This window comes from Echiichthys vipera (genome assembly GCF_963691815.1).
Source record: "Echiichthys vipera genome assembly, chromosome: 21".
In the NCBI taxonomy this organism is placed as follows: Eukaryota; Metazoa; Chordata; class Actinopteri; order Perciformes; family Trachinidae; genus Echiichthys; species Echiichthys vipera.
Genome location: NC_139846.1, coordinates 24,239,594 through 24,292,805, shown reverse-complemented (window position 1 = coordinate 24,292,805; position 53,212 = coordinate 24,239,594). Strand labels below are relative to the sequence as shown.

Here is a 53,212-nt window from a genome sequence, read left to right as displayed (position 1 = left end):
AGCTGGTACAGGGGCCAGTTGGTAAGTCTTTAAAACACTCTTTTAATAAACTCTGGCTTCACTAACTACGCTGTTGGTGCTTTGTTGTGTGTGTAGGGACTCTTCTCATGCTGCTGCAGAGGTTTGCTGTTATTTTCAGCAGCATTAGCGGTTAAAAAAGACCTTTGAATGTCTTCACCTTGGTGGGAGGGCTTTTGTTTGCGGAGGAAGTAGAGGTGCATCTGCAACTTCTCCTTATACAGTATCTTATAAGATATCATAGGAGCCTGATGTCTTATGCACATGTTTCTATAACGCTAAATCAAGCGTATAATAGACAGTGTTTGGTATATAAAGTGAATGATGGGGGCGCCCGGGGGCTCAGTGGTTAGAGCAGACGCCCCATGTAAAGACGCCCTTGAGGTCCTTGAGGCAGCGGCCGCAGGGTTCGACTCCGACCTGCATCCCTTAGCAGCATGTCTCCCCCTCTCTCTCACCCTATTTCCTGTCTGTCCAATATGATAAAGGCTTGAAACACTGTTCTATTAGTATATGTATATAATATATGTGTATAATATAGGAACCTGATGTCTTATCCACATGTTTCTATAATGCTAAATCAAGCGTATAATAGAAACAGTGTTTGGTATACAAAGTGAATGATGGGGGCTCAGTGGTTAGAGCAGTCGTCCCATGTAAAGAGGCCGAAGGTCCTCGAGGCAGCGGCCGCAGGTTTGACTCCGACCTGCATCCCTTTGCAGCATGTCTCCCCCTCTCTCTCTCTCTCGCTCTCTCTCTCTCTCTCACCCCATTTCCTGTCTGTCCTATATGATAAAGGCAAATTACATCATATATTCCCAGGTATAGTCCAGCAAATCAAACCACTGCAGAGACATTACTCTTAGCCATACATGATGCTTAAATGTATTTGTTTGCATGGAAATACCAACGTCAAGGGAAAGTAGAAGGCATGAATCTGAGCAAAACAACATCCATGTGGACATGTGATGCTTAAAGGTCTGCGGCAAAATCGATTTGATTCCCCATCTGTTGTTTTTATGAATCGTCCTTTATAAGGTTGTGCATGCGTCAGGGGGACATGGGTTCAGAGGGGTTAGTACATGATTGAATATAGCTATGTTGCATTTATTTATTTACTTTTCCCTTCAATAATCTCCTGTGTGTGTTTTGAAGTTATGTGGTTAGGGATGAGGACAGGGTGGAGGTGGAGGGGTGGGGGGTGATTACATCTTGATACATGACTACGTGATATGATTTTGCCGCACCCTCACGGTGTGTATTTAAAGATTACGGCAAAGCTAATAACAAATTACAAAAGGACTTATTGTTCTTGAGGGAATGAATGAAGTAAAGGCTCACTCCTTCCTGAGCTTTTTCTAAAAATATGAAAGAAACAAGATGAGAAAACCTCTCCTTTCTTCTGTCAGGAGCGTTTTTTTGCTGCGGAGTGAAGGAATGGTGGATTTGTGAGGCAGCAGCTGCGGTGACAAACACTGATAGAGAAGTGTAGCCTGTGATCGATGACCGGAGTGCATCTATCAGGGACAGACTGAGGCGTGACACGCGGCGTGGCTTGTGCAACAGTGACATCTCCTGGTCGATGCTTCACCGGGTGCGGAGGAGCCCAGGCTGTCTGTCAGTGCAGCCTGTCGGCCGGCCGCACTACAGTAAATAAAGATTATGATCACATTATGCAAATGGCTGTTCCATCTGTACACAGCTCCCTCGTGTTAGCCCGTGCTCTCGCGTTGTGTTGTGACAGTTATTTGAGTCCTCGAGGCGACAGAGAGTTTGACTGTGCAGCCATGTGTTGACAAGGCTGGAGGTAGTAGGAAGCCTTGCTCGGACAAATATGCAGGAATATATTATATTGTTTCAGGTGCCGTGTGCCGGCTGAGCATGAAATGAGCTTTGGTAGGTGAGCTGAAGCAGCCGGCACTTGGACATATTCACAGGTTGAGAGCTCATTCCCAGAAGCACAAGGGGAAATATAGATTAATAAATAGTAAAAAATGATTATTTGATCATTTCTCATCCCTTCTGTAAGGAGAAGGCCTGCGAAGATGTTCTAATCAGGCGCTCGGTCCCTCCGGTGCCTCGGACGTGAAGGAAGTAAACGACATAATAAAACATAAAAAAACACAATTGTACATCACAGTTTTGCTGTTGTCAAGGTAACGTGATATGTCACCGCACAGGGTCGTCCCTTTCCTTGCAGCCTCTCACACTCGAGCGCTCACCGGGTGACGTCATGGAGTCCACGAGGATTCAGGGCTTAGGGCAGGGGGGGTCCAACCCTGCTCCTGGGGGGCCGCTGCCCTGCATGTGCTAGTAGTATAGTTTATTATAACAGTAGGGAAATGAGAACTGTCTTTTTCATCTCATCTCATCTTCAGCCTCTTATCCGGGGGCGGGTCGCGGGGGGCAGCAGCTTTAGCAGGGGACCCCAAACTTCCCTTTCCCGGGCCACATTAACCAGCTCTAACTGGGGGATCCTGAGGCGTTCCCAGGCCAGTGTGGAGATCTAATCTCTCCACCTGGTCCTGGGTCTTCCCCGAGGCCTCCTCCCAGCTGGACGTGCCTGGAACACCTCCCTAGGGAGTCGCCCAGAGTTCATCCTTACCAGATGATCCTGAACCACCTCAGTAGTAGTAGCTTACAGTCCAATGTAATTAGACTCTATACTCTATTTGCTGAGTTTGTTGATTTAAAAAAAAAAGATATATATATATATTGAAGGTTTGGACAAATTAACTCAACTTCTCATGAAAGCCTCAGGTATAAGCTCTCAAATCCTTTATGAATGTAATTTCTGTCTGCTACAGAGCCGGAGAAATCAATTATTTAGTACACTTCTGTTGAATTTCCAGGTTTTAGGGGGTTATTTTAAAGGTTTTCCAGGCGTTTTAGGCCTCAATGTGTTAAGCAACGTTCCAGCAATGTTCTGCCAACGTTCCCCGAGGGTTACTTATGGAAAGTTCCGCAAAACGTTAAAATGAATGTTGGCGGAGCATTAAGAAAGCTTTCCATTGTAACCTTTCGCCAATGTTCTTAAAATAGCCCTTAGTGAGCATTCCCCAAACCTTAGCGCAGCGTTCGCGGAAAACAAACGTAAAATGATTTTCTGGAGACTCGTCGGCTCTGATTGAACGTCTGTAAGGCGCGGTGGATCCAGCAGATGTCTTATAGGGACAGAAAGAGAGGTAGAGTGACGTACTTTATACAGATTGTCCGTCTCAATGTGCTGTGGGGATGTAGTGACAGTTTCAGGCAAGTTTTCCTTTTCCAGAAAGTTTCCAACTTCAGCTTGAACCATTCAAAATCAATGCCTAACCTTAAACATCTTGCAGAACTTTAACAAATCTTGAGAACATGGGTGTCAAAGTGATCCAGTAAAGGGCCGTGTGGCTGCAGGTTTTCATTCCAACCAATCAAAAACACACCTGGTCCAACAAATCAACTGTGTGAAGACAGTTCAGGTGATTGAGTAAGTCGAGTCAGGTGTGTTCTTGCTTGGTTGGAATGAAAACCTGCAGCCACAGCGACCCTTTACTGGATCACTTTGACACCCCTGCTATAGAAGGACCAGGTAAACCGCATGCACGCGCCTCTTAACTGCAGCAGAAGAAAGAGAAACGTGGCCTCATGGCATTCTTCCTCTTAATGTCGATCCTAATTCAATGATAAATGTTCGTTTTTGAATGTAAGGCGATTTCACGGTGCAGTTCATCTCCACCATGGTTTTATTGTCATTGTATTGTGGAAAACTAAAGAGCTCTATAAACTCTGTTCCCCCTGGATCAGGGGTGGGCAGTCCTGGTCCTGGAGGGCCACTGTCCTGCATGTTTTGGGTTCCTCCCTACCCTAACACACCTGAGTCTGACAATAATCAAACTGTGACGAGGATCAGCTGCTTGATAACGAGCAAATCATTGGACTCAGGTGTGTTAGAGCAGAGAGGAACCTAAAACATGCAGGACAGTGGCTCTCCAGGACTGGAATTGGGCATCCCTGATGTAGGGTAGTGATGTGTCGTTCATTAACGAGCCGATTCTTTGGAGCGACTCCTGTCGTGGAGAGTCAAATCTTCTCCTCCTGCTCATCTCTGATGAGAAACCGTGCGGGCAGGGGACTTTATTTTGACTGGCACACCGTAGGGCCAATCACATGCAAGGACAGGATCGTACCAATATGGGAAAGAAGGAAGTGGGGGCAGCGAGTGTAGTGGTCCAGGCCAGGCGGCAGCGGCGGGCCAAAGTCACTTGGGCTGAGCCTGTTCTATTTATAGATGTTTCACGCCAAAAACAAACGCCTGCTCATCATAGTAGGCTCATGTGTGATGCAAAGGTCCTGTAGTTGAACCCGTTGTCTTTGGCAAAACATTGATTCATGTCACTGACACGGTTCACTTCAGAGCCTCCTCTCTCTGGTGGATCGAACCAACGTGTTAGGCGCATAACGGCTTCTACTGTCATCAGCTCATCTCATCTTCAGCCTCTTATCCGGGGTCGGGTCGCGGGGGCAGCAGCTTTAGCAGGGGACCCCAAACTTCCCTTTCCCGGGCCACATTAACCAGCTCTAACTGGGGGATCCTGAGGCGTTCAGATCTAATCTCTTCACCTGGTCCTGGGTCTTCCCAGAGGCCTCCTCCCAGCTGGACGTGCCTGGAACACCTCCCTAGGGAGGCGCCCAGGGTTCATCCTTACTAGATGATCCTGAACCACCTCAACTGGCTCCTTTCAACACAAAGGAGCAGCGGCTCTACTCCGAGTTCCTCACGGATGCTGAACTTCTCCCCCTCTCTCTAAGGCAGACTCCAGCCCCCCTCCTGAGGAAACACATTTCAGACGCTTGGACCTGGACCTGGTTCTTTGGGTCCTGACCCAGCTTCCATGACCACAGGTGAGGGTAGGAACCAAGATGGACCGGTAGATCCAGAGCTTTGCCTTCCTCAGCTCGGCTCCTACTGTACCGGAGTTACTGTTGCTGTGGTTCTCGGCTCAATTCAGTTCATTTAAAGGTTTGAATCAAACGTTTAACAATAGTAACTGTGTATTTTATGGAAACATGCATCAGAATAAGGCTTTTAAACATTCATAATTGTTAAATTGGGCTAAAATCGACTCTGAGTGATTCTCAATGAAGAACCATTAGGGAGCCGGAAGAGTCGGCTCCTCTACGGGAGCCGAGTCAAAAGAGTCGGATCTTTGGAAAGAGCCGGACTTCCCTTCACTAACGCAGGGAGTGATTTCTGCTCTGACTCTTCCGCATCCGCGAGCTCAACATGAGAGCTGCGTTAAGGGTACAAATGTCCAGCACTACACCGGAAGTGCCCTCATTTATCACCAAAATAAAAGTTTCCATTTACTTTTGGACATACCGCAAATGATATGGATGGTTTTAGAAATGAGGGTAGCTGATGGATACAGGATGCACATTGTTATTGTTACAGGATGCACATTGTTAATGCCGATTATTTTATTGTTTTTCCCTCCATCTGATAAAATACAACAGTTTGATAATTATAAATTCTGCAAAAAAAATAAAGGCATTGGATTTTTCTACTTAGCAACTGTCAAAAAACAACAACAAGGTAAGTTTGTTGTTTTTAAAAGTAGTTTATTCAATAAAGAACAAAAAAAACACAAATTATTGAGGGAATTTGGGGAAATGTTTATTTGTTTAATGTACGTGGTCGTTAATAGCAGTAATAGTACAGTTTGAGCATCTTCCCAACACTGTCCTGAAGCTGTTTTTTGTTTGTTTGTGACAGTAACAATAATAATAATAATAATAATCACAATAATAACTTTGCTTACTCATATTAAACTCTCTACACGTGCGATGAGCGTTGTTGCAAGACAACAAAGACAGGACATGAGTAACAAATATTTTTGATAAATTAGATTAAATGATAGTAGAAGGTAAAATATACTTTCCAAAAATAATTGTAATAATTTTGACCCATGAGGGCACTTTAGCACATATATTCTGGCTTCTAGAGGACACTTTAGCACACGTTTTGGTTCACAAGAAGGCACTTTATTACAAGTTTTTGCTCCTAGAGGGCACTTTTTCACACATGTTGGCTCCTATATGGCACTTTAGCACATATTTTGGCTCCTAGGGGGCACTTTGGCACATGTTTTGGCTGCCATGAGGATACTTTAGCACAGGTTTTGGCTCCTAGAGGGCACTTTAGCACACGTTTTGGCTCCTTAAGGTCACTTTTACACACGTTTTGGCTCCTATAGTGCACTTTAGCACATGTTTTGGCTTCTAGAGGAAACTTTAATACTCATTTTTCAACAATTTCTTTGTTGTTTTTTTGCTTTCTTTTTTGTTTAATTTACCGTAAACTAACCTTCATGTTATAATCATAATTTGTTGTCGTATTTTTAGTAAAAAAAAAATATATATATATATATAAATAAAAAAAACAATAGCCTACTTTGTCGGGAAAGAAAAGATGAAACCTCTTGAGTGTTCCGTGAAACATAAAATATATTCTTAAAATATCAACTTCTTCTGAACCAGTCGTTTTACAAAGTGTTCGCCGCGGCTTTTATTTTGAAATCCGCCGCAGGAAGTGCTCTTCCGCCTCGCCCTCGGTGTCCGGAGCTTTTTCCTGCCGCTCGCGCTGAAGTTGGAGCAGAAGTTAAGTTTACTTTCCCATAAATCCGATGAGCTCCGGCCCTTTGAGAGAGAGATGAGCGGACACACGGTCCCCGCGGACTTCTCGGGACACATGCTGGACCTGGAGGAGGACGAGGACCTGGAGGTCTTCACCAAGGTAACGTGGACCAGGAGTGCCCGAAAGTCAGGCTGCAGCTGCGGCTCAACACTTCCACTGCCGCTCCTGCTACGTGGATTTGACCCCGGCACTGACAGACCCGCTTTAACCTTAACTTTAACTTTAACTTGCAGATGATTGTGTGGTTTAAGGGTCCCCCCCAGTGTGAGGCGGACTGCAGAGACCACAGGCTGGCACGGGTAGAGGGAGGGGGGGAGACCGTCCTGGATCAGCTGATGAGTTGACTTTAGGACCCGGCTGTCTGAGCCACATCCGTAGCTGAGTAATCAAGTTTTCAACAGTTTAGCTGGAAAACAAGTCCAGGACGTGTTTTAAGTCTCGGTCCTGGTCCACCTGTGCACCAGGCAGTTCATCTGAGCTCTGTGGTGGTTAATTGGTGGCTAATGTTGAAAAACGTGTGCTAAAGTGCCCTCTAGGAGCCCAAATGTGTGTTAAAGTGTCCTCTAGGAGCCAAAACGTGTGCTAAAGTGTCCTCTAGGAGCCGCAACTTGTGCTAAAGTGTCCTCTAGGAGCCCAAATGTGTGTTAAAGTGTCCTCTAGGAGCCAAAACGTGTGCTAAAGTGTCCTCTAGGAGCCGCAACTTGTGCTAAAGTGCCCTCTAGGAGCCAAAATGTGTGCTAAAGTGCTCTCTAGGAGCCAAAATGTGTGCAAAAGTGCACTCTAGGAGCCAAAATGTGTGCTAAAGTGCCCTCTAGGAGCCGTAACTTGTGCTAAAGTGCCCTCTAGGAGCCGAAAGTGTGCTCAAGTGCCCTCTAGGAGCCCAAACATGTGCTAAAGTGCCCTCTAGGATCCAAAACGAGAGCTAAAGTTCACTCTAGGAGCCCAAATATGTGCTAAAGTGCACTCTAGGAGCCAAAACGTGTGCTAAAGTGCACTCTAGGAGCCAAAACGTGCGCTAAAGTGCCCTCTAGGAGCCGAAATGTGTGCTAAATTTCCCTCTAGGAGCCAAAACTTGTGCTAAAGTGTCCTTTAGGAGCCAAAACATGCGCTAAAGTGCTCTCTAGGAGCCAACATGCGTGCTAAAGGGCACTCTAGGAGCCAAAACATGTGCTCCCTGTACTATATCTAGTTCACGCCACTGATACAACTTAAATGAACGCAGCTTCAGAGGCTGAGGTGGAGGCTTTGGCGCCACGGAAACATATTTACCCTGTTACCATAACAACCCATTTGCTACTGGGTGCTCATCTCAATTAGTCATTTCCGGCTGTGGGCACATGTGACTCGAACATGTTTAGAAACGTAACGTGGTTACACACAGGCTCGGGCTGTCCGTCACAATTTACGACGACATCTGCGCTACCTGGAAACAGAGGTAGCGGATCGTGTCGTTACCATAACAACCGGTTCCATGAAGACGGGTGTTATCTGTGTTTACTCTTTGCATGTCGTTTGGGTTTGGATCATGTGCTGCCAGTGAGAGCTCACTGCTGCGTGTGTAGTGTCCGATGATGACGACGACCAGCCTATCAGTGGGAGGGAAGGCCATCACCTTTTGTCTCTTTTTATTTATTTATTTGGATTCCTAAAGTGTCCCCGAGGACGTGATCTAAAGTGCACTCTAGGGGCCAAAATGCATGTTTAAGTGCCCTCTAGGAGCCAAAACGTGTGCTAAAGTGCCCTTTAGGAGCCAAACCATGTGCTAAAGTGCCCTCTAGGAGCCAAAATGCTGCTAAAGTGCACTCTAGGAACCAAAACGGGTGTTAATGTGCACTCTAGGAGCCAAAATGTGTGCAAAAGTGCACTCTAGGAGCCAAAACTTGTGCTAAAGTGCACTCTAGGAGCCAAAACTTGTGCTAAAGTGCACTCTAGGAGCCAAAGCGTGAGTTAAAGTGCTCTCTAGGAGCCAACATGTGTGCTAAATTGCCCTCTAGGAGCCAAAAATGCATGTTAAAGTGCGCTGTAGGAGCCCAAACATGTGCTAAAGTGCACTCTAGGAGCCAAAACGTGTGCTAAAGTGAAGTGAAATATAACGTGGTTACACACAGGCTTGTGCTGTCCGTCACAATTTACGACGACATCTGCGCTACCTGGAAACAGAGGTAGCGGATCGTGTCGTTACCATAACAACCAGTTCCATGAAGACGGGTGTTATCTGTGTTTACTCTTTGCATGTCGTTTGGGTTTGGATCATGTGCTGCCAGTGAGAGCTCACTGCTGCGTGTGTAGTGTCCGATGACGATGATCAGCCCATCTGGGGGAGGGAAGCCGTCACCTTTTGTCTCTTTTTATATATTTATTTGGATTCCTAAAGTGTCCCTGAGGAGCCAAAATGCATGTTTAAGTGCACTCTAGGAGCCAAAACGTGAGCTCAAGTGCACTCTAGGAGCCAAAATGCTGCTAAAGTGCCCTCTAGGAGCCAAAACTTGTGCTAAAATGCCCTCTAGGAGCCAAAATGCTGCTAAAGTGTCCTCTAGGAGCCAAAACCTGTGCTAAAGTGCCCTCTAGGAGCCAAAATGCGTGCTAAAGTGCCCTCTAGGAGCCAAAACACGTGCTAAAGTGCGCTCTAGGAGCCAAAATGCATGCTAAAGTGCCCTGTAGGAGCCAGAACTTGTGCTAAAGTGAAGTGATAGAAATATAACGTGGTTACACACAGGCTCGTGCTGTCCGTCACAATTTACGACGACATCTGCGCTACCTGGAAACAGAGGTAGGGGATCGTGTCGTTACCATAACAACCAGTTCCATGAAGACGAGTGTTATCTGTGTTTACTCTTTGCATGTCATTTGGGTTTGCATCATGTGCTGCCAGTGAGAGCTCACTGCTGCGTGTGTAGTGTCCGATGATGAGGAGGGAAGCCGTCACCTTTTGTCTCTTTATTTGTTTGTTGTTGTGTGGACGGGTGCGAAAGGGCAGGACCGCTGACCTCAGCAGCTTCTCGGCCGTCGTCACAGGAAACAGACCTGCAGGCAGAACGGTTGTGGTTCAGTGCTGTTTGCATAAATATGGTCATTTTGAACGTGTCCACTGTGGAAAGGCCTGATGTCACCGTTAGATACCGCAGTATTTTGCATTTATTCATTTTGTCAGTTGGCGGCAAGTATTGTTGTGATATCCGCACTGGTCTTTTGTTATCAGCCATGACAGTAATGCTGCTGTGTGTGTGTGTGTGTGTGTGTGTGTGTGTGTGTGTGTGTGTGTGTGTGTGTGTGTGTGTGTGTGTGTGTGTGTGTGTGTGTGTGTGTGTGTGTGTGTGTGTGTGTGTGTGTGTGTGTGTGTGTGTGTGTGTGTGTGTGTGTGTGTGTGTGTGTGTGTGTGTGTGTGTGTGTGTCGTGCTGAAGTGGGAGCTACTAGAAACAAGTACTAATGAAAATCAAAAGCACAGCAGCATGTAAACGTTTTGTTATCATAACTTGGTGGTAACAAGGTGGTGTGGTGGTTAGCACTGTCGCCTCACAGCGAAAAGTTTCCTGGTTCGAATCCCGGCTTTAAAGGGTTTCCCTCAACTTGAGTCCAAATCCACTGCAGTCTCATCTTCAGCCTCTTATCCGGGGTCGGGTCGCGGGGGCAGCAGCTTTAGCAGGGGACCCCAAACTTCCCTTTCCCGGGCCACATTAACCAGCTCTAACTGGGGGATCCTGAGGCGTTCCCAGGCCAGTGTGGAGATCTAATCTCTCCACCTGGTCCTGGGTCTTCCCCGAGGCCTCCTCCCAGCTGGACGTGCCTGGAACACCTCCCTAGGGAGGCGCCCAGGGTTCATCCTTACCAGATGATCCTGAACCACCTCAACTGGCTCCTTTTAACGCAAAAGAACTGATCGTGATTTTCACGGACAGGATCCTTTGCTGGTGACAAAGCGCACCCCTGGCGGGAACGAATCTGACTTACTGCCAAGGATCCGGACCCAGCTCTCACTTTGGGTGTACAGAGATTGGATGGCCCACCCCACAGAAGTGACCCCCTCGCCCCATACTCCCGCAGCACCGCCCACAGTATCTCCTGAGGGACCCGGTCACGTGCCTTCTCCAGTCATCCATCTCTGTATAAAAAGAGTGACTCATCTTCTGCTGTCCCTGCTGATCGTCCACCTCCTCAGTGTCGGTTCCCCGGTACGTTCCTCATAGTTCCTCACAGTTTCTAGTACAGTCTGTGTGAGAGAAGGGATGAACTCATTGGGAATGAATCAAGTCCAGTTTGGTTTTTTTTACTGAGCGTATTCAGCCTCAGTCAGATCCTCACCCCACATGCCATCTGGACAGGTTTGAGGATTTACGAATGCGCCCACGGGGCCCAGATGGCTCCCAGTGCCCAGTCGAACATAAACCGGGTGCATACTGTTGGAAACTGAAAGTCACAATCTTCCAGAGTTACAATCAGCTCCTTTTTAAAATGTGTACGTTTAGTGTCTTTCTCAGTGCTCAAGGCGCTTTACAGAGTCCAGGGTCCATCCATTCACACATGTATGCGGTGGTGGTAAACAACGCCGTAGTCACAGCTGCACTGGGGCAGACTGACGTAAGCGTGGCAGCCGATCAGCGCCTACAGACCCCTGATCGCCTCCTCAAACATACAGCAGTCAGACGCTTTCACGCGAGGCAAGGTGGGTGAAGTGTCTCGCCCAAGGACACAACGACCATGACACAAGTAGGGCAGGGCGGGGATCGAACATGGGTCGACTCGCTCTACCAACTGAGTCACAGTCCGTTTTCCTGGCGTCCCTCCATCAAAGAGACTGGAGGACAAGAGGTTTCACTGCGCTGCATCTGTTTCCAATGAGCCCTCTCTAATCAGGAGTTCACCCTCGTCTGGTGTAAGTCACTTTTGATCGGCGCGGTCTCCGTGTGGGGAGGAACACCCCCTGGAGTTACCCAGAGTGCAGCAGGAGAGCCCTGTGAGGAGCAGGTTAGAGGACACGCTAGTTGAGATTCGGAGAAATGCCGTGTGGGAGCACTTAAGGTTCAAACCCAAAGACCGCGGTGAACCACTTCACCTGAGCCGCTGTGACGCAGTCGTTTTAAAACAGTAGCAACTAAACGCCAATTTGTTAAAATAAGTCAATTTGATTTATTGTTTTTTTTGGATATATCAAATGTCTTCAAGTTCTCGTGTTAAATATTCTTTAGAAATAAAAGTTTATTGATCTTTGAAAGTGCGTACTTGCATTATTATGCCATAATCATTATCATTTAGGCCTCGTGCTCGTACGCGTGCTCGTACGCGTGCGCGCGCTCGTGCTCGTACATGTGCACACGTGCTTTTCTAAAGCCCACCTCTCCCAAACGGGCCGTGGTCCGGCAACTGGACCGCTCCTAGGCGCGGTACGGTTGCACTCACACTGGTCAAAGGAACCAGACTTTAACCGTGAAACCTGTTTGGGCACGGTACGGATGGACAGTGGGAGTGCGCCCTGAGTCAACGGGCAGAGCGGTGAACATCAAGGTACTTTCGTTGCTGTCGGAGAGCTTTGCTCACACGGCCGTTATAATACGGTCTCCCCTCAAAGACATCCACGAGGTTGAACTAACCCTTTTCTTCACAGGAGAAGTAACGGAGCGTGTTTGCCGTAATCATTACCGTTGGCTAACCGTGGCATTGTCTCATTGGTCCAGGACGCGTCCCTGGCAGATGGAAGTCCCATGCCCAACTCTCCGAGCTCCATGGTCAACCAGTACAGACTGGAGGAGGAGGGGGAGGAAGAGGGGGAGGGGGAGCAGGATGCCAACACCAAAGACCTCTTCGTCACCGTGGATAACCCGGAGAGCCACGTCACTGCCATCGAAACCTTCATCATGTACAGAGTCGTGACCAAGGTGAGCAGCTCGCATGCGAGTCTGTACGCATGCAGCGTGGTGAATTGACCATAGCTGGGAATCAGTGCTGCGATCCCTCGTTTAGACAAGGGATTAGAGCATTTCACTAGCTTTCTTAACTTTGACCTTATACGGCTCTGCTGTTGACGCCTTTTGACGACGAGGAAGATGCAGCTTTGACCATTTTGGCGGAAATAAATCAATTTTTGAGTTCTGATAATGTGCAGATTCATCCTTTTCCCCATACACACCTATTTTACAGTAGGTTTAGTAAAATGATCACACACCCGAGTCAGATCTCTTCCTCTTAATTCATCTATAACGACAGTGAGCTCAGGTTTAAGACACTGTTCTCACTACAGTGAAATGTCTTCTGTGGGGACTAACATCATCACACATGAATACAGTCGGGCTCATTGAATCCACAAGAGTCTCGGCTTTATAGTCGGACCCATTTTATCCCATTCAACCCTCTTTACGGACCAAAGTATGCAGAAGAATTCAAATACCGTATTTTCCGCACTATAAGGCGCATAGAACAGACGCTACAGTCGAGGCTGGGGTTACGTTCTGCATCCATTAGATGGAGCTGCGCTAAAGGGAATGTCAACAAAACAGTCAGGGGAGGTCGTCTTGTTGCTTCCTCCACTTCGGCACCATTGATTGGTTCATGTTCAACTCTCTGGCTGCTGCTCTATTCCCGTGTTCTCCTGCGTGACTAATGGCCTTGAGTGTAAACTCTGCGTCGTAAGCGTGTCTCTTAACAGGAGCCATTTTGGGCTCTTTACACAAACACACACATGGAAACGAAACGGCACGCTTCGCGCAGTCGTATGTCTCAACATGCACCGCGCGTTACTTCTTCTACGGGGGAAATTAGAGTCGGCGGCTGCTCACCGTAGTTGAAGACCTGTTGTGGCTCAATATTGGTCCATATATAAGGAGCACCGGGTTATAAGGCGCACTGTCTGCTTTGGAGAAATTGAGAAACTGCATGTTTTTATCCCCAAACAGTCAGAGCTGCACTCAGCATTCAGGACATTAACATAGCAGCTAACAAATATCAGCTATGATATGATTGTGACAGCTGGGCCGGCTGCGCTTGCATGTTGTTAGCGCACGTATTTCACACGTGAGAGACTGGCGTGTCTGGTTATTGCCACAACGTTCGTACTTTGTTGGCACGATGATGAGGATTTCACATGTTCCATTGTCTGGACTTCATCCTGTCCTGGTTCTGACTTGCGAAACTCTCTCTCCAGACCACGCGGAGTGAGTTTGACTCCAGTGAGTACGAGGTACGCAGGCGCTACCAGGACTTCCTGTGGCTCCGAAGCAGACTGGAAGAAAACCACCCGACCCTCATCGTCCACGTACGTGTCCACACACCACACCACGGCAGCAGCTTCACACATCTGTGGGCTGCTGCAGTCCACAGATTCTGGATGCCACACATACTGTACATAACTGCCAAAGCACACTGATTTGAAGAAAAACACACATAACGCCACAACATCCAGTGTATTCTGTGAGTCTGGAGGGTTTCGATTGGGTGATACACACGCAAGGCCTGAATATGATGTCGCTGTGTCTTCAGCCACTGCCGGAGAAGTTTGTGATGAAAGGCATGGTGGAGCGCTTCAACGACAGCTTCATCGAGACCAGGAGGAAAGCTCTGCACCGCTTCCTCAACAAGATCTCAGAGCATCCCATACTGTCTTACAACCAGCACTTCAAAGTCTTCCTCACTGCACAGGTCTCTCTCTCACACACACACACACACACACACACACACACACACACACACACACACACACGAGGCAGATGGCATTCGTTCCCGCTAAGCTACATGTATATTAGCTGGAGCCAGATAGTTGCAGCTCATCACAGGGAGGCATCTTATCTATGGTCTCTAACAATCAAGTCACATGTGATGCATTCAGACCCGTATGAACATTGAGGAGCTTGACTGTCACTGATGCACAGACTGATTCAAAGCCCGTGTGTGTGACCCCCGGCAGGAGTTGATGTCTCACAAGAAACAGGGTCCAGGTTTCCTGAGCAGGATGGGCGAGACGGTGAGGGCCGTGGCCAACTCGGTACGAGGCCTGAGAAGCCGGCCGGAGGAGTTCACTGTGATGCAGGAGTACGTGGAGGACTTCAGTACCAAGATCTGCTCCGTGGACAAAGTCACCCAGAGGATCATCAAGGAACAGAGAGGTACTGCAGCGGGCTCACCGAGGAGTTCATTTACAGAGATTAAGGCCACTCTATCACACTTTATCACCAAGCCCCCACCACAGCCACTTCCTGTTTGATCCAATCAGGAAGCTCCGTCAGCGTCAGTTCTCTGAGTGTCCACTAGGGGCAGGTTTCATAACAGAGCAGTTTCTCATTGAGCCCCATGTTAAACAGGCCGTTTACACAGCATCATTAAACCTGTTTAAGGACAAAAGAACATTCTAGTCTGTGTGTTTAGCTCAGATCTCCATGACAACACTGAGGGGGAGGGGCTAGTTTTTATTTTATTGGAGGTTAAAGTTTACAAATAATTAGGGGCGTGGCCTCTTGAGTGACAGCTAGCCTCTGGCCCTCACTCGGACGTATACATCCGAGGAGATGGACGTACGCCCCTCCCCCCAGCGTCACATACATGCCCTTTTTTGGTAGGAGGAAATGAGGCGGAGTAAAAGTCTGACAAGCTGGGGACTCCGGTAGGCGAGGACGATTGGATCAAGTTGAGAGAACAGACCCCAGCGGAGACGCTATTTTTTATGTCATGAGGGGATCTTTAGGTTTTGTGTTTCTTAGTTCTTTTCTGCTATTTCTCTGTTATTCTTTGATTTAACTGTAAATAAAAATGCATAAAAATAATAATAATAAGTAAAGAATTGTAAAAGGACGATAAAAGAAACGTATCTTGGTCGGCTTTATGTGTAAGTGTGTCCTCTGTGCTTCCAGAGTATCTGGATGAGCTCAAGCAGTACAGCCCCACCTACACCCAGTGGGCGGAGTCAGAGGAGGAGCTGGCCGAGCCACTGAAGGGTGTAGCCAGCTGCGTGGAGAGGTGTAGCAAGGAAACGGAAGAGCAGATCCACCATCTGTCTGAAGTCCTCGTCCCTGCTCTTCACGAGTACGTCCTCTGTGGCGAGACCCTGAAGGTGAGCCCCGGACCACCCTGCTCACATCTGAACACCCAGCAGGAGAATGGAGACTTCTGCAACTCCCCTTGGCTCTGTGCGTTAGAAAGTTTAGCTTTAACAGGAGACATTGGCCAATCACAGATCATTAGAGTGAGAGAGATCTGCCTCAAATTCAATTCAACACCATGTTACGACCTGCTCGTTAAGGCCGCAACAAAGAAGGAAGGACCACACACAACAGAGTCAATTGTGAACTTTTACTTCCAGTTTGTGAATTCAACAAACACAATCACCACAGGTACAAGCTTCATCTCAGCAGTCAGGAAGAGAGTGAACTCAGGAGGCCGGGCTTTTTAAAGGCTCCCCCACAGGTGCAGCCAGTGGCAATCATAGGTAGAGGCGGAGACACACAGCAGCAGAGGCAGGGCTACAGCAGCAGAGGCAGGGCTACAGCAGCAGAGGCAGGGCTACAGCAGCAGACAGCTTCCCATCAGCAAAGGCAGCAGGCCACAGACACCTATAAAAGGTAACAAAAAGGCAAGCACACAAGTACACACGGCTATGGCCGTCACAACCATTCATCAGACAGTTACTGTGAGAAAATGCCACTCGATATTATAGAAACCATAAACTACACGGTCCAACATGATGTTACTGCAGTGTTTACATTGCATTACACTGCTACACGTAGCTAGCCACATGCTATAATGTCAGGGAAAGCTGTAATCTTGGTTTCTCATGTTCATTTCTCCCAAGTTTCAGATCACAATCAACTTTTATTTGTCATTAATTTACAAAACAGTGCAGCACGGGTCAGAATGACCTCAAATTCGCAGTAAATGGACTTGTACTTCTATAGCGCCTTTCTAGTCTTCTGACTACTCAAGGTGCTTTCACAGTGTTTGTCACATTCACCCATTCACACAGACATTCACACTGATGGCAGTGGACATCTAGAGACCATCTAATCAAGCAATTCGGGGTTCAGCGTCTTGCCCAAGTGTCTTCCACTTCGACATGTATCTGAATCTGATTCAGTAGCACATTTAAAGGGACCTGATTCTGATGGAAAATGTCAGATTCAGTGCGACTTGTGTTGTTCACACTGTCCAAAGCAAATTAGAGATGGGTCACATATGAGAGGACAAAATCAGATTCAGGTCACTTTGAACTGCAGTGTGAGGGAATTTGGGGATTTGTCACACACATCTGTACCGTGCCCAAGCACATTTCACGGCTAAAGTCTAGTTCCTTTGACCTGTGTTAGTGCAACCGTACCACGTCTAGGAGCGGTATGGTTGCCGTCCACGACCCGTTTGGGAGAGGTGGGCTTTTGTAAAGCACGTTTGCACATTTACGAGCACGAGCGTGCGCACGTGTACGAGCACGAGGCCTACGGCGGTTCTGAGGTCATTTCCTGTGCGCCTGTTGGGACATAGAAAAAAGAAGGAGGGACCATGCGCGGACATTTCAAACAATGGCGGTGAAAGGTTCACGTTGGTGTGATGCGGAGGTGGAGTGTTTACTGCAGATTTGGTCGATGAAAAGATTCAAAAACAGTCGACAAGACGCACAAAAACTCAGAGGTCTACGGAAAGATTTGTAAACAAAGCCATGCATCGCCATGACGTCATCAATGCGTGTGACGTGTTACGGCGTGATGACGTATAGGCAGCAAGAAGCATTCTCCGAGGCCCAGGTAGTGTGAGTACAAACGGGCCTGGAGGGGGGTACAAGGACCCTAAAGCACGGGGCATGGGACGCACGCACAGTGTGAGGGCGCCCTTAGAGAACAAATTGACACTGCCGGGTTAATAATCCTCCAAAAATCAATAAGATCAACTAAAGGTAAGCTGAAAACAAACAACACCCAGTGATATCAATAAGCAATAAAAGGCCAGGGGAGGGGTCATCTAATAAAAACCCGGCAAAGGGCAAATAAATCCAGTCAGTTTCAGTCTCTTTTATTAGAAAAGCAAAGCAGGTGTGGTGGTTCCTGCTCTCTAAGGACAGGAAGACGTGCGTTATTGGTCATAGTATACACACATGCGTTAAGTGAACCAGCAGAGACAAACAGGGGACCGAGGCTGAACACACGAAGCTCCTCATCAGTGGTCACTGATGGTAACGCTCCGCACCAAGTGGACAATCACACCGAGACTTCCCGGCAGCGGGGACACGAATCGAGATGCGTAAATGAGATCAGTTTGTTCCTCAGTCAACAAAAATGTCTGTTCCTCTTCTGTCTTAGGCCGTGATGAGACGGAGGGACAACATCCAGGCCGAGTTCGAAGCCAAGAACGAGGCGCTGGCATCCAGAAAAGTCGACCAGGAAGCTGTAAGTCTAACACACACACACACCGCCAGGAAATCACACGCACGCCCCTCCTCCAGCCTCGTGTCCCTCCGAGCCAGTCAATGTGTTTGTGTCCTCCAGTCGTCTTCCCAGAGATTAGGTGTAATAAAGTGCAGCGCGGAGTGGGGCCTCTCCCACAGGGCCCGTCCTCCACTCGCACTGGTGAGGAAACAGCTTCCTGGGAGGATTATCTAAAATATCCCGGCTTGGAAGTCAGTCCTCAGCTCAGCGGGAATAAGAGCCGTCAATATTATTTCGCACTGTGAGCCCGTCGCCTAATCGCAGCGTAATGAAAATTCCCATATCCTCTGTGGACGGAGAGTCGCTTCCAAATGTCAGGAGACAGAGAACGAAGGCGTAAAGTTAGGCGAGCAAAGGACAGAGCTATTTTTAGTCACTTTACCAGAGGTGTGTGTGTGTGTGTGTGTGTGTGTGTGTGTGTGTGTGTGTGTGTGTGTGTGTGCGTGTGGATTTGCAGGTGTGTGTATCCCCTTCACCCAGCTGATATCAAAATCCATCTGTGAGATTTTAATTAAGAAGCAGGACTGGGATTCTCCCCCACAGACCTATATTGTATTCCTGCTTTAATTAGTGAGTGTGCGTGTGTGTGTGTGCCTGTGTGTGTGTGTGTGTGTGTGTGTGTGTGTGTTCAGTGCCCCAGCCTCTAATACATATCAGTCTGCTTCTGCCTTTAACAGATCTGCACTAATGAGAAAGGAAATGTCAAATGGATGCCTTTGTTAGTGTGTCCGTTGATGTGGCCCCACGCTGCGCGGAGTGAGCGCAGAGGAAACACACAGGCTTTAGTTCGGCTTTTATTACGTTTTTTTCATCAGCTGCGAAAGGGAAAGGAAGCTAATTTGTAAGAAGTTGTCATTTGAGGAATCAGGAAGAAGAGCTGTGTCGCTGTATTAAAACTGTGTGTCCTGTTAACAAGGGGTGGGGGGTACAGGCCCAAAGGCTTCTGTGTTTACGGAGAAATCCCGGAGAGTCGCTACAACAGCACGGTGAAGGCATTCAAAGGTCTTTTTTAACCACTAATGCTGCTGAAAATAACAGCAAACCTCTGCAGCAGCATGAGAAGAGTCCCTACACACACAACAAAGCAGCAACAATGTAGTTAGTGAAGCCAGAGTTTATTAAAGAGTGTTTTATAGACTTACCTACTGGCCCCTGTACCAGCTCCTCTCATAGTAATGTCCATTACAGTGGATTACCAAAGTCAATCCCAAAGGAAGGAGCCCATTGGTGCTTTGTTGTGTGTGTAGGGACTCTTCTCATGCTGCTGCAGAGGTTTGCTGTTATTTTCAGCAGCATTAGTGGTTAAACTAAACAAAAAGGTGAAAAAAATGACTAAAAACTGATGAAAACACCACAAAAAGGTGAAAAAAATGACTAAAAACTGATGAAAACACCACAAAAAGGTGAAAAAAATGACTAAAACCTGATGAAAACACCACAAAAAGGTGAAAAAATTACTAAAAACAGACGCAAAACACAGCATAAAGTGAAAACAATTGTAAAATCTAATGCAAAACACAACAAAAGCGTCACAAAATGACCGTGCTGCCCCGAGCTAATCACTGTTAGCCACGTTTGGCTGATAGCATCTCTCCTGGATTTCTCCGTTAATAGTTGTTATGTGAGTGCCGAAAAAGACCCTGGGATGATTTTGCGCCGGCATTACACTTTAAAGTTGCTAATCGGATCGTGAACAATGACCAGCGCTCGGAGGAGGAAGTCTTGGCCCGGATATCCATTGGCTTTAACGGAAACCATGAAGTGTTAGCCGTAGCCCACAGAGGCTAAATTGTCATCAGACAGTTGTCGAGCATTCAACCAGAATCCAACGTCAACCCCAACTCTCATATCTCGTCCTAAGACATTAACCAAAGCAAGTTCTCAGGGGCAGCAGCTCCAGCAGGGGACCCCAAACTTCCCTTTCCTGGGCCACATTAACCAGCTCTAACTGGGGGATCCTGAGGCGTTCCCAGGCCAGTGTGGAGATCTAATCTCTCCACCTGGTCCTGGGTCTTCCCCGAGGCCTCCTCCCAGCTGGACGTGCCTGGAACACCTCCCTAGGGAGGCGCCCAGGGTTCATCTTTACCAGATGAACATCTTCACTCATTTTAGATTGAATGCCTGCGACACGTTCCCAAATAGCTGAGTCAGAGGTGAACGGTTGAGTAAGACGTACATCGAGCACGAATGGGAAAGAGTTCCACCTACAGAGCTTCAACAATTGGTGTCCTCAGTTCCCAAAGTGATTGATTGTTGTGAAAAGGAAAGTGGTAAACATGCCGCTGTCGCAGCTTTTTTGGATGATGCAGGCGTCAAATTCAAAACGACTGCTTACTTAATTACTTACTCACGTTAGCGACTTATAAAACCTGTCCATCTTTGTTGCTGACTCCTCAGCTTCCATCTTGGATTTATTATCTCATAAAGCATTGCACTGTAATGCACAGTCAAGCTAGAAACACCCTTGGACTTGTGCTTATAAAGCGCCTTTCTAGTCTTCTGACTACTCAAGGAGCTTTCACAGTGTTTGACACATTCACCCGTTCACACAGACGTTCACACTGATGGCAGTGGACATCTACACACCATCTAATCCAATCTACCACATTTACACACCCATGCGCAGCACAGGGAGCAATTCAGGGTTCAGTGTCTTGCCCAAAGACACTTCGACATGTGGACCGGGGGAGGTGGGGATCGACCCACGCTTCCACTGAGCCACTGTCGCCCACAGAGCCTTTTACTACAGGCTTCATGTGTATGTGTAGTGCGTCTATATCCTTATGATCAGTGGTTCTTTTACTCGTATTTCCAGTGTTTGTCTTTAGAAAACAGCTGTCAGCTCTGTTTGCTATGATGAGATCTGGACTCCATCGAAGCAAAGGTCTAGAGAGTTCAGGTCAGAGCGGTCGCTCCAAACTCTGCTGACCAGTGTGATGAGACTCCCTCTGAGCTTCAGACAGCACGGCATTTAAGCTCCGCACTTGTGTACCTTTAACCTTTATTTTATTTATTTGGTGCTTTTCATACAGAGAAGTATCGCATAGTGCGACAGAGATGTACAGAAAAAGAGAAACATCAAATCAAACCAGGAGAAGAAAGTTAAAATAACCCACAGTCATGCACAGAGACACATACACACATATGTATACGTTCATACACACACTCACACAAACACACACAGCCACGCTGACACACACACACACACCTACACAAACACTAGCTGTCACTACAGAGACATGGCCGGGCAGCGACACCTGAGGTACAGAGGAGGCTAGAGGAGGCTACCTGTGCAAACATGTACTTGGCTTTTTATGGGATTCAGCCTGAACATGTTGCTATGATGCAGCGCGGCCAGGAGGGGGCAGTGTTGCTCTATTTTAGCAGGACACAGAGAGGAACAGGTGCTACACACTAAAGCTTATTTCACCTTTATTTACTGAGTTTGTTTAAAGTCTTTGGGATCTGTGCTTTAGTAGTTTTTAAGAATCCAAGAATTGGTTATTTTAAGTATTAAATACATCTTAGAAAACTATTATTTATTTCACAGTTTGACCAAAGTGATACTACTTTAGATTAAATGAAGCTGGTGGAGGAGGGGAAATCTGTGAAATGCACATTGAAGTCAGTCTAATATTCATTTCATTTGTTAAATACAGTGATGCATTAGGAAGTCAACAGTCAGATATGGACTCCAGCCCATTGACTTGTGACCCAGCTGAATAAATGAACAGCCTGACTACTGTGTGTTACTACTGTGTGTTACATGGAGGACCCCAAAAAGAGAAACTGTTTCCAGCGCGTTTGTTCAGAAACAGGATTCAATTCACTTTGTGCGTGATGCTTCCTGCTGCTGTTATAATCTATCACCTTAGCTGTGCTTGTTTCTACTGTTCTGCTGTATTAATAAGTCATATTCACATTACTATAGATATTATTATAGTTACTGGAAGTGTGTCTGTCTTAGTGTCTGTCTTTGTCCATCTGTCCGTCTTTGTCTCTCTCTCTGTCCACCTGTCTGTCTTTGTCTCTCTCTCTGTCCATCTGTCTGTCTTTGTCTCTCTCTCTGTCCACCTGTCTGTCTTTGTCTCTCTCTCTGTCCATCTGTCTATCTTTGTCTCTCTCTGTCCATCTGTCTGTCTTTGTCTCTCTGTCCATCTGTCTTTGAGTCTGTCTTTGTCTCTCTCTCCATCTGTCTGTCTTTGTCTCTCTCTGTCTATCTTTGTCTCTCTCTGTCCATCTGTCTGTCTTTGTCTCTCTGTCCATCTGTCTTTGAGTCTGTCTTTGTCTCTCTCTCCATCTGTCTGTCTTTGTCTCTCTCTGTCCATCTGTCTGTCTTTGTCTCTCTCTCTGTCCATCTGTCTGTCTTTGTCTCTCTGTCCACCTGTCTGTCTTTGTCTCTCTCTCTGTCCACCTGTCTGTCTTTGTCTCTCTCTCTGTCCATCTGTCTGTCTTTGTCTCTCTCTCTGTCCACCTGTCTGTCTTTGTCTCTCTCTCTGTCCATCTGTCTATCTTTGTCTCTCTCTGTCCATCTGTCTGTCTTTGTCTCTCTCTGTCCATCTGTCTGTCTTTTCTCTCTCTCTCTCTCTCTCCTTGTCTTCCTCTCTCCGGTGCAGACAGATGTGCGTCCTCCACAGAGCTGGGTCTGTCTGACGTTCCTGTCTGTTATAGTGAAGGTTTTCAACTCCACCGTACTCTACGGGGGAATTGTTGGGTCTCTGTAAATCATAAATAAGTCATAGAGTGTGGTCTTTACCTACTCTGTAAAGTGTCCTGAGATAACTTTGGTTATGATTTGGCACTGTAAATAAAATTGAATTGAATTGAACAAGTGGATTGGGCTTCACTGGATGAAATGGAGAATCTTGGGCGAGGCTGAAACCAAATTGTTACAGTAATAGGTGGCGGTGGTGTCTGAAATGTTGGTTACTGGAGTGTGTTCAGAGGGAGCATATCACATGAAAAGACCCCAGGTGATTGCTGATGTTGCTGTGTGTCTGCTGGATGTAGAAATCAGCAACTGTGTGCTAACGTGTGTGTGTGCACGTGTGGCAACTAACATGACTACCAAGAAGTTTCTGCCGTAATTCAAAAGTCGTCCATCGTCCGTCCCGCTTTCTAAATTGTTGTGATTTTGACAAAGCTGCACGGGAAGTAAAGACGTATTCGGACCCGTTGTGTGTTGGCAAAGCGTTGTTTCTACTGTTTTCCCCCCTGTCAACTCCCTTTCATGTAAACGGGGTGAACCCTTAACCGGGGAAAGACCATTTCCAGGTTGGACACTCTGCGGAGAACTGCGGTTTTTGGCACTTCCTGACTGGATTAACCAGGAAGTCGCTGTGGTGGGGGATTGATGTAAACACACTGAGTGACGAACAATCTCCCTCCTCTTCTTCGGCTGCAACCCTTAGAGCACAATCAATGCGATCGCATGCCGTTTACAAACTCGATTATATCCGGGTTAAGGCAATACTCAGGTTTTTCAAACGCTATAAACACTGTACCCTGGGTAAATGTACGTTTCCATAACCCGGTTTAATGTTCTTTGTAATAAGTGGTAATAGTAATATGACAGCACAGTGACGGATGATCTGTGAAACAGTGATGTCACTCTCATAGACTGTATAAAAAATGGACGTAGCGTCTCCGTCAGGGTCAGTTCTCTCAACTTGATCCAATCGTCCTCGCCTACAGGAGTCTCCATCTTATCAGACTTTGACTCCGCCTCATTCCCTCCTACCAAAAAAGGGCATGTATGTGACGTTGGGGGGAGGGGCGTACGTCCATCTGGCTGACGTTTACCTCCGAGGAGAAGTGAGGGGCAGAGGCTAGCTGTCACTCAAGAGGCCACGCCCCTAATTATTAATAAACTATAACCTTCGATAAAATAAAAACTAGCCCCTCCCCCTCAGTGTTGTCATGGAGATCTGAGCTAAACACACAGACTAGAATGTTCTTTTGTCCTTAAACAGGTTTAATGATGTTGTGTAAACAGCCTGTTTAACATGGGGCTCAATGAGAAACTGCTCTGTTATGAAACCTGCCCCTAGTGGACACTCAGAGAACTGACGTTTCTGGCACTTCCTGATTGGATCAACCAATGGGGGGCTCACTGTAGGCAAAGGCTGGTGGGGGGCTTGATGGACACACACTGAGTGACTAACACAACAACGAACTCCCTCCTCTTCTTCAGCTGCAGTGTAGTAACAGAGGAGCAGTGTTAACACACATTACACAAAGTAATTTGATCCCTCACTAAACATATTGACTGGTTCAGTGTTAAAGAGGAATCACTCGTGCAGTCATGGATGGACAGGTAGCTTCATTCCTACATTTGCAGTGTTTGTCTTACACCGTGTGCCCTGTAATCTTCTGTACGGCCGTTCTCGTTGAGTCGTGTGTATTTGTGCATTAAGGGAAAAGCACAGTAAACTATCTCAGGCTGATTATTGTGGCATGTGGCGCCGATCCATACACACATTAAATATTTAACGTCCGCTCTCACTTTGTTGTCAGGATTTATTTCTTCCATTCAGCACTCCTATCAGAGCAGAAGGCCGACTCAGCAACATTCAAAAAGGCTTTATGTGGAGTGGGCGTCACAGCAGCATTAAATAAATGGACATGCGGAAAAATTGAATAACCGATAATAAAGATCGACAGAAGGACGTATCAAAAGTATTCTTATGTGATTAAAGGCGTAATGGGATGAAGCAGTGGTCTCTTTGCACGTTATTAGTCGCCGGGGGGCTGGAGCCGATCCCAGCTGACATCGGGCGTGAGGCGGGGTCCACCCTGGACAGGACGCCAGTCTATCACAGGACACATAGAGACGCACAGAGACGGACAACCATTCACACCTACGGGTGATTTAGAGTCATCAATGAACCGAACACCTGCACGTCTTTGGACTGTGGGAGGAAACCGGAGAACCCGGAGAAAACCCACGCAGACACGGGGACAACATGGAAACTCCACACAGAAGGGATTCAAACCAGGAACCCTCTCGTTGTGAGGCGACAATGCTAACCACTTGATATTTTACCTATTATATATATATATATATATATATAGTAGGTAAAATACATATGTTGTATACCCCAAGTCCTGACCCCGAGTGAAGGAGTTCAAGGACCTCAGGATCGTGTTCCAGGTGAGGGGACGATGGAGCGTGAGTTTGGCCGGAGAATCGGAGCAGCGGGGGCGGTGCTGCAGTCGCTCTACCGCACCGTTGTGACCAAAAGAGAACTGAGGAAGACAAAGCTCTGGATCTACCGGTCAATCCTGGTTCCTACCCTCACCTGTGGTCATGAAAGCTGGGTCAGGACCCAAAGAACCAGGTCGCGGGTACAAGCGTCTGAAATGTGTTTCCTCAGGAGGGGGGCTGGAGTCTCCCTTAGAGAGAGGGGGAGAAGTTCAGCATCCGTGAGGAACTCGGAGTAGAGCCGCTGCTCCTTTGCGTTGAAAAGGGCCAGTTGAGGTGGTTCAGGATCATCTGGTAAGGATGAACCCTGGGCGCCTCCCTAGGGAGGTGTTCCAGGCACGTCCAGCTGGGAGGAGGCCTCGGGGAAGACCCAGGACCAGGTGGAGAGATTAGATCTCCACACTGGCCTGGGAACGCCTCAGGATCCCCCAGTTAGAGCTGGTTAATGTGGCCCGGGAAAGGGAAGTTTGGGGTTCCCTGCTAAAGCTGCTGCCCCCGCGACCCGACCCCGGATAAGAGGCTGAAGATGAGATGAGATAGTTATATACCGTGTATATGTACTGTTTTATATTTCTTGTTTGAAACAAAACAACTTCCCCCTCGGATTATTAAAGTATTTGTGACTCTTATATGAAGGGAAATGTGCGATCGACACTTAACAAGGGTTGAGGCGGTAACGACTTGCGACTCTTTTTCCATCTCTGATGATAACAGGCAATATCTAACTGACAACCCCATTTGAATCATATTTGTTTCACTGAGCAGTTGATGTATTCGTCAGACTGGGAGGTTTGTTTCCCCGGAAGTGTTCATTCGTTGCCTTGTGTCTTTCCCCCCGCAGCTGCAGGACGAGGTGGACGGGCTGGCGGACCGCGTGGAGCTGGCCAACAACGCCTTGAAGGGAGACTGGTCCAGCTGGCGGAACAGCATGAGAACTGACCTCAGATCAGCTTTTCTATCCGCAACTGAGAAGAACGTGGAGTACTACGAGAAGGTGAGCTCAGGACTCAGTCGATTTAGTCCTGACTCTGGGGACACAGAGCAGACCTGTCCCATGTTTAGTCCTGACTCTGGGGACACAGAGCAGACCTGTCCCATGTTTAGTCCTGACTCTAGGGACACAGAGCAGACCTGTCCCATGTTTAGTCCTGACTCTGGGGACACAGAGCAGACCTGACCCATGTTTAGTCCTGACTCTGGGGACACAGAGCAGACCTTTCCCATGTTTAGTCCTGACTCTGGGGACACAGAGCAGAACTGTCCCATGTTTAGTCCTGACTCTGGGGACACAGAGCAGACCTGTCCCATGTTTAGTCCTGACTCTGGGGACACAGAGCAGACCTGTCCCATGTTTAGTCCTGACTCTGGGGACACAGAGCAGATCTGTCCCATGTTTAGTCCTGACTCTGGGGACACAGAGCAGACCTGTCCCATGTTTAGTCCTGACTCTGGGGACACGGAGCAGACCTGTCCCATGTTTAGTCCTGACTCTGGGGACACGGAGCAGACCTGTCCCATGTTTAGTCCTGACTCTGGGGACACGGAGCAGACCTGTCGCATGTTTAGTCCTGACTCTGGGGACACAGAGCAGACCTGTCCCATGTTTAGTCCTGACTCTGGGGACACGGAGCAGACCTGTCCCATGTTTAGTCCTGACTCTGAGGACACAGAGCAGACCTGTCCCAGACGATCTGAGATGTCTGGATGCCTGTCAAAGTGGAACCTTCTACTAGTGAATTCGGGGGAGATCGACCTACCCTCAATTAATGAGTTGGTGGATACGGGCTGGTGTATGCACTTGAATGACCCAAACAGTACCGCGCAGACTTAGTTTACAAAATTACAACATAGCGGTTCCTGTTTCTGGGATATTCTGTCTTCACTTGTGCACAGTGGAAGGAAGTGGAGCCATGTCGTCCACCTTTATACGCAGTCTATGGTTGATAATAAATCACAGCTAAGTCCGCTGCCTGGACAATGAACTTGACTACTAATAATACTGTGGTTTATCCTTGAATTAGCTGTAGCAGTGAGCCTTTGCCTACAGTGAGGGAGACTGTGCACGCACATCTGCATTTGTAGAAGAGCCAATAGCAACAGAGCCTGGACTCAGAGCCGAGAGGGAGGACCAGATGTCTAGTTTTCTCTCACAACACTTGGATAAACGCACAATATAATGAAAGATTATTATGGAACTTGCCGTAAAATGCCAAAAATAATCTGCCTACCACAGCTTTAAATGGATTATTTAACTAATCCCACTTTTGTTTGCATGAAACTAGCCTGAACATGAAATGAGTTATTTCTAATTGGGCCAAATTGGGCCGCTGGCTGAAGGTGAACAGTACTGGCAATGGTTGTTGCACTGGTAAAAGACAAGGGGGATCTAACCTGAGAGGAGAGGATGGAGATATTGGTCGAGGAGAGTGAAACAGAGAAGAAGAGACAATCCCAGACCCAGATTAAAGAGCAGGCAGCCCGGCAGAGACGGGATTAGATGCTGAAAAAGGACAATAGAGCAAGATGGAAGGAGCGAGGAGAATGACACGAGGGAAGCTGTTACGGTCACATTTAGTCTTTCATAGGTTTTGTTATTCTAAGTCTAAGCGTGCAGTGAGGACACAAATATGCTTCTGTGTGCTTTGGGTGTATTTTGGTCCTGGTGGCTGGAGTTCTGCCAGCAGAGGGTAGCGTCGCTTTATTTCTGCTCAGACAACTGGCTGAAAAAGGGCAGTCAGTTCTTCCACTGTGTTTCCTGTGGGAGCCGTCGAAAGCCTTTTTTTTAAAGTCTGCCGATTTTCCGAAACACTAATTGCACATGTAGTGTTGTGTCACAACGTCCCAGAGCCCAAAGTATCTTCCTTTGTCCGCCCAACAGCCAGAAAACCCAGAGAGATTCCGACCATGAAAGAAAGCATGGCCTTGGTAAAATGTTGAGATGGGAATTGAACATCCAACCTATCGAGAATAAGCGGGATTAGTGAATCTGAAATGGCCAAATTCAGGTGTTAAAGAAGGAATGGTCGTGACGTCACTGGTGCCAGGTGGGACTTGTGATAAAACACCTTTATCAATAACTAACCAACCACAAAGCTCATCTCACCTCATCTTCAGCCTCTTATCCGGGGTCGGGTCGTGGGGGACAGCAGCTTTAGCAGGGGACCCCAAACTTCCCTTTCCCGGGCCACATTAACCAGCTCTAACTGGGGGATCCTGAGGCGTTCCCAGGCCAGTGTGGAGATCTAATCTCTCCACCTGGTCCTGTGTCTTCCCCGAGGCCTCCTCCCAGCGGGACGTGCCTGGAACACCTTCGTATGAATGTGGTTTGAATGATTAGATTAGATGGCAGGGCAGGTACACCAGAAGGGGGTTAGCAAAAAGCTGTTCTTGCTAAAAAATGGCGACCACTGCCCAGAATGCAACGCCGTAGTTGCCCCTTCCCTACAGTCGCCTTTGTGCTGGTCCTTTTAGCCGTGTGTGTGTGTGTGTGTGTGTGTGTGTGTGTGTGTGTGTGTGTGTGTGTGTGTGTGTGTGTGTGTGTGTGTGTGTGTGTGTGTGTGTGTGTGTGTGTGTGTGTGTGTGTGTGTGTGTGTGTGTGTGTGTGTGTGTGTGTGTGTGTGTGTGTGTGTGTGTGTGTGTGTGTGTGTGTGTGTGTGTGTGTGAGTAGTAAATACAGCACTCAATGATTCCTGATTAGCTGAGAGCTTCTTGAAAACCAGACTCTTTTTAGCCAACCAGCGCAGACTCAATCAATCCAGCCTAAAGAACGATACTAAACTAAATGTAAACACCAAGTACAATAGGTGACTCTGCTTGGAACCCGAGGGTCTCCGGTTCGAGTCCCTTTGTGAACCATGAATGGAGCGTGGACTGGTGGCTGGAGAGGTGCCAGTTCATCTCCTGGGCACTGCAGAGGTACCGCACCCCCAACTGCTCAGGGCGCTGGTCCACTGGCAGCCCCCTCGCTCTGACATCTCTCCATTAATTGCATGTATATAGGTCCTGGTTGTGCATGTGTGTGTATTCCTGGCCTTTGTGTGTGTGTGTGTGTGTGTGTAACATGAATAATAGTAGAGTGAAAAATTTCCCGTTGCGGGACTAATAAAGTAACTCTTCTCCGATATCAGTTCAAACCCATCACCCGCCGTTTTCTCCGTATGGCCTCAGAGCTGCGCAGGCTCATTTTGATAAAGCAGCTCCGTTAGACGAGGTTGTCTTCATGCAAACAAAACAAACTCGGGCTAGTTGGACGCAAATAATGTTCTCAATGACTCAGTTTATTAGATGCTCGTACTGCCAAGTCATTTGACACAGCTCAGCCACTCGCTTGTATAGAACACAGCGATAATAAGACATTCATTAAGCAGCAGTGGGGCTCTCTAATAGAACGGCTGTATCACTGGGAAAAGACTTCATTACGGTAATTCATGTGTAGCAAATAAACCCTTAATGTTTCACTTAATGATAACAGGCAAGCAGCTTCCCCTGCTTTGGTGTTGCCTTTAGAAATGCCAAAGAAAGACAGAGTAGTCCAACTGACATTAAAATGTTGGACATATGGATGGACGTCTCATTTGGCACCTCAGCTTGTTTGCCGACAAACAAACAAATGTGCACTTGGTAAAATTGGCTCATTAGCATGCTAAATAGCTAATGGGCTCAGTTGTAATTCAGGTTGTTTTGGATAACTTTCCTTTTAATTAATGAAACCATCATTTGAAAACATAATTTCCTATTTACTCAGTTTATCTTTGTCTGATATTCAAATGAGTCTGAAGTCCTGAAACGTGTAAGTGTGACGCACAAAAAGCAAGAAAAGAAGAAGTCTCTGTCACCTTGGATGTGCATGTTCCTGCTGTTCTGCTGCCATAACATGTGGGTCATGTTCACATTACTATAGATATTTTTATAGTTACTGTTACTCGCTGTTAGATGCTGCTTGCATCTCTGGAAGTGTGTCAGTCTCTCTGTCTTTTTGTCTATCTTTGTGTTTCTCTCTTTCTCTCTCCTTCTCTTCCTCTCTCCGGTGCAGACAGATGTGCGTCCTCCACAGAGCTGGGTCTGTCTGACGTTCCTGTCTGTTATAGGGAAGGTTTTGGTTGCCACCGTACTCTACGGGGGAATTGTTGGGTCTTTACCTACTCTGTAAAGTGTCCTGAGATAACTTTGGTTATGATTTGGCACTGTAAATAAAATTGAATTGAAGGGTAAAAGTGTTTTTTTCAGAGCACTGTGACTCCTGTGGCTCTGCTGGGAATTTCCCCGCTGTGAGTGTGTGTAAACCAGAACCTTCTGATAAGAGCTTGTCCGCTCAGCACACTCGTGTTGAAGGAATATTCTGGTGAAGTATAAAATGAGTGCATGGAAGATGATTTCATAGCCTGTCCAAAGTGCGGTTATACCTGATTAAGGGCGCACTCCCACTGTGCGTCCGTCCCGTGCCCCGTGCTTTAGGGTCCTTGTCCCCCCCTCCAGGCCTGTTTGTACTCACACTACCTGGGCCTCGGAGAATGCTTCTTGCTGCCTATACGTCATCACGCCGTAACACGTCACACGCATTGATGACGTCATGGCGATGCGTGGCTTTGTTTCCAGATCTTTCCGTAGACCTCTGAGTTTTTGTGCGTCTTGTCGACTGTTTTTGAATCTTTTCATCGACCAAATCTGCAGTAAACACTCCAGCTCCGCATCACACCAACGTGAACCTTTCACCGCCATTGTTTGAAATGTCCGCGCATGGTCCCTCCTTCTTTTTTCAACGTCCCAACAGACGCACAGGAAATGACCTCAGAACCGCTGTAGGCCTCGTGCTCGTACATGTGCAAACGTGCTTTACAAAAGCCCACCTCTCCCAAACGGGCGTTGGACGGCAAGCGTGCCGCTCCTAGACGCGGTACGGTTGCACTCACACTGGTCAAACGCACCAGACTTTACCTGTGAAACCTGTTTGGGCACGGTACGGATGGACAGTGTGAGTGCGCCCTAAGGCACTGAATGGACTTGGCTATTTTCAGTATCGTTCGACGCTGTTTCCCTTCATCGTTGGTGAGAACATCTTATCACTGAGTTCAGACTTCTACGCCTATGTCAGGAAACAGGATTTAGCTCTGCAGGATGATTTTCATATTGCATATTCAGTGATTCCATTCCCATCCAGAGCATGTTTGTGTGTGTGTATGATTTTCCCGCCCCCTTCCCCCGGTTTTAATTACAAACCCAAATACCTGCTGTTTCCTGGCACACTTGTGGGTCCTCTGAGATCCATCCCATCTGGATCACACTTGGTGTCTCCAATTGTATGCAGAAGTTATATGCATATGACGAGCTGCAGCTCCTGTTATTGATTCTTATCAGCTTGAGTTATGTAAAATGGATTTATTCTTGATAACCTGATGGATAGCTGACGTTTTTGGGGAGTTTGTTTAGCGTGTTTGTGTTGTATATGGACGTTTTGTGTCGTTTTTGAAGTGAGTACGGTACGGCTGAAACGATCATTTGAGTAACTGGATGAACTCGAACATCAAATCGAGGAAAAAGGCTTTGAATTGATGCTGCATTTGAGCCAAACTATACACAGAGCACCAGCTGGCTTAAAAGCAAAATGGGGCAGGAGAGAGTAGGGGTGCGCTCCAACTGTCCTGTCCTTATTGACAGTTTCAATAACGGAGAGCGTTGTTAGAAGTAAGGATAACCAATCACTTTATAAACATGATGTAATCCTCTGAAAGTGTATGAAAGTCCCTACAGTGTATGCAAAAGTGGAGTGATGTAGGGTTGTGTCAAGGAATGGTACGTCATAGCCGTGACGTATGGGAATTATGCATATCACAGTTAACAACCAATTAGATTCTTTGATTAGAGCCATTGGTTTTATAAGATGTAATTAAATAAGTTATAAAAATCACTTTATAAATATGTTTTACTAATTACGACTAACCAATCAATTTATAAACATGTTAAAATCCTCTAAAAGTTTATGTAGAAGTCCCTACTGTGTATGCAAAGATGAAAGCGGAGTTAGCAGTCGTGGGCGACTGTGGCTTAGTGGGAGAGTGGGTCATCCTCCATTCGAGATCCCCCATCCGTGATTCGATCCCCACCTCCCCCGGTCCACATGTCAAAGTGCCCTTGGGAAAGACACTGAACCCCGAATTGCTCCTCGTGCTGCGCATGGGTGTGTAAATGTGGTGTGAATGATTAGATTAGATGGTCTGTAGCTGTCCACCGCCATCAGTGTGAACGTCTGTGTGAACACGTTGTTCTTCAATGGGCTGGTTCTGGTTTTATCATTCTGTATCTTTACCCAGAGGGCCGGGGGGAGAACAGGTGAAGCACTCCCACTGTGCGTCCGTCCCGTGCCCCGTGCTTTAGGGTCCTTGTCCCCCCCTCCAGCCCCGTTTGTACTCACACTACCTGGGCCTCGGAGAATGCTTCTTGCTGCCTATACGTCATCACGCCGTAACACGTCACACGCATTTATGACGTCATGGCGATGCGTGGCTTTGTTTCCAAATCTTTCCGTAGACCTCCGCATCATACCAACGTGAACCTTTCGCCGCCATTGTTTTAAATGTCCGCGCATGGTCCCTCCTTCATTTTTCTATGTCCCAACAGGCGCACAGGAAATGACGTGAGAGCCGCCGTTGGCCTCATGCTCGTACATGTGCAAACGTGTTTTACAAAAGCCCACCTCTCCCAAACAGACCGTAGATGGCCAGCTTGCCGCAGTTATGCCCGGAGCGGTTGCACTCACACTGGTCAATCGAACTAGGCTTTACCCGTGGAACCTGTTTGGGCACGGTAAGGAAGGACAGTGTGAGTGCGCCCTAACCCACTGCCTCTGTGTCAGTGGTACACTCCCTGATTATATCTCCCAAAGTTTTATGGGCACTGCGTGATTTTGGAAACATACTGGAATGGATCAGTAGTCTGAGGAGGGGCCCACAGTGTCCGACATTGATAACCTACTAATCCGCAGTGAGCGCGGGAATATGATGATTGTATGCATATGTCATTCAGGTGCCATCTATCAAGTACAAGTCTAGTTACCAAGGAGAATGTATTCTCACACACACCTCAATTAACAATGTCCTTCCCGTTAAAACGAGGCTTTGGACTCTTATCAAAACAACTGATAACAACGTAGAATTGATTTTATCTCAGGAACTAATTTGGCCGAACTCTTGAGTTGAATCCATTTAAAATTCATTCGACGCCTTTATTCTCCCGACACTCCAAAGAGCACAGTGAGCAAACGATAACTCTCCGCTGAGAGTGATCCCAAAGGATGAGATCACTCATTGCCGTGTGCTGATATTGTTATTCAGGTGCAGGTGTGGGCTGGTGGAGCCACCGGGGCTTGTGAATGATTTATTGGAGTGGAGCACAGAAAGGCTGCCTATAAGGATCTAATAAGTGACCTGCACCTGGGAGGGTTTTACACCACCGAGGTGGGTTGTAGGGGAAGACTGGGAAGAGGAGAGGGAGGATGAACGAGGGTAGATGGCGGGGGATCAAGGGAAATATCAATGTGAGGGAAAAAGGAGACATGAAGAGCACAAGGTAGGATGGTTGGGTGAGGGGTAGGGTGGGGTGGGGGAGACTTAAGAGGAAGAACAAAACTCAAAGATACAAGGAGCAAGAGGAAGACATAGGGTGGTAAGCAGAATAGTTTGAATATAGGAATGAGAGAGCATTGAACGAAGACATTTAGTCGGCACATCTTGAGGGATTTGGATGTTTTTCAGCACTTGAACACCAAGTCATCGCTTTAACTGTCAAGTCCTTGTGACGGTTATCCCCATGAGACGTGCGTGCACCGTTAACACAGAGTGACAGGGGAGCAGGCAGGGGAGGCCGAACGAGAACACTAACTTGCCCATACCTCATACAACCGTTTTCCTTTTTGTTGTTGCTGCTACAGCCGAAGGGTCACCCACTGTACTTCGCTTGTACATGGATCATTTTGATCAGATCGCCCTCAGGGCGGCTTACACCCCATCTGACATCTGACATCAGTTCATGTGGGGTACTAACTTCGCTGCTCCAATATCAACAGCTTCGCCCATCGATGACGTCAACCCAGACTCACTATTGAACAGGGGCCGTATTCACACCAAACATCTCAAGGCTAAGAGAAGGTCCTAACTTGCTGATTTAGGAGTATTTTCCGCACCATAAGTTGCACCTAAAAACCCTCAAATGTCTCAAAAGCCGCCTTATAATCCGGTGCTCCTTATATATGGACCAATATTGAGCCACAACAGGTCTCGCAACTACGGTGAGCAGCCACCGACTCTATTTTCCCCCGTAGAAGAAGTAACGCGCGGTGCATGTTGAGATACACGACTGCGTGAAGCGTGCCGTTTCATTTCCATGTGTGTGTTTGTGTAAAGAGCCCAAAAAGGCTCCTGTTAAGAGACACGCTTACGACGCAGAGTTTACACTCAAGGCCATTAGTCACGCAGTAGAACACGGGAACAGAGCAGCAGCCAGGGAGTTTAACATGAACCAATCAATGGTGCCGAAGTGGAGGAAGCAACAAGATGACCTGCACCAAGTAAAGAAGACTAAACAGAGTTTAGAGGGAACAGAGCGAGACGGCTGCAGCTGGAGGACAAACTCCAACAGTGGGTTGTTGAACAGAGAGCAGCAAGTAGAAGAGTCCGTACAATCACTATTCGACTGAAGGCAACAGCGCTAGCACGCCAACTTAACATCGATGAGTTTAGAGGCGGTCCTTAACGTAACCCCAGCCTCGACTGTAGCGTCTGTTCTATGCGCCTTATAGTGCGGCGAATACGGTAACTTGGGGTGCTTCGATCCTGATTTTAGGACTCTTAACTTTTTAAGATAAGTGTGATTCATAAAGCATTTTAGCGTTGAAAGTAGCTCCTTAATCTATAAAAACATAGGAGTCCTCAAGTCACTAAGAGTAAATCTGGAAGGAGCTAGCAAGGAATACTGCAGTCAACATTTTGGAGAGATTAAACGATGGTGAGTTTTTAAAAAGGTATCGCCTTAATGGTGATGGCATCCTGAACGCGGTAGAGTTGGTCAGGGATGCCATCACATCACCAACCAATGATGCGGATGGCAGCAACGCGCCTTTAAGCATCTAGTCTGCTGGAAATCCAGAAGAAGAAGAAGAAAGCCGTCAGTGCAGAGTGAAGCGTATCCCATGAGCGTATCCCGGTCTGATCTACAGGAGAGCCGTGGAGGCAGGGCTGCACCCTCTACAGCTAAGGCCTGATCTCACTGCAGCACAACGGCTCTTTTAAGATCCACACACTTCATCTGAGTGCTCATTTCTGTTCTTTTAAAAGCATTCACTGGTTAGTACTGGCCTCACTTCCCATTTAGCAGCGAAGCAGAGCTGCTCTAGGACACTTTATTCACTGCGTTCGATCATTTGAAAAAAAGATCTGTTGCAGAAACATGTTCGTCACTGATGGGCCACCGCAGCAGGTGTTAATACTGTCAAACATGTAGAACGTACTCATTAAGTCGTCCTCTGCATACAAAGGAGATAATTACCTTCACTTCATGTATGGATTTAACTGCTGCAAGGCTTCAATACACACGGCTGGATCACTATAGTCTAAACCGCGCTGTGTGCAGAGTGCTGCGTGTGTGTGTGGGTGTAGCAGAATAGGGATGTGTGCATATCTACATATTGATATTGTAAAAAAAGACAGGAGGGAAGCGACTGTCCATCAACATCAGGAACGTATGATTAAACTTTCCAGTAAGCAGCAGAGGCTTTCATAAAACTTACAGTAATGATTGATTGATTTAATTGAGTATAAGTGCTTTTATATCCACATGTCATCACGGCTGTCAGGTTCTGGCTCATGTTGTTACAGTGAGTCAGAGCTCAAAGCAGAACCAGCACAGTATAAGGGCGCCCTCCCACTGTGCCTCCGTCCCGTGCCCAAACAGGTTTCACGACTAAAGTCTATTTCCTTTGACCAGTGTGAGTGCAACCGTACCACGTCTAGGAGCGGCACGCTTGCCGTCCACAGCACGTTTGGGAGAGGTGGGCTTTTGTAAACCACGTTTGCACATGTACAAGCACAAGCGTGCGCACGTGTACAAGCACGAGGCCTACGGCGGATATGACGTAATTTTCTGTGCGCCTGTTGGGACATAGAAAAAAGAAGGAGGGACCATGCGCGGACATTTCAAACAATGGCGGTGAAAGGTTCACGTTGGTGTGATGCGGAGGTGGAGTGTTTACTGCAGATTTGGTCGATGAAAAGATTCAAAAACAGTCGACAAGACGCACAAAAACTCCGAGGTCTACGGAAAGATCTGGATACAAAGCCACGCATCGCCATGACGTCATCAATGCGTGTGACGTGTTACGGCGTGATGACGTATAGGCAGCAAGAAGCATTCTCCAAGGCCCAGGTAGTGTGAGTACAAACGGGCCTGGAGGGGGGGACAAGGACCCTAAAGCACGGGGCACGGGACGGAGGCACAGTGGGAGCGCGCCCCTAGACTTCTCTTTCTTGATTCTTTGGGATGAACTCCCGCAAGGAAATTGAGATTCCAGCATCTTACAAAAACACAAGGCAGGTATAAAAATCTAGACAGTAAAGGATAACCAATAAAAAAGTATTAAAAAAACAATAAACACCAAGCAGTTAGCAGTAAACGGAGAGGCAACATCGGTGCACATGGAGAAGGTCTATTTGCATTCCAGATCAAGAATTCGGTTCCTTGAGTACGGGCCTTAAAAGTCTTGTATCAGTCGGGCCCTAATACACATGCATAAGTGACATATGTGTGTCACTAAACCTCTTTAACCAAACTTAAAGTTGTCAACCATTAGCTTCCCAAACATGATGAAGCTTGTGTTCCTCAAACCCACCGTGCAGATGCAGGTTTGTGAGGAGCTGAGGGATCTGCCTTCGCTATGAACCGCAGAGGCAGAGCCTTGTCAGTGTTGCCATGGTTACCTCATAGCAACAGGGCCTCTGCTTGGGGAAGGATGATGCTTATATTTTACTGCGTTCATAGAAATTGAACAGACGGTTGAAGGGCAACGCTGGTATTTTTGGACTGAAGATGTCACCAGCTGAGCCAGTGCGTGGCTGAACGGGCGCTGTGACGGGCTCGTTGCTCGAGAGGTGGAAAATCCCCTGATTCAACAATCAGCAACTGAAACTAATGATTGCTGCACGCAACTTTTTGTTTTTTTAAACTTCCTGACACACCCTGGTTCCGTCACAGAAATAGTTAAGCAATAGCACACGGCAGGGCGTGGTACGTCGGGGTTATATCGCGGCTAATGGGCGTCCTTCGACCCGAGAGAGCGTTTTTACTGCTCAATGAGTCACCGGTCAACTTAAGCTAGGGGCGCACTCACACTGTTCCTCCGTACCGTGCCCCGGGCTTTAGGGTCCTTGTCCCCCCCTCCAGGCCCGTTTGTACTCACACTACCTGGGCCTCGGCGAATGCTTCTTGCTGCCTATACGTCATCACGCCGTAACACGTCACACGCATTGATGACGTCATGGCGATGCGTGGCTTTGTTTCCAAATCTTTCCATAGACCTCAGAGTTTTTGTGCGTCTTGTCGACTGTTTTTGAATCTTTTCATCGACCAAATCTGCAGTAAACACTCCACCTCCGCATCACACCAACGTGAACCTTTCACCGCCATTGTTTGAAATGTCCGCGCATGGTCCCTCCATCTTTTTTCTACGTCCCAACAGGCGCACAGGAAATGACCTCAGAACCGCCGTAGACCTCGTGCTCGTAGAGGTGTGCACTCTTGTGCTCGACGACTTGTGCAACCCCTCCGCGCCTAGCTGCAGCCAGTTGGCCGTTCACAGCCCGTTTGAGAGAGGTGGGCTTTTTTAGAGCGCGTTTGCACATGTAGGAGCACGAGCGTTTGCACGTGTACGAGCACAAAAACTCTGAGGTCTATGGAAAGATTTGTAGACAAAGCGACGCATCACCATGACGTGATCAATGCGCGTGACGTGTTACGGCGTAATGACGTATTGACAGGCGAGAAGCATTCTCCGAGGCCCAGGTAGTGTGAGTACAAACGGGCCTGGAGGGGGGACAAGTACCCTAAAGCCCGGGGCACGGTGCAGAAGGACAGTGTGAGTGCGCCCTCAATTCCGCCTCAGGCCACGGTGGCCATGCTTGGCTACATGGGTAAACGGTGGACCAGCCGGCCCTGACAACGCATATGGCAGCGTGATCGAAGACCAGTGGAACAGTGACTCACTGGCTTTTGGTGCAGTAGTGAACAGACAGTTATTATTAGTAACAACAGTGCTGTGGGGAATATAAGCAGTGTAGAAGTAAAGTAAAAGTCTTGGTAAGTTAGTTTAAGGTGTGAAGTTTGTCTTCTTATTTTAGTAGCAGGAGCTCCAGGCGAAGCGTTTCATTAGCTCCCACTTTCTACTGCACTGGTTGGCTCCTCCATGTGTGGTGTAACTTGACCTTTGACTTTTCTGCCTCTGAAACTCATTTCCTTGACCCCGTCTGCAGCCTGCACGGCCGCAGTGCTACCACGGTCGCTGTGTGTGCCTCTGAAAGAAATTGGCGGAGAGCTGACGTGCCGAGACTCACCGCCGCCTCCAAACAAACTGCTATAACCTCGGAAAAAGTGACTGGGTTATTGATGTGCGCTGACAGAGTGGAACCCGAGTTCACAGATTAGCTTTTGAGTGTGTCTGCGGCTGCTGGTGTGTGCTTGTCATTTTCACTCTCTGGTTGCACGGCTCCCTGCCTCTGCTATCTAGAGAACTGCTTTTATGTCATTAAAGTGTGATTCGCTTTGTCAAGTCCTCTGAGACACACACACACTCTCGTGCACACACACACGTACACCTCTGCAATGGGACTCTCTCAGTGCCTCTGTTGGCAATAATGTGCTTTCACTGATGAGATGGAAAAGGAGTTAGACACAGAAAGAGAAAGAGAAGAGATGGGATAGATGTTTAGGAAACCCTCCTGACAGACCACGGATTTACGAATGTTCTGATGAACCGGAGAATAACAGGGTTCCTACGCAGTACGGAAAAGTATGAACCTTAGTTTGAGTCATTTCCAGGTCTGGATCAGTTTGGAAAAATGTTTCTATTGTGTCCAGACTTATTATCTCCCTTTCTAAAATCAAATATATTAACATATACAAATCAAAACAAGTTTACTAACGCGACACAGCCGAACCTGTAGATGACATGAAACTAATCAAGCTGGTTGTAGCGGTCAGGTGTCAGGTTACCATGGTTACCGTTCACCGTGCGCCTGCGATTCTCATTTATTGAATTTTTTCATTTCATTTATGATTCGTTTGTTATTTATCATTATTTTTTCACTATTTTACTCCATCTAAAGCCGATGAAGCACATACTTGTGTTTTCTTCTGTAGCTCCTGGTTAATTGTCCGTCCTTACTGTTCACTGTCGTCTCACAGCGAGAGGGTTCCTGGTTCAAATCCTGACTGTTCTGTGTGGAGTTTGCATGTTGTCCCCGTGTCTGCGTGGGTTTTCTCCGGGTTCTCCGGTTTCCTCCCACAGTCCAAAGACGTGCAGGTGTTCGGTTCATTGATGACTCTAAATCACCCGTAGGTGTGAATGGTTGTCTGTCTCTGTTCGTCTCTATGTGTCCTGTGATAGACTGGCGTCCTGTCCAGGGTGGACCCCGCCTCACACTCGGTCAGCTGGGATCGGCTGAAGCCCCCCCACGACCCCATTAGGGACAAGCGGTTGAAGATGAATGATAGATGGTTAATTGTTATAGCTTAAGCTACACAGCAGTCTATAAAGTAATACAATTATTAATTAATGTAATATTCTGAAATAGACCATCATGCATCATGAGCACTTCCCAGTACACTTTGATGCTGATACGTTTACTTAAGTAACATTTTGAATGCAGAGAATTTCTACAGGGACAAGAGGTTGAAGACGAATGAATGAATGAAAATGCTGTGCGTTCATTCACTTATATGAGCTACAATATGTATTAAAAAATGTCTTCTAACTACCGTATTCTCCGCACTATAAGTGCACCTAAAAACCTTCAAATGTCTCAAAAGCCGACAGTGCGCCTTATAATCCGGTGCTCCTTATATATGGACCAATATTGAGCCACAACAGGTCTCGCAACTACGGTGAGCAGCCGCCGACTCTATTTCCCCCCGTAGAAGAAGTAACGCGCGGTGCATGTTGAGATATACGACTGTGTGAAGCGTGCCGTTTCATTTCCATGTGTGTGTTTGTGTAAAGAGCCCAAAATGGCTCCTGTTAAGAGACACGCTTACGACGCAGAGTTTACACTCAAGGCCATTAGTCACGCAGCAGAACACGGGAATAGAGCAGCAGCCAGAGAGTTGAACATGAACCAATCAATGGTGCCGAAGTGGAGGAAGCAACAAGACGACCTCCCCTGACTGTGTTGTTGACGTTCCCTTTAGTGCAGCTTCATCTAATGGATGCAGAACCTAACCCCAGCCTCGACTGTAGCGTCTGTTCTATGCGCCTTACAGTGCGGAAAACACGGTACTTCATAGTCAGAATTTAACATACGTGTTTAAAGGTAGCTTTTAAAACCATTTATTTACATAATAAGCATCTAAAAGTTTGTGTTCAGAGGTTAAATAATGACCGAAAAATCCTCCAAGAAGCTGAAAATCTGTCCTCCAGAGTGTTTTTGTTCCGCCTATCTCGAGCATAATGCAGATGATGATGGTGCTGTCTTCTCTTTCAGTGCCTGGCTGTGTGGGAGTCCTTCCTCCTGTCTCAGAGAGCGGAGCCCGGCGAGCAGAGAGAAGGGGAAGACGCCTCTTAAAGCGCGGAGATGATGGGAACGCCTTTACAGCCGACTCTCTTCAACACATCCAAATATAGACTTTGAACCAATGTCCACTTGTGCAAATATGCATCATGTACGAAAAAAAGCCCGCTCTGCCTCTCTATTACTTCCTTCTTTCTTCTTTTCTTTCTCATGCCTGGCCAAAGAAGTTAATCCCAGCCCACCAAAGCCTCCGCTGGGATCTTAAAATCCATATACTGGTGTTTACACGCTTCCATGTGCGTTGCCAAAACTTCAAAGAAGACTCCACTCTGCTGCTTTGTTGTGAATGAATTTTTTCGTAGACACAGTAACTGTTTTCTGTTCACTTCAGTACTTCCCTCCGCCGCGGCTGGAGAAGAGCTGTGTCCGATGCTGAATGCCGAGGCGTGGCATCGTCGTTAGTTCTCGCCCCTCGCCTCAGGCGCTGCGCTGAATGCATCGAACGCATCGTACGCATCGTACGCATCGTACGCATCGAACGCATCGAACGCATCGAACGCATCGAACGCATTGAATGCATCGAACGCACGTCACAATAGCACCAAACCTCTGCATTAGCCTGATCAGGGCCCGTACATTTAAAACGAAGCACCAACAACGTAGACACCGTAACTGTTTTCTGTACACCTCAGTACTTCCCTCCACCGCGGCTGGAGAGGAGCTGTGTCCGATGCTGAATGCCAAGGCGTGGCATCGTCATAAGTTCTCGCCCCTCGACTCAGGCGCTGCGCTGAACGCGGCGAACGCACGTCAAACTAGCACCAAACCTCTGCAGTAGCATGATCAGGGCCCCTACATTTAAAACGAAGCACCAACAACGTAGACACAGTAACTGTTTTCTGTTCACTTCAGTACTTCCCTCCGCCGTGGCTGGAGAGGAGCTGTGTCCAATGCTGAATGCCATGGCGTGGCATCGTCATAAGTTCTCGCCCCTTGCCTCAATGCTGAACGCATCGAACGCACGTCACAATAGTACCAAACCTCTGCAGTAGCATGATCAGGGCCCCTACATTTAAAACGAAGCACCAACAACGTAGACACAGTAACTGTTTTCTGTTCACTTCAGTACTTCCCTCCGCCGCGGCTGGAGAAGCGCCGTGTCCGATGCTGAATGCCGAGGCGTGGCATCATCATAAGTTCTCGCCCCATCACCTCAGGCGCTACGCTGAACGCATCGAACGCACGTCACAATAGCACCAAACCTCTACAGTAGCATGATCAGGGCCCCTACATTTAAAACGAAGCACCAACAACTTAGACACAGTAACTGTTTTCTGTACACTTCAGTACTTCCCTCCACCGCGGCTGGAGAAGAGCTGTGTCCGATGCTGAATGCCGAGGCGTGGCATCGTCATAAGTTCTCGCCCCTCGCGTCAGGAGCTGCGCTGAACGCGGCAAACGCACATCAAAATAGCACCAAACCTCTGCAGTAGCATGATCAGGGCCCCTACATTTAAAACAAAGAACCAACAACGTAGACACAGTAACTGTTTTCTGTACACTTCCGTACTTCCCTCCACCGCGGCTGGAGAGGAGCTGTGTCCGACGCTACATGCCAAAGCGTGGCTTCGTCATAAGTTCTCACCCCTCGACTCAGGCGCTGCGCTGAACGCAACGAACGTATCGAACGCATCGGGTGCACGTCACAATAGCACCAAACCTCTGCAGTAGCATGATCAGGGCCCCTACATTTAAAACGAAGCACCAACAACGTAGACACAGTAACTGTTCTCTGTTCACTTCAGTACTTCCCTCCACCGCGGCTGGAGAGGAGCTGTGTCCGATGCTGAATGCCGAGGCGCGGCATCGTCATAAGTTCTCGCCCCTCGCCTATGGCGCTGCGCTGAACGCATCGAACGCACGTCAAAATAGCACCAAACCTCTGCAGTAGCATGATCAGGGCCCCTACATTTAAAACAAAGCACCAACAACGTAGTTAGAGAACCCAGAGATTATTAAAAATGCTGTTTTGGATGCGTTCAGCGCACCGCCCCGAGCTAATCTGTGTTAGCTTTGGAGCAGTTAGCGTCTCTCCCGGTTCTCTATACATGGTTGATCACCAAAAAAATGTCTCTGTGACTCATTTGATGTGTTTTCATGCAGAAAAAGACCTTGAGGTCCATTTTCCCCGGACTTACACTTTAAGACCGTCATGTCTTGTTACGGTGCGCCAGCTAATTTCTGCCTAATCTGATCCTGACGCAAGTAGATGATCAAACTCTGTTAAGAATAATGATAATAATTTAATATGCACATCTGTATCCATAATGTGTGCTCTCGTTAATCTGCTGAGGGGGAATTGTGCAGATTTGTGTACACTGAAAAGCGAAAATTTCCGAGAGTTTCATTTCAGGCTGACGGATCAGAAAGCTGTTCTTGTGGCTCCTGGAGGTCCAGTGCTGGGCCGACAGCCGCCATGAGCGAATGCTGTGAATAACACGCGGTACTCTTGACCTCGTGGTGATCTCTGAGCAGAGACGCCTTGAACGCTTCACGTAACCATCACAAGAACGTCTGCGCAGATAGAGATTCCACGTTTACATGAGTGACGAAGACTCGCTACAGCGTCTGCAGTGTCTTTGTAACGCAATGCTTTAATAATCCTTTCTTTCTCTTGTTTTGCTTTTATCATTATTGAATATGTAAAATAAATATGAATAAAACTGATTTTGAGATGTTGAGATAATAATAAAGATAATGACCTAAAACGTCCTCTCTGGGAACCACCACCTTATCGTGGTGGAGAGGTTTGTGTGTCCCTGTGAACCTGAGGGCTGTGTTGTCTGGAGCCTTGTGCTCCTGGTAGGGTCTCCCATGGCAGAGTGGTCTCAGGCGAGGGGCCGGACTAAGAATGGTTCACAAAGACTCTATGGAACAACAAGGAAGAGGAAGCGAGACCCTGCCCGGCAGAAACCCGGGCCCTGGAGCTCCAGGCCCAGACGGAGGGCTCGCCGGCGAGTGCCTGGTGGCCGGGTTTGCCACAGAGCCCGCCTGGGCAGAGCCCGAAAAAGTGACGTGGCGCCTCCCCCCTCTCCATCCTGTGGGCCCACCACTCACAGGAGGAACCGCTGGGGTCGGGTGCACTGCTGCACGGGGGGCAGTGAAGGTGAGGGGCCTTGACGGACCCAACACGGGCAGCAGAGGCTGTCTCTGGAGACGTGGAGCGTCACCTCTGTTGGCCCACCACTCACAGAAGGAACCGCTGGGGTCGGGTGCAGAGGCTCTGGGGACGTGGAGCGTCACCTCTCTGTGGGGGAAGGAGCTGGAGCTTGTGCGGGGGTTGAGCGCTACCAGTTAGATCTGGTGGAGCTCACCTCCACGCACAGTCTCCGTTCTGGAACCGTACTCCGGGATAGGGGTTGGACCCTATTCTTGGGTCAGCGCTCTGCCGGGGATACTCTCAAACCCCCGGCTGAGCGCAGCTGTGTTGGAGTTAACCCCGGTGGACGAAAGGGTCGCCTCCTTACGCCTGCGGGTGGTGGGGGGGGACTCTGACTGTTGTTTGTGCAGATGCACCGAACAGCAGTTCAGAGTATTCGGCCTTCTTGGAGACCCTGAGTGGAGTCCTGCATGGGGCTCCAGTAGGGGACTCCATAGTCCTGCTGGAAGACTTCAACGCCCACGTGGGCAAAGATGGAGACACCTGGAGAGGCGTGATTGGGAGGAACAGCCTCCCTGATCTAAATCTGAGCGATCGTCAGTTATTAGACTTCTGTGCTGGTCATGGATCGTCTTTAACAAACACCAGTGTACGTGGTACCAGAGCACTCTAGGCCAAAGGTCGTGATGAGTTATAATATGCTTCATCATCAGAAGGTCTCATAAAGTATCTTAAATTAGAAAAACCTTTAAAAGCTTTAAAAGATCTCTGCTGTCAACACAAAGCCAGCGGTTAAGCACGCACTGTACAAGTGGACGGATGAGAAACCAGCGTTTATTCTCTCCCTACGTGGCGAGGACTGTGCAGCTGTGCATGCTGCTACTACTAAGTAGGTTATCCTACACACTTAATCACATTAAACATTAAAGAAGGTTCCTTAAATAAAGCAGCGCGCTTGTTCCTAATGCAGCGGGAAATGAAGGCGAGGGGGGATGCGGAGAGGGGGAGGGGCAGAACATGGGTTTGCACATGTACATACAGCAGAGGTTTACACTGGTTTTAAGTGTGCTGATGGCTGCTGGGCTCTCTGCGTGGAGGTCCCTGTAGAGAGAGAACACATTTCTTGGTATTGAGTTAAGTTGTTTGCGTGACGTGTTTTCCTGCATACGCACTGTAGCTCGTCCTTGTCATCAGTTTTGATGTAAAGGTAAAAGGCCTGGTGATATTCATCCCATAACAAAGGAACAATGAATGTTTCTACTAACAATGCGTGATACATCTTCTTCCTGTGTGCCGTAGAGCTCCGTTACTGTAGCACTGATATTACCATGAACACACACTGTAGTTTATTTTGGCTCAGCCCCCCTGGAGCCCCGAGTGTGTACGCTATTTTCTACTTGAGTAACACTTATCTGTTTTGGGAAATTCCTTTGATAGCTCTCTAGTTTCCATAAAGCCAATATTTTGAAGGTATAATATGTAACATTACCCTAAAAACAATGTATTAACTAGTACAAAAGTAATTCTGCGGGTCCTAGCGGCCGAAATGTGTTTCCTCAGGAGGGGGGCTGGAGTCTCCCTTAGAGAGAGGGGGAGAAGTTCAGCATCCGTGAGGAACTCTGAGTAGAGACGCTGCTCCTTTGCGTTGAAAGGAGCCAGTTGAGGTGGTTCAGGATCATCTGGTAAGGATGAACCCTGGGCGCCTCCCTAGGGAGGTGTTCCAGGCACGTCCAGCTGGGAGGAGGCCTCGGGGAAGACCCGGGACCAGGTGGAGAGATTATATCTCCACACTGGCCTGGGAACACCTCAGGATCCCCACCTCAGGATCCCCCCCAGTTAGAGCTGGTTAATGTGGCCCGGGAATGGAAGTTTGGGGACCCGCGATCCGACCCGGGTGTGGCGGTGTCTGTGTCTGCAGAGACCCTGCCCTCTGCATGGATTTGCTGTTTACTTGGTGTTTAGAGAGAGGCAGGGAGGTTTCTGGCCGATAACAGCGTGCAGGGTCAACAGCCTTCTGATTCCTAACTGTGGCGCCCGTCCCTGTCGGCGTCATATACTAAAACACAGAGCACAAGGCAGACACACAGACAATGAAGCTGTCAGTCTCCATCTTCAACTGCTTGTGCCTATTGGGGTCGCGGGGGGCTGCAGCCAATCCCAGCTGACATCGGGCGTGAGGCGGGGTCCACCCTGGACAGGACGCCAGTCTATCGCAGGACACATAGAGACAGACAGAGACAACCATTCACACCTATATTCATCACCAACTAACCTAACTTGCATGTCTTTGGACTGTGGGAGGAAGTCGGAGAACCCAGAGAAAACCCACGCAGACACGGGGAGAACATGCAAACTCGACCACCACACCACCGTGCCGCCCTGCTCTAATAAGCCCTAAAAAGAATCTCTTCCGTAGGAGGCTCCCTCACCGTACAAGCAGCTGGATAATGTACCTTCCCTTCTACATTTCTGGGAGCCTTTGGGCAGCACATACGGACTAATGGAGTATCCCTCAGGTGGAGAGAAGTCGGTACCAGTGTTGGCCTGGCACAGAAGGAATTTTCTATTAGCACAAATGAACCAAAGCCAAACACGCTGGTACTGTACGACAGGCTCAGTGTGGTGGTATCAGTCCAAGTATGGCAGCACTGAGGGGCCTCCTGGGGCCCTGCAGGCTCGCTTCTCTCTGTGTAAATGTGCTCGCATTATTAATGTAGTTAACCATGCATGGCCTACTTCTTCTCAGTCTGCTGCCAATATGGGCAAGGCATGTAGACTGTGACAATATGGTTTCTGTGTACCACCTTAATTCTGTATGGAGGAGCATGCTGTTTGATGTATTTTACCATTGTATTGGTATTTTTGGCGTATTGGTTATCTGACCCTGAGTTTTCCTTTAGTAATGTCCTTCCTTTCATGCACAAGTTGGGCAGGAAGTAGTGATGGGTAGATGAAGCTTCTTAAATCAATCATTAGCCCCGAGCTAACCAGTATTAGCCACATTCGGCTGTTAGCATTTCTCCGCAAATAGTTGTTTCACAGGAAAAAATGTCTCCATGTTTTATTTGATGAGTGTATTTGCGGAAAAAGACCCTGGGGTGATTTTAAGTACAAGCTATGGTGATAAATCCAAATAACAGGATTATTAGAATAAGTTATAATATACATAGACCCTGTGAAACAATAGAGCCCTGCAGGCCGTCCCAAAGAATGGACGCAGCATGATATAATCCGTGCAGCCACCTTGTCCTTCTCTGAGCCACACGTGTTCTTAAAAATGAATCACTGCATATTCCTGCAGTCTCTCATCCTGCGAACACTGATGGCCCAGCCTGCTCTTTCTATTTCTGACATCATGCGAGCCCTGCGTCCCACGCAGTGAGCCCCGAGGCCGACTCAGATCCAGACTCAGAGTCAGTGTGACATAATACGACTTAATGACCGCAGCCCACTGCAGATGCTGGGCAGGCCTCGCCGGGTCACCGTGTTATCTCTTTTGTTTTTGTGACGTCCGTCTGCTCTGTGTGGAGTGTGGAGTGTGTCCCTCCAGTAGCTGAAATGAACCCTCTGATCTCCCCCACACTGAGCGGTACCACTCTGTACATTTCTGTCTCTGCTCTGCATGAATCCGGCGTCTGCAAATCTTGCGATTTAACAAGACAAGTGAGAATGTGTAGATGGGATGCGTGCTGCTCACAGAGATCACTATATAGTTGGTTGCTGTGCAGTGACTCATCAACGACAGATCTCAGGGGGCCAAAGGGCCTCGTTCACCATCTGGATGAGTGGACTGAAAAGAAGAGGCTCAAGATGTATCAGTCCTCTTCATGATTATACCGGACAATTTATGGCCCTGTTGGGGGAGTTATATTAAAACAGAATCAGCCCACATCCTTTATTGGGTATGGAAGATGACTGGAATAAACAACCCAAAGGCATAAACCATGAATAAAGTCTAGGCTATTTAAATAAAAAGAGCCAAATCCGCTGTCAAGACTTTGTAGTTCAACATCTTACGTTTTGAGAAATATGCGTATTTACTTTCCTTTCCTTATCTTAGACTGAGATGAGCTACGATCAATATCATGAACAGTGCTGGGCAGAAGCAGAGGCCTGTGCATCGACGCACCGCCCTCTTGCACCTGCAGCACCGACTGCAACCAGAGAGAGAGATCAGCTCATGGCAGGAGTTCGATGCTCGTGGCAGCGACGTCTCGTGGGGCTCATCCTTCTGTCTTCGCAAGTAGTAAAAGGTCTTGCCAGTTCTGGGGAAGGATGCCCCCTGGGCGCCTCCCTAGGGAGGTGTTCCAGGCACGTCCAGCTGGGAGGAGGCCTCAGGGAAGACCCAGGACCAGGTGGAGAGATTAGATCTCCACACTGGCCTGGGAACACCTCAGGATCCCCCAGTTAGAGCTGGTTAATGTGGCCCGGGAAAGGGGAGTTTGGGGTCCCCTGCTAAAGCTGCTGCCCCCCTCGACCCGACCCCGGATAAGAGGCTGAAGATGAGATGAGATGAGCTCTGAGTACCAGCCACAGTTGAAATCCAGCTATCAGCAAGACTCACAGTGATAGTGCCCCTTATTGGCTGGATGAAAATTACAAACATTGGGGGTTCTGGACTTCATGTATGGGCACATAAGGCCATTTTGTGCATGTTGCGTAATGGCATGGCGGCCATTTTGTGCATCTCCCCATAAAACAGGAACTTCCACACATTGTCCAAACTCCAGCGAATTTTCTACACATGATGAGAGCTCAGGCCTAAAGACAAACTGATGGCACTAGTGACCAACAGCCACAGCGCCACCTACTGGCAACAGGAAGTCAGCCTGATATGACAGATTTCATCCGATTTACCTAAAACTTTGTCAATGTGTGGTCGGCACATGATACACAGCAACACAAAGTGTGTTTAGTACGTGCTCTCTAGCAACACACAGGGGACGGGGGAGCACTGCAGGAGTTGGGGTAGATAGCCCACGGCCCTGCACCCTCCATGTGGCGTCGCGTCAAGGGGTGGCCGCACCCGCCGGAGTCTGGGTGGATCCCCAAAACGCAGCGGGTGCAAGGGCCCGTTCATCGCTGCTTGCAGCTTTAATTTACATTTAATTTACACAGCCTATAGCTGTTCAGTTAAGAGACCAACAGAAGTGAACAATGAAAGCTGTAACAAGAATAATGAGTCGCTGTCACTGACTGTTTTGTCAATGCTTGATCTCTGAGAAGAGGAGCCTTTGATCGGAATACCTGATTTTCTAAAAACCGCAATCCTCGCCATCGAAATCTGACAGGAGAAACACGTGAGCCTCATTAAACGTGTTGCTGCAGGGCTGATTGTCAGTCACTTCCACCTGTTACATTCAGCCTAACCCCCCAAAGACGCTGCTTTCGGTGTAATTGACAGTGCAGGGGGTTCACCCTATGATAATGGGAGTGCATACTTCTAAACCCTATTCCCTATCACCGACCTGCCTGCCTGCCAATCCACCCGCTACCTCTCTCTGCCTCGTTCCCTCTCTCCTTCTTCTCAGGGAAGAAAAGGGGATGAAAGCAGCAAATCTGGTGGGAGCCGGGAAGTCTCGGGAGGTAGATTACTGACTTGGCAGTAAGTAATCAACCTCCCATTCAGCCTGGGAGCCTTTCATTCATACGCTCTGTGGCAGGAATGTGAGAATGCTGCCTCGGCTTTGTTGCAGAGGAAGAACACAGCGCTGCTAAAATCTGACGGATGGAAGAATAGTGGAAACGTACATAGAAAAGGAAAGAATGTAAATATGATTACACCCTATACCTTACGCCTTGCTCCCATGAAAGTACTTTGAATGGTCTTTAATGACAGTGCTTTATTCCACATGCTGTACAAAACTAGACCTTGGAATAGAGGCTAGTTGAACAGATGCTGTAGCCAGGAAGTAGGGCTACTTCTGTTATATTCCTCCAAAATAAAGGTGCTGCACGTATCCAGGACGTATTTGTAACATCTGGAATGAAAGTAACGTCGGTTATCATGGCAGCAGCATGAATTTGACCTCATATAATATCTGAATTGTAAAATAAACTATAATAATAATGATTAAATCATCCAGATTATCAAACTGACCCAAAGGAACACCGATGCAACAAGTACATGTACGATAAGAACAATAAAAAATATATATAATCATGACAATTTTAGGTTTTTTATGAGTCGTCCCCATAAAATGAGGAAAAGTCATAAGTATAAAGCAAAAAAATGACATTATTTAGAGATGTTAAACATTAAATGGGGTCAAGTTGACCCTTAGGAGAACAGGAGGGTTAAAGCATGTGACGAGACATTAAATATAAGAGTGATAAGACAGTGAAACGCTGCATAAGGACGCAGGATGGGGTGGTGGATGGACTTCCACCTGGGTGAGCTGGGTTCGTTTCCCGTTGACGTTCATGTCTCGGACAAACTACACCAAACAACAACCTTTTTCTAATCCTAACCAAATGGTTTTCATGGTTTACTGTCACCTTCTGTCGGCTAAAACCGGTCACGTAACGGTATCTTTGGTGCCTCGGTGTTGGGAACCGTGGCCCACTTCCGGTCCGTCTCTCCGTAAACTTTTCTCATTTCAGAGACAATTGGAAAGTAAAGAATACAATGTGCACCGGTGCCAACATATATAGCCCTATCTGGCTATATATGTTGGCACCGGTGCACAATGTTTTATTTACTTTCTAATTGTCTCTGAAATGAGCTGAAGTTGAAAAAAGTATTTGGTCGCCACGATTCTTTATGGCACTTTTAATGGTACAGTAACGTTGCAAGGTATTCTCATGAACATGTTCGCACGATATCGTAAGAAAAGTTCTGCACTCAAATTCGTACATCTTACCAAATATACTGAGCTAAAGTTTACGGAGAGCCGGACCGGACCGGACCCATGCTCTAGAGTTACAAGACGGAGCTCAGTCAGGCTGGACGGCAATGAGGATTGTCTGAATATACAACCAAGACATCATCTACCCCGACAATCACACCAAACCCTGAACTGAACCATCACTATGTAATACTGACTAGCCATAGTCATTTAGTGCCTTACCACATAATACTCTAACATGACAATTTCAATCAGAGACATTGGCATTGAACAAGCCTGTCAATTGTCCTTTGTTGACATAAGAATCCATAAAATGTTCATGCCTACAGTGTGTGTGTGTGTGTGTGTGTGTGTGTGTGTGTGTGTGTGTGTGTGTGTGTGTGTGTGTGTGTGTGTGTGTGTGTGTGTGTGTGTGTGTGTGTGTGTGTGTGTGTGTGTGTGTGTGTGTGTGTGACAGGGTGTAATTATACAGTGTGAGCGCTGCCACGGGGCCAAATGATGGTAATGAATCCAGAGACCTTCCATTATGTGAGCTGGGAGGACAACATAGCTCTGTACTGACTGACACACACAGCTGCTGCCATGTCTGGGCTCATATTGTTGATAATGGAAAAGTCCAAAAGAGCGTTACTAAATAAATTCAATCTGAACGTACGGTATGTTCTTATCTCACACAACTGTTGGCCAGATTGCCATGAAATTCACAATGGATAGTCATTGTCCGCGGAGGATGGTTGTTAATGAATTTGTTGAGCCCTTTGAACCTTTACCCGACTCAAACTCCAGCTCCAAAGTCACATGACAAGCTATCTTTAAAAAAAACTACTGGACAGTCTTCAATTAAATGCAATTTGTAGGGCTGCCCCCAAGTAGTCGACCGAGCACTGGTCATCTCCCAGGACCTCAGGTGGGAGCTCAGCAAGAAGGCACAGCAGAGGACGTACTTCTTGAGATGGTTAAAGAAGTTTAACCTACCACAAACAATGCTGGTCCACTTCTACACTGCTGTCATTGAGTCCATCCTCACCTGCTCCATCACTGTCTGGTACGCTGCTGCCTCTGCCAAGGACAGGTGCAGACCTCAGCGTATCTTTCGCTCTGCAGTAAGGGTGATCGGCTGTAACCTCCCTTCTCTTCAGGATCTTTACTCCTGCAGGACCCTGAAGAGAGCTAGGGAAATAGCTGCTGACCCCTCTCACCCCGGACAAAGGTTGTTTGAACCTCTCCCCTCTGGCCGAAGGCTGCGGTCTATCAGGACCAAAACCTCCCACCACAAGGACAGTTTCTACCCCTCTGCCATCAGGCTCTGGAACACAGCTAAAGACTCTTATGAAGCTACGACTCACATATGTGTTGCACCATCATATTCAATCAACTGCCTAGTTTCACAGTTGATCAGAGTTCAGAGCAATGACCAAAAATTTTATTGGTCGATTGGACGCAGGAAAAAACAAACAAACATTTGGAGCCATGTCTTTTCAAAATTAAGAGAAAACCTATGTGACTGAGGCTGCTATTGGGCCTAAAATTACGTGGAAAGTAGGTAGACCCTACTTTCCACGTACGGTCTACGTGGACAAACCTTTACCTCATGGAGAGCGCCCCTATCTGAGACCGTACGGGGTCTGATGGCCTCATCATCCTTTCGGAAACTGTCCCTATATCCTGACAGCACAATGAGACAGACGATCTGTACAAACGTCATGGAGCTCTGCCTCCACCTTCTGTTCCTGTCTTCTCCTAATGGCATCTGCTAGTTTCCGCTGCGCCCGAACTACAATAACCAATCAGAGCAGAGATAGTCTCTGACGCAGTGTCAATAACTGCTCTGAACTCTGATCAACTGTGGCAGAGGGGTAGCAACTGTCCTTGTGGCGGGAGGTTTTGGTCCTGATCGACCGCAGCCTTCGGCCGGAGGGGAGAGGTTCAAACAACCTGTGTCCGGTGTCAGAGGGGTCAGCAGCTATTTCCTTAGCTCTCTTCAGGGTCCTGCAGGAGTAAAGATCCTGAAGAGAAGGGAGGTTACAGCCAATCAGCCTTTCTGCAGAGTGAATGATACGCTGAGGTCTGCACCTGTCCTTTCGCAGAGGCAGCATCGACCATGACTGTGATGGAGGAGGTGAGGATGGACTCAATGACGGCAGTGTAGAA

General features: G+C 47.7%; 1 protein-coding gene across 1 annotated transcript; it reads left to right on the top strand.

Moving 5' to 3' along the window:
* The first annotated feature begins 6,627 nt into the window (after positions 1 to 6,627).
* snx7 (sorting nexin 7) lies at positions 6,628 to 43,789 on the top strand. The gene is made up of 9 exons (XM_083935876.1): positions 6,628 to 6,793; positions 12,365 to 12,565; positions 13,828 to 13,938; positions 14,163 to 14,321; positions 14,587 to 14,785; positions 15,527 to 15,726; positions 17,960 to 18,046; positions 26,131 to 26,283; positions 41,027 to 43,789. Exons 1-9 carry the CDS (start codon positions 6,710 to 6,712, stop codon positions 41,105 to 41,107), a joined length of 1,275 nt encoding a protein of 424 aa, XP_083792002.1. The 5' UTR covers positions 6,628 to 6,709; the 3' UTR covers positions 41,108 to 43,789.
* Positions 43,790 to 53,212: the final 9,423 nt, after the last annotated feature.

What these genes read in the sequence shown, in the direction of transcription:
- snx7 (XM_083935876.1), top strand. Translation starts at nt 6,710, where the DNA reads ATGAGCGGACACACGGTCCCCGCGGACTTCTCGGGACACATGCTGGAC. An exon ending in TGTACAGAGTCGTGACCAAG is followed by an intron (nt 12,566 to 13,827) that starts GTGAGCAGCTCG and finishes CTCTCTCTCCAG; the next exon opens with ACCACGCGGAGTGAGTTTGA. An exon ending in AAGTCTTCCTCACTGCACAG is followed by an intron (nt 14,322 to 14,586) that starts GTCTCTCTCTCA and finishes GACCCCCGGCAG; the next exon opens with GAGTTGATGTCTCACAAGAA.